Genomic DNA, 72089 nt, shown 5'->3' with positions numbered 1-72089 from the left:
AAAAAATATATTTTCTTAGTTTATTTTAAGAACCACAGGTTCAAGATTTACAAGTAATACTTTAAATGAAAGGTACTTCACTTAGGAACTTTAGGAACTTTGAATTAGCAAAATAGCATATACAGTTTTCACACAAATGGCATATAGCTATTTTAAAACTAGACACAGTGCAATTTTCAACAGTTCCTGGGGGAGATAAGTGTTTGTTAGATTTGCAGGTAAGTAAACCACCTATAGGGTTCAAAGTTGGGTCCAAGGTAGCCGACCGTTGGGGGTTCAGGGCAACCCCAAAGTTACCACACCAGCAGCTCAGGGCCGGTCAGGTGCAGAGGTCAAAGTGGTGCCCAAAACGCATAGGCTTCAATGGAGAAGGGGGTGCCCCGGTTCCAGTCTGCCAGCAGGTAAGTACCTGCGTCTTCGGAGGGCAGACCAGGGGTGTTTTGTAGGGCACCGGGGGGACACAAGTCAGCACAAAAAGTACACCCTCAGCGGCACGGGCGGCTGGGTGCAGTGTGCAAACAAGCGTCAGGTTCGCAATAGGTTTCCATGGGAGACCAAGGGGTCTCTTCAGCGATGCACGCAGGCAAGGAGGGGGGGGCTCCTCTGGGTAGCCACCACCTGGGCAAGGGAGAGGGCCACCTGGGGTTCGCTCCTGCACTGGAGATCGGATCCTTCAGGTCCTGGGGGCTGCGGATGCAGTGTCTTTACCAGGTGTCGGGTCTTTGAAGCAGGCAGTCGCGGTCAGGGGGAGCCTCGGGATTCCCTCTGCAGGCGTCGCTGTGAGGGCTCAGGGGGGTCAACTCTGGCTACTCACGGTCTTGTAGTCGCCGGGGAGTCCTCCCTGTGGTGTTTGTTCTCCACAAGTCGAGCCGGGGGCGTCGGGTGCAGAGTGCAAAGTCTCATGCTTCCGGCGGGAAACGTGTGTTGTTTTAAAGTTGCTTCTTTGTTGCAAAGTTGCAGTCTTTGTGGAGCAGAGCCGCTGTCCTCTGGAGTTCTTGGTCCTTCTAGTCTTCTGAGGCTTCAGAGGTCGCTGGACCCTGTGGAACACGTCGCTGGAGCAGTGTCTTTAGAAGTGGGGAGACAGGCCGGTAGAGCTGGGGCCAAAGCAGTTGGTGTGTCCGTCTTTTCTGCAGGTTTTTCAGCTCAGCAGTCCTTCTTCGTCTTAGGTTGCAGGAATCTATCTTGCTGTGTTCTGGGAGGCCCTAAATACTCAATTTAGGGGTGTGTTTAGGTCTGGGGGGTTAGTAGCCAATGGCTACTAGCCCTGAGGGTGGCTACACCCTCTTTGTGCCTCCTCCCTGAGGGGAGGGGGGCACATTCCTATCCCTATTGGGGGAATCCTAAAGGTCAGAGTCACCTCAGCTCAGGACACCTTTGGGGCTGTCCTGATTGGCCAGTGACTCCTTCTTGTTTTTCTCATCATCTCCTCTGGCCTTGCCGCCAAAAGTGGGGCCGTGGCCGGAGGGGGCGGGCAACTCCACTAGCTGGAGTGCCCTGGGGTGCTGTAACAAAGGGGGTGAGCATTTGAGACTCACCGCCAGGTGTTACAGTTCCTGCAGGGGAAGGTGAGAAGCATCTCCACCCAGTACAGGCTTTGTTACTAGCCACAGAGTGACAAAGGCACTCTCCCCATGTGGCCAGCAACATGTCTGGTGTGTGGCAGGCTGCTAAAACTAGTCAGCCTACACTGGTAGTCGGTTAATGTTTCAGGGGGGCACCTCTAAGGTGCCCTCTGGGGCGTATGTTACAATAAAATGTACACTGGCATCAGTGTGCATTTATTGTGCTGAGAAGTTTGTTACCAAACTTCACAGTTTTCAGTGTAGCCATTATGGTGCTGTGGAGTTCGTGCATGACAGACTCCCAGACCATATACTCTTATGGCTACCCTGCACTTACAATGTCTAAGGTTTTGCTTAGACACTGTAGGGGTATAGTGCACCCTGCCTTAGGGCTGTAAGGCCTGCTAGAGGGGTGACAGGTCCATGCACCCGTTTCACACAGACTGCACTGGTAGGCCTGCTGAACCCTTTGCATGGACTCCCTAAGAGGGGCAGAAAAATTGATGCAGCCCATGGGTATCCCCTGGAACCCCAATGCTCTAGGTACCTATGTACCATATACTAGGGACTTACATGGGGGGACCAGAATGCCAATTGTGGGAAGCAAAAGGTAAAGTTACCAAGTTAGACAGCATAATCACTGGGGTCCTGGTTAGCACGACCAGCCCCCGAACCATTGGGTGGAGGAGGAAGAGGGGACAGAGAGAGGAGGGATTATGAAGCACTGCTGCAACTCTTCAAGCCCACCAAGCACTCTTTCAAGCCCACTGGGAAAACATACGATGCCCGCTATGGCCAGTCCAGCCCTGGCACAATCCCGCCTAATTTCAGTAATTTCGTGTTACAAGAATTTCCTGAAATCATGCGTTTATCTCATGTCATGTAACTGCAAGTCTTTCGCTGTAAAAAATATAGTGCAAGGGAACAAAACCAATGACCAGAACATGAACGGCTGCTGTTTGTGGAACTCATATTTTTTGTGCTATTTTTGGCACAAAATTTGTTTTGTTATATCTAAAAACTAAGGCAAGGTTGCACTGTGTGATAAAATATAGTGCCAGATTTGCATGTTGCATGATTTCCCCCAAATTATGCATAAATAACTATGCAAACACCAACTATGCATACCCCTAATATTTTAATCAGTAGGGAATCCATTTTAGCACTTACAGTTCCAGAATACCACATATGGTGCTTCTCATTGCCAATTCAGCATTTCTGTAGGTGTGGATTTCAGCTGATTTTATGCAAATCATTACTATTGATGTTAGTTGATAAATTTTAGCATATGAAGTGCAAAATGTAAGCAAGGTTATAACCCCTGTGAAACTTTAATAGTGCATTCAATACACTGAGGCTGTGCAACTACTAATCTTTACATATGAAATTCAACAATTGGGGTGTGCAGTGAGCTCCATTACACTGGCAGAGCTAACTGAGTTTTTGGCACTCAGCTTGGAGCGCGGAGTTTGGCCAAAAACTCCACTCCAGGGTTGTTCAGTTTTTCCTTTTATGGCTATTTGTTACTATATTCATTAGATTTTCATCGAATTACACAAGAGGCACTAACTTGGTGACTACTGCATTACTTTAGCAATTAAACACCTAAACCAACACCACTACGTTTGCTATTATTTTTTATATTTTGTGGAATTAAACATTTACTTATTTATTTTACTTTTTTTTTTTTTTTTTAAACATAAGTAAATTAGAAATCTCTAAAACGCAAATTATGGAAATTAATGGTGAAGTACAACAATGGATGTGACCAGAAATGCAACAATAAATAGAAAGTGCCCTGGTGTTAAATTATTCGAGATGTAGGAAACAATATAAACCAAAACCCAATGCTCATTTCTTAAGAAACCCAGCAGCAGAAGGGACACATGTACAAAGCCAGTTTGCATTTCTTAATGGTACGAATCGCTATATTGATCCATGTAGAAATGCAAAATGGGCTTTTCTCATGTACAAAGCTCTTAAGGGAATCACTAATTGCGATTTATACACTGTAGAAATCAGAAATCACAATTTTCGATTCTCTGAAAAGGAATTCGCAAACAGGGATTACCTATTTGTAATTCCTATTCTGATGTACCATGCATTTCCTAAATGCGATTTGGGCATTTAGGAGATGCAATTACCATCGACTAAGTCGATGGTAACTAGGTGCAACTGAAAAAAGCACCCCAAAATGCATTTTTTTTTAAAATTGCAATACAGCACCCACATGCACTTTGGGCATACGTGTGCTCTACAGGTGCACCCCTATTTTTGAGGTACACCTACGGGGGCCTTTTGCCCACTGCATTCCTTGGTTTTGCATTTCCAAAATAGTGATTTCCTAATAGAAAATGGCTTTTTGGTAAATGCAAAAACGGCCCATTAACTCAAATGAAATGGGATTTCTTAATTGTGATTTCCTAATAGCAATTCCTACTTTATAGGAATCGTAATTAGGAAATTGGTGTCTTTGGGCATTGCATTTTGCATTACCTAAATAGCGATTTCTATGAAGTCTATTAAGAAATGCGAAACTGCATTTTAGTACATCTGGCCCATTGAAACGGCCTCAGCAGCACCACCTTCTGAGGACACCAGTGGCATCTACATCTGAAATCTTGGCAAGACGCGAAAAATGTAAAGGCCTAAAAAAAATCTATTAGGAAATATATGATGTTACAAAATTAAAAAGCAATCAAAATGTGTGTAGAAAATGATTTCTTAATACAAGTCATGTAAGTGCAAATACCTGGTGGGTTCTCTTCAAGCACAGTTCTAACTACGGGAATATAAACGAGTTTGAAAATCACTAGGATGAGGGGAAATCAAAAGACTCTTCAAAGACCGCTTCATAAAACACTCAGGAATCCTGCACATCGCTCATTATGCAACAATACATTCAAACAGAAATGCAAATTGTTGTTATATATAATAATTCCAAACAGAAACAACCTCCTGTCACATAAGGGATATTTACTGTACGGCGAGAGGTGTAGAAACAAAAGCACACTGGAAAAAACATGAACTACTATGTTTCAATCTACAGATGGGAAAATGTACACCAGACAATTGAACACAACCATGCACCACTGCAGCTTAATCAGAAATTAAAAGCGCAGCGCTTACCTACAAAACCGAAGCGCTTGTTCCGCAGAAATGGCGGGAGAAATATTCAACCGACATGCTGTAACTACCCCCCCAAAAAAAAAAAAAGCTCTGCAATTAAAGGGAATCCCAGAAAAATAAAGTTAAACAGAGAAACACACCTCAATAAAAGAATTTGTGCAATTGCCTACTACCTTTATAATATATACATATATACACACACACCCCCAGACATAACCAAAAAATACACATTCCTATTACATAACAAGAAACATCGTAAAAGAATCCTCAGTTTTTCCATTTCTTCACACAGAAAATAAACATCTGATTCTGATCTGTATGCATCACAACCTGACAAGACAACTTCAAAATGTATACAATAAATTCACAAAGAGCATGTACGATTCAGCCCACTAAAAATAGTTATGTACCAAACATCAGGGCCACTGGAATTATGCAGCAGAGGAGGCCAAAATTATAAGGGCTGACAAAATTATGCGAAAAGGCAAATTATGTGGCATATTTTGGGATAGTAATAATTGATTATTTTGTCATTTTTACCCCTGGTAACATTGTCCGGAAAAAAGACTACCTTATTAGTACCAATGCAACATCTAATTAGAGTAATAAGCTACTGAAAGATGATCAGTCAACAGTTATGCAAGGCCTTCGGGTGCGCAGCAACCGGAATCGCCATATTTTTTGTAACTGATCTGTTTAACCTAGAAACACATTTTTAGGGTAAAATCTGCAGATTATTTTGGAGATGATGGAGTATGTGGCAAATCCGTAATGATGCAAAAAACGCTGCGACCGCAGAATCGCATAATTCCAGTAGCCCTGCCTATAATAAAAAAAATGTTAAACTAAAATTTTCAAATGCTCCACATTTGACTTTCTGTCAGTAGAGGGTTTTTGTAATAGCCAAATTATTTGATGTGTGTTGCCCCAGAAATAAATTCTCATAATGAACTATCTTGTACGTAGTGAAATTGAAAAGCATTAAGAGTACAATATTGCAAAGTAGGTTCTTTTGAGACGGGGACAATATTTTTATTGCATCTATAAAACGGCTGTGGTAAATCTCACATATTATGAGCGCGAAGTGAAATAAGTGAACAGGTGAGTGTTTCGCAAGTGCCATTGTATGAAAGAAAGGGTGAGGCATCCAAACTACATGCACTTCCTAAACAATAAAACGTAAATCAGTAAATAAAATGCCATCATATGAGCACGACATAAATCAAAGAACACACACTAGGCCTCATTTATTAGCTATGCGTCGCACCAGCAGTCTGACAGAGGATAACTGGGTTTCCTCATCACCAAAACCTAATGTGAACACAAACAGCGAAATGTAACCATCCTCCAAACTATGACCTTGGCGGACAAACCATTCAGGCCATGATAAACCACGAAAAACACATGAAAGCTAATGAACAAACAAGGCTGGCATAAAGCCCACACCCTCTCTACTAGGTCATGCGGAATCTCCAAAAATATACGGCTGTCTGCCGCCAGACTTAAAAATGCCATTCATGTGAATCATAAGAGTGTATTTCGCTTTTTTAAAGGGCAATATTCATATTCATAAAAGCAGTCTTACAGCACAGTCATTTACAAACACAAAAAGAACAGCACTAGCCTTAACGGCGCCCCAACTTGCAATGCAACACTCTGAAAAGCTTTTGCAAAGTGACTGTTTTGTACAAAATGAGCATAAACTATTCTTTTTGATCTGTATTATTCACTTATTCCCAAAAAATGTAACAATCGATCTAGGCGTAGGTTACAAAATACATGGGTGGCATTACTATGCCAGTGGTTTAGGAGGGGCTGAGCAAAAGATAAATGTGGAATTTAAGTACAACACTAATATTTTGCTTTTAATGTACAAGAAGTCACCCACTTGATACAATTTCATGGACCCACCAAACAAGAACAGACTTTACAAGAAACGGCGCAGGCGCAAGCCAGTTCAGAGAACGTACACCAGAAAATCAAACCCGAAGACGATCAAATTCAAATGCATAAGACCAATATTGAAATTTCGAAACATTTCAACTGCAGATTACGTCGCAATGGTATCATTTCAATGCCATATTTCTACACACAAAATTTAAAACAATTCCCCAAATCGTAAACCTCAAAATACAAACAACTTAACATATATATGAGGCTTGGAATAAAATATAAATCAACTTACAGCAGCAGTGGCATCCAAGAGCTGTCCACATCAAAGTCTGAAAAATAATATTAGAAAAAAAAATCATGAAAAAGCAATAGTAGTGGGAAGTATCAATTTATTATTCCGTTAATTAAAAACATTACAAGGCAAACAAGCTCAGTGAATAATATTTGCGTTAACATTTGCTCACATTAAAATAACAACAAAAAACATTTTAAAAAAAAATGTACAATTAGTGTTTGTCTCCATTATCATCAAGAGATGCTTAGACTTCCTTTGGACCTACATGCACCGTGCTGGCCACCCCTACTGCCTGGGCTAGCATCCACCTTAGTATAGTTACATATTCTGCACATCTAGCCTAGGCCCAAGCCAATGAGTGTGAAAAGCAGATACTGAATGTCTACATGCAAGTCCATTCCCCCAAGGCCCAAGCTACTGGTTTTATTAACTGCCTTCTAGCGGAGGCTAACGTGGGACAGCAGCACTGAAGGTGTATCCAACTTTCGTGTTGGTAGGAGCAGAGTCTGCAAGCTGTTTTGTCCCTGTGTGCAGGCCAGGAATGATTAAAGTCCTTGATTGGCAAGACTAATGTTCTCATGTAAGAATCTGGTGACAAATTCCTGCGTTTATTGCTTCTAGGAGGTATGGCTGAGGGGCCCCGATCAGATGAAAGTCGTTTAACACTGGCACTGCTGATGGTGAATTGGCTGAAAGTAGATCACGCTCCCTTGCGATTTCTTTTACCCTTCTGTGGATTGATTTTTTCCAAGCACTGACTGTCACAGCGTCTGCCAGATAAATGGAGTCGCCCATTTGAAAGGTCTTCAGTGCTTTAGTTAACTAGGTGTGCCACGGGTTGCAAGGAGTTTCAAAGATAGCCCTCAAATCATGTTTTAGTGAGAGGGTGCTGGCCCTCTTGAGCCTGATGTAATATTTCAGGATGGTAGCTTGGCAGTGTAACTACTGCAACACGAGGCCCAGTTCCAATCTAAGCCCAGAGTGGCAGGTGTACTCCGGTTGGTGGAAGATTCTTAAGTACGCTCTCTAGTGGGCTTGTTCTAAGGTGACTTCTAAAGACCCAGGAAATGCCAGATTGCCATACTGCAGAGCGGGAAGTAAGGTTGCCTTTGTTACTCTCAGTATTGGGGCTGCTGAAGCTCTTCTTAGTTGATTACTCCGTTGGGAGATCTCATATGAGATGGCAGCAGCTTTTTGTCTGATAACACTTCTCTGTCTCTCTACCCCATTATTTTCGGTGAACCACACTCCAAGGTAATTATATTTCCTGGCTGTGTGGATGGTCTGGCTTTCAAGCTGCCAAGTTATGATCTTTTTGTTCTTGCACCTTCCAAATACAAGGACTTTTGTTTTTTCCGGGTTTACTTGGGGCTGGTTGGCTATGTTTAAAGTGTTCAAGGCATTTAGTGCTCACTGTAGGTCAGTTTTTGTGCTGTCCTTTACCACAATGTCATCGACCTATTGGATGACTTGGAATTTTGTGAGGCCGATCTTTGGTAGAACCAGGCTGCTAGCCTTTAAGTGTTTCCCTAAGTCTGCTGCGTATAAGTTGAACAGCAGTGGCACTAGGACGCAGCCCTGATTTAGTCCTCTTTTAGTTTCTATTTTCTGAGACATTGTACCTGGGCCTGTTAAAACTCAGACCCAAGTGTGAGTGTATAGTGAGTTAATAGCTCTTAGGAGTTGTATGGAGTGCCCCATGCTCACAGATTCCTCTATAGGATTTCACAGTCCACTCTGTCAAAGGACTGTATTGTAATCTACGAAGCAGCAGCTGGTAATTGGTATTAGCTGCTTGCTGCAAGTATGAAAGTGCCACGATGTTGTCCACTGTTGAGGACGCAGGTCTAAAGCCAGATTAAAAGAACTGAAGGATTTGTCGCTCCTGTACCATGCCTACAATTGGCCCAACAAGCGAGCATACATTTTTGCCTCCACGTCCGGGAAAGCTATTAGTTGATAGTTTGATGGTACTGAGCAGTCCCCTTTTTTGAAGACTGGGCAGAGTAGAGACCCTGTCCATGAGTCCAGGACAGTAGCCAGCTGGTACACACTTTTAAAAAGCTGAGACAGCTTCTCTGCCCAGTACAATGGAGAAAATTTGAACAGAGAAGCTGATAGGCCATTTGGCTCTGGGGTGCCGTCCTTCCTAATGCTCTTTACGGCATTCTCTATCATACTAACGAAGAAGTGGCTCATCTCCACGCCTTTCACCTCGTCTGGAGTAACTAGCTGATCAGCGTCGCTTTCTAGATGTTCTTCTACCGTTTAGGAGGGTGTTTCACTGTGAAGGGGAGGATGTGTGCTAGGTCTTCTCAAGCCTGTTGCTGGTAGTGCCCAGTTCCAGTTGGATGGCCGTGTACAAGTGTGTAAGGTGAGAGACCCAATCGGTCTCTGCAGCACCATTCTCCCTAGACACATGCCCGTTCCTTATCTTGTTAACATGCTCCCAGAAACAGGCCTGGTTTAGGTAATTTAGAAGCTGGAATATGGTTTCCCATTCTTTCCCGTCTTTTGACACCTTGTGTTCCCATATTTGTTTAAGAGAGCTTCCAATGTTTGTTATGTGAGCCACTGTGTTGTGTGTGGGCTTTTGTTTGAGGTTGCGTAGGGCTCTACGAAGCGCCCGTCTTGCCTTGAGCACGTTTTTGTCCAGTTGTAATGTCACGCTTCTCAAAGCAGAGCGAGAAGGGTAAACACATGATGGGTTGCCATGCAGCAAATAGATAAGATCCTCCACTGACTTTTCCCACCATTCAAGGTTCAGATTAGGCTCCCGAGGCTGAGATTTTGACCATTAGGCTTTTTTGGGTGAGTACTCTAGTGTAGGAAGTTGACTCTGTATATATTATCTCAAAGTGAGAGATAGTGTGCTCAGAGTCCAAGGGTTCCCCTTAGAGGTTGACAGTGGCAAAATTAGATAATTCTAATGCTCTATTTTGTGGTAGTGTGGTTGAGCTTTAGGCTTATCAGAGAGTAGTGTTAAGCATTTGTTGTACACACACAGGCAATAAATGAGGAACACGCACTCAAAGACTTAACTCCAGGCCAATAGTTTTTATATAGAAAAATATATTTTCTTAATGTATTTTAGAACCACAAGATTCAAGTTTTGAAGTAAATGACATAAAATGCAAGGTACTCCACATAGGTAAGTAAGGAACTTTGAATGAATTAGAGCAGTAACATACACAGTATAGGTTAAAATGGCAATAAGCTATTTTAATAGTGGACACAGTGCAAAAATCAACAGAGGTAAGTATTGGTTAGTTTCTCAGGTAAGTAAAGCACTTACACGTTTCCTGGGCATAGGCAGCCCACATTTGGGGGTTCAAGGAAACCCTAAAGTCACTGCACCAGCAACACAGGGCCGGTCAGGTGCAGAGGTCAAGGAGGCCCCAAAACACATAGGCGCCTAAGGAGAACAGGGGTGCTCCGGTTCCAGTCTGCCAACAGGTAAGTACCTGCATCTTCGGAGGGAAGACCAGGGGGATTTGTAGAGCACGGGGGGGACACAAACAGGCACACAAAACACACCCTCAGCGACACAGGGGCGGCCGGGTGTGGTGTGCTTAGCAGGTGTCAGGTTTTCAATAGAAGTCAATGGAGGGACCGAGGGGTCACTCTAGCGGTGCAGGCAGGGCACAGGGGGGCTTCTCAGGCCAGCCACCAACTGGGCTAGGCAGAGGGTGACCTGATGGTCACTCCTGCACTGGAGTTTGGTTCCTTTTGGTTCTGGAGGCTGCGGGTGCAGTGCTTGGTCCAGGCATCGGGTTCTTTGTTCCAGGCAGTCGCGGTCAGGGGGAGCCCCTGGATCCTCTCTGCATGCGTCGCTGAGGGGGTGCAGGGGGGTCGTCTCAGGTTCCTCACGTAGTTGCAGTCGCCTGGGAGTCCTCTCTGCGGTGTTAGTTCTCTGGAGCTCGAGCCAGGGGCGTCTGGTGCAGAGGGTGAACTCCCACGCTTCTGGCGGGAAGAGTGAGTTCTTTAGAAGTTGCTAAAAAGTTGCAAAGGTGTTCCTGTTTTTAAACAGTGGTGCTGTTCACAGGAGTTTCTTGGTCCTTCGGTTCAGGGCAGTCCTCTGAGGCTTCAGAGGTCGCTGGTCCCTGTCAGATATGTCGCAGTGCAGGTTCTTTGAGTCTGGAGACAGGCCAGTAGGGCTGGGGCCAAGTCAGTTGTCGTCTCTGCAAGACTTTCAGGTCAGCAGTCCTTCTTCCTTGTGTAGGTTGCAGGAATCTGATTTCATGGGTTCTGGGTCGCCCCAAAGTACTAGATTTAGGGGTGTGTTTAGGTCAGGAGGGCAGTAGCCAATGGCTACTGTCCTGGAGGGTGACTACGCCCTCTTTGTGCCTCCTCCCTGAGGGGAGGGGGGCACATCCCTATTCCTATTGGGGGAATCCTCCAAAACCAAGATGGAGGATTTCTTAAGGCAGAGGTCACCTCAGCTCAGAACACCTTAGGCTTTGTCCTGACTGCTGGGGTGACTCCTCCTTGTTTTTCTCATTATCTCCTCGGGACTTGCCTCCAAAAGTGGGGGCTGTGTCCGGAGGGGCGGGCATCTCCACTAGCTGGGATGCTCTGGGGCGCTGTAACAACAGGCATGAGCCTTTGAGGCTCACCGTCAGGTGTTACAGTTCCTGTAGGGAGAGGTGAGAAGCACTTCCACTCAGTGCAGGCTTTGTTCCTGGCCACAGAGTGACAAAGGCACTCACCCTATGTGGCCAGAAACCCATCTGGTTGTGGCAGGCTGGCAGGAACTGGTCAGCCTAACACAGGTGTTTGGACAGGTATATAGTGGGCATCTCTAAGATGCCCTCTGTGTACATTTTTCAATAAATCCCACACTGGCATCAGTGTGGATTTATTGTGCTGAGAAGTTTGATACCAAACTTCCCAGATTTCAGTGTAGCCATTATGGAACTGTGGAGTTCGTGTTTGACAAACTCCCAGACCATACACTCTTTATGGCTACCCTGCACTTACAATGTCTAAGGTTTGGCTTATGCAACTATGCCCTCACCTGTGATATAGTGCACCCTGCCTTAGGGCTGTAAGGCCTGCTAAAGGGGTGAATTACCTATGCCACAGGCAGTGGGTTGAGGGCATGGCACTCTGAGGGGAGTTCGATGTCGACTTAGTCATTTTCTCCCCATCAGCACACCCCAGCTGTGAGGCAGTCTGCATGTGCTGAGTGAAGGGTCCCCAGGGTGGCATAATACATGATGCAGCCCTTACGACCTTCCCTGGCCACAGGGCCCTTGGTACCAGGGGTACCAGTTACAAGGGACTTATCTGGGTGCCAGGGCTGTGCCAATTGTGGGAACAAAGGTACAGCTTAGGGACTTGCCTGCCTGGTTAGCAGGATCCCAGCACACTTTCAATCATAACTAGCATCAACAAAAGGCAAAAGGTTAGGGGGTAACCATGCCAAGGGAGGCATTTCTCTACACCATGTTTTAAGTATTTCTATAATTTTTGTTCTGGGCAAGAACATTACTAAAGTGTGTTCCAAAATCTATCATATTACAATACATTACTAGCATTTAGCAGTTTGCATTTACTAAAAACAAAACACATTAATATAGAAACAAAATATATTAATAAATAAATAAAAAATACCCTCTTGAAGTAGCCTTCATATGAATGTAGGTTCATGCAACGTAGTACTGGCCATGTTGTGAGGCTTGATTTCCATTCTTTCGATTCTTTCAATACTCCTCTTGCACCAGTTTATAATCTTCTGTCTCTAATGCTGCATCTTTTGTTTTTCATAATCCTCTATGGCATGTTTAAAATTTTCAACCTCTTCTTTGCACGACTCCTTCCCTTCTATGTCTTCTGTGCTAATTCTTGCATTTTGCCTCCTCTGGTGACACGGGCTTCCTTTTCCCACTCTTCTATTTGTTGCTCCTGCTTTACTCCTATGTGGATATTACCTATAATTGTAAACATAGCATCTTCATACCTTGCTAAGAGCAAAACCAGAATAGTGTAATCAGTGCTTTACAACAGTTTTGAGGTTTAGTTTGCAAACAAGAAAATCTTCCAGCGCAGGAGACAGTGATTGTTAGAAATGGGGTATCACGATGACAGTTTTTTGCACGATGTCCAAGTAGGCACCTTCACTCTAGTCAGGGCAAGGGAGTCGCACAGCTAAGATAACCCCTGCCCACCCCTTGGAAGCTTGGCAGCAGCAGTCAGGCTTATCTCAGAAGCAATGTGTAAAGTATTTGTACGTATATACACACATATAAAAACACACCACAAAAGTACTCCACACCAGATTAGGAAAAATAGCCAATATTTATCTGAGTAAAACAAGACCAAAACAACAAAAAGCCAACATGCACAAGTAAATATAACACTTTTCAAAGGTTACAATAAGTCTTAATCCATAGAAATCAATGGTTGTATCTTTTTAGCACAAAGTCATGGGGATTCTGGCATGGTTACCCCTTTTTTTCTGCCTGTCAGTGCATTTGAATGTGTTCACTGGGATCCAGCTAACCAGGACCCCAGTTATTATGCTCTACCTCCAAAACTCTCTATTTCATCTCACAATTGGCATACTGGTGCCCCCATGTAAGCCTCTTGTATATGGTACCCAGGTAACCGGAGCATTAGGGTTCCAGGGGACCCTTATGGGCTGCAGCAGTTACTCTGCCACCCATAAGGAGCCCCGTGCAAAGGGTTCTGCAGGCCTGCCATTGCAATCTGGGTGAACTGGCTGCATGCACCCGTTTTCACTATTGTCACTGTACCAGTTCACCCCTATGGTAGGCCCGCTCAGCCCAGAGGGCTGGGTGCAGGTACTTATGTGTGAGGGCACCCCTGCATTAGCAGAGGTGGCCCCAGAAACTCCAGCTCCATTTTCCTGGACTTTGTGAATGTAGGGACACTATTTGACATGTGTACTGGACATAGGTCACTACCTATGTTCAGTTACAGAATGGTAACTCCGAACCTAGGCATGTTTGGTATCAAACATGCTAGAATCATACCCCAATACTTTTGCAAGTACTGGTTGTATGATTCCATGCACTATGGGGGCTCCTTAGAGGACCCCCAGCATTGCTCCTACAGCCTTCTGAGGTTTTCCAGGCAGACCAAGCTGCTGCCACCTCACAGACAGGTTTCTGGCCTCCTGTTGCTTGAACAGCTCAACCTTAGGAAGGCAGAACAAAGGATTTCCTTTGTGAGATGGGTTTTACACCCTCTCCCTTTGGAAATAGGTGTTACTGGACTTGTGAGGGTAGCCTCCCCAAGCAGCCACCAGTATGCTTTTAAGGGCACATTTGGTGCCCTCCATGCATAAACCAGTCTACACTGGTTCAGGGGCCTTCAGTCCCTGTTCTGGTGCGAACCTGGAAAATGGACAGGGGAGTGACAATTCCCCCGCCCATCACCATCCCAGGGGTGGTGCCCAGATCTCCTCCAGAAAGTCCCAGGGTTTTGCCTTCTAGGATACAAGGTTGGCAGGGAACTCTGGGAGCATCTGAGTGGCCAGGTCAGTAGGTGACGTCAGAGCCCCCCTCCTTTTTAGGTGGTCACTCAGCCAGGTGACCAATCCTCTTTTCAGAGTTATTTAGGGTCTCTCTTTTGGGTGGTTCCTCAGATTCAGCTTACAAGATTCTAGCAGGATTACTCAGAATCCTTTAATTCGACTTCTGACCAAAGAAAATGCATCTGGACTCTCCAGGACCAGACAATCTGTAACAAAGAGGAAGACTTCACCTACAACATTGTTTTCACGGCTCCTTCCAGCTTCTGCAACATTTCCCCGGTCGTGCATCCTCGGAGGACAGCCAGTCTTCAGTCTGCACAGGAAAGAAGACGAAATCTCCCTTTGGGTGAAGGAGTCACTCCCCTGCATCTGCAGGCACCAACAGCAGCGACAACTGGCCACATGGATCCCCTCTCCTGCTGAGCTGCCTGGATCCTGCATTACTGGTGGTTGTCAGAAGTGATCGGTCCTCTCTACCAGCTGTCCAACTTGGGTGGTGGTAAGCCATTGAGTTCCCATGCAGGACAGTACCCCCGTACAATGTCTTTTGCAGCTGCCAAGGCTTGTTGGCACTTCTTCTAAGGGGTCTTCAAACATTGTGTAGCTCCAGGCACCAGCACTCCTTCCTGCGATGCACAGCTCCCTGAATGGCTCTCCTGCGGTGTGGGACTCCTTTTCGTAGTGCTGCATGGGCTCCTGTGGGACTCCTATGACTGCTGGCTGTGCTTCTGTGGGCTCAATGCAACACTGAGGCCCCCCTCTGACTCCCTCTTCTAGTTTGAGTCCTCCTGGGCTTTGCTGGTCCCCGGCAGCATCACAGCGACTTTTGTCTGTGCCAAGGCTTAGTGGTGGAATCCGAACACGCATCCCGACTACAATATTCTTTCTGGTGTGGGACATCACCTGCAACCTCCCAGGCTGCAGTGCTAACTTTCCTTCCTCACCGTCGACCTACTCCTTCATCCTCAGCGTGGTGGGTAGGGGCTCCTGCCCCCAATGGACTCTGCTGTGTCTTCTGTACTTGGTCTCCTCTTTCCACAGGTCTTCCTTTTCAGGTATCCACTGTTGTGTTTTTGCAGTCGCTTCTGTGTTTTGCAATTCTCTTTTCTTCTAAGTTGGTATTTTGGAGAAATTCTAGGGATTTAATCCTGCTTTCTTCCATTTACCTAGGTGGAGGTCCAACTCTCGCATTCCATTTTTTTTGTATATGGTTTGTGCTCCCCCTAGGGCCACTATTCTCTATTGTGTTTCACACTTTGTGCACTGTTTTCTAACTATTCTTATGCCCATTTCTGACAACTAATGTGTTTATCTTATGTATTACTTACATGCTAAGGTAGTATTGCCTCTATAATATTTTTGGGTGTTGTGTTACCATAATACAGTACCTTTATTTTTTAACACCGATTGTATTCTTTCATGTGTGTAAGTGCTGTGTGACTACAGTGGTTTTGCATGAGCTTTGCATGTCTCCTAGATAAGCCTTGGCTGCTCATCCACAGCTACCTCTAGAGAGCCTGGCTTCTAGACACTGCTTACACTTCACTAAGAAGGGATACGTGGACCTGGTATAAGGTGTAAGTACCTTAGGCACCCACCACACACAAGGCCAGCTTCCTACAGTTCCTTACTGCAGTGCGGGGTGTAGGAAGGTAGCCTCTTTCTAGCCTTGTTACCCCCACTTTTGGCCTGTTTGTGAGTATATGTCAGGGTGTTTTTACTGTCTCACTTGGATCCTGCTAGCCAGGACCCCAGTGCTCATAGTGGAAACCCTATTGGTCAGTGTGTTTTATATGTCTCACTGGGATCCTGCTAGCCAGGACCCCAGTGCTCACAGATTGTGGCCTGGATGTGTTCCCTGTGTGGTTTCTGTGTCACTGAGGCTCTGCTAAACAGAACCTCAGTGCTTATGCTCTCTCTGTCTTTAAAACTGTCACTGCAGGCTAGTGACCATTTTTACCAATTCTGATTGCCACACTGGAACACCCTTATAATTCCCTAGTATAATGGTACCTAGGTACCCAGAATATTGGGGTTCCAGGAGATCCCTATGGGCTGCAGCATTTCTTTTGCCACCCATAGGGAGCTCAGACAATTCTTACACAGGACTGACACTGCAGCCTGAGTGAAATAACGTCCACGTTATTTCACAGCCATTTTGCACTGCACTTAAGTAACTTATAAGTTACCTACATGTCTAACCCTCACTTAGTGAAGGTTAGGTGCAAAGTTATTAAGTGTGAGGGCACCCTGGCACTAGCTAAGGTGCCCCCACATAGTTCAGGGCAATTTCCCCGGACTTTGTGAGTGCGGGGACACCATTACACATGTGCACTGCATATAGGTCATACCTATATGTAGCTTCACAATGGTAACTCCGAATATGGCCATGTAACATGTCTGAGATCATGGAATTGTCTCCCCCCCCATGCCAAATCTGATATTGGGGTGCCAATCCCATGCATCCCCGGGGCTCCAGCATGGACCCCGGGTACTGCCAAACCAGCTCTCTGGGGTTTTTACTGCAGCTACCGCTGCTGCCAACCCACAGAAAGGCTTCTGCCCTCCTGGTGTCTGGGCAGCCCAGTCCCAGGAAGGCAGAACAAAGGATTTCCTCTGAGAGAGGATGTTACACCCTCACCCTTTGGAAATAGATGTTAAAGGCTGGGGAGGAGTAGCCTCCCCCAGCCTCTGGAAATGTTATGAAGGGCACAGATGGTGCCCTCCTTGCATAAGCCAGTCTACACCGGTTCAGGGATCCCCCAGCCCCTGCTCTGGAGCAAAACTGGACAAAAGAAAGGGAAGTGTCCACTCTCCTGTCCATCACCAGCCCAGGGGTGGTGCCCAGAGCTCCTGCAGTGTGTCACAGACCTCTGCCATCTTGAATGCAGAGGTGTGAGGGCACAATGGAGGCCTCTGAGTGGCCAGTGCCAGCAGGTGACGTCAGAGACACCTCCTGATAGGTGCTTACCTGACTAGGTGGCCAGTCCTCCTCTAAGGGCTATTTAGAGTCTCTCCTGTGGGCTTCCCTTCAGATAACGAATGCAAGAGCTCACAAGAGATCCTCTGCATCTCCCTCTTCGACTTCTGCCAAGGATTGACCGCTGACTGCTCCAGGATGCCTGCAAAACTGCTACAAAGTAGCAAGGAGAATACCAGCAACATTGTAGCGCCTAATCCTGCTGGCTTTCTCAACTGTTTCCTGCTGGTGCATGCTCTGGGGGTTGTCTGCCTTCACCCTGCACTGGAAGCCAAGAGGAAATCTCCCATGGGTTGACAGAATCTTCCCTCTGCTAATGCAGGCACCAAACTTCTGCTTCACCGGTCCTCTGGGTCTCCTCTCATTGTAACGAGCGTGGTCCCTGGAACACAGGAGCTGGATCCAAGTGACCTCAACAGTCCAGTGGTCCATCTCTCCAAATTTGGTGGATGCAAGTCCTTGCCTCCCCACACCAGATAGTAATCCTGTGTACTGCGTGAACTGCAGCTGCTACGGCATCTGTGCACTTTTGCAAGGAATCCTTTGTGCACAGCCCAGGTCCCCAGCACTCCATCCTGCATTGCTCAACTCACTGAGTTGACCACCGGCTTTGTGGGGCCCTCCTTTGTAGTGTTGAGATGACCGCTGTGCTCAGTTTTCTTGAACCCGCGTTCAAGTACTTCTGAGGGTGCTGCCTGCTTCTGCGTGGGCTCTATGTGTTGCTGTTCACCCCCTCTGTCTCCTCCTCCAAGAGGTGACCTCCTGGTCCTTCCTGGGCCCGAGCAGCACCTATTTTCTTCAACTGCGACCTTTGCAGCTAGGAAGACTGGTTTGTGGTCCTTCTGCATGGAAACAACTCTCCATTTCTGCTTTTCAGGTGCAGCTGGGAGCCCCCTCGACCACTCTAGTTCAGGAAGACCCATCAGGATATGCAGGGCGCACTTCAGCTCCCCTTGTGTGACTGTCTAAAGTGAATTCACAAACTGCTCAACTGTCATCCTGACCCAGGCGTATCGTCCACAGACAGGCAGAGGCACAAAACTCCATTTCTCTATCTGCTCCCAATGGGAAATTACAATTAAAAGATATTTCAAGGCAAACCCCATGTTTCCCTACAGAAGGGATAGGCCTTGCCATAGTGAAAAACAAATTTAGCAGTATTTCAATATCAGGACATGCAAAACACACCAGTACATGTCCTACTTTTTAAATACACTGCACACATTCCACGGAGCTACCTTGGGCCTACCTTAGAGGAGACTAGCATGTTGCAAGAGGAAAGATTTGGGCCTGGCCAGTGGGTACATGTGCCCGGTTGCCATGGCAGTGTAAAACTGGAACCACTGGCACTCCAGTACCATGCCTGGGAAACATTTGCAGGGCTCCTCTTGTGGTGACACAAACCGGTGCTGCAGGCCCACTAGTAGCATTTGATTTACAGGCCCTAGGCACACATAGTGCACTTGACTTGGGGCTTACTAGTAAATCACATTTTGCCAATCATGGATAAATCAATCACCAATATATTTTAGAGAGAGCATATGCACTTTAGCACTGGTTAGCAGTGGTAAAGTGCCCAGTGTAGGAAGCTCGCCTGGTGTGTGGTGAGCACCTATTGTGTTCACCATATACAAGGTCCAGGTATCCCCTATTAGTGTAGTGTAGGCAGTGTCTAGAGGCCAGTCTCTGTAAAGGTAGTGGAGATGAGCAGCCAAGGCTAATCTAGGAGATATGCAAAGTTCATGCAATGCCACTTTTGTCAAACAGCACATACACACATGAAAAAAAGCACTCAGTGTTACAAGAATAAAGTTGGCTCTGTATATACTATTTCAAAGTAAGAAATAGTGTGCACAGAGTCCAACGGTTCCCCTTAGAGGTAAGATAGTGGCAAAAAGAGATCATTCTAATGCTCTATTTTGTGGTAGTGTGGTCGAGCAGTAGGCTTATCAGAGGGTAGTGTTAAGCATTTGTTGTACACACACCGGCAATAAATGAGGAACACACACTTAAAGACAATTCCAGGCCAATAGGTTTTTATATAGAAAAATATATTTTCTTAGTTTATTTTAAGACCCACAGGTTCAAGATTTACAAACAATACTTTAAATGAAAGGTATTCCACTCAGGTATTCTAGGAACTTTGAATAATCACAATAGCATGTACAGTTTTGACAAAAGTGGCAATAAGCTATTTTAGAAGTGGACACAGTGCAAAAATCAACAGTTCCTGGGGGAGGTAAGTAAATGTTAAGTTCACAGGTAAGTAAAACACTTACAGGGTTCAAAGTTGGGTCCAAGGTAGCCCACTGTTGGGGGTTCAAGGCAACCGCAAAGTTACCACACCAGCAGCTCAGGGCCGGTCAGGTGCAGAGGTCAAAGTGGTGCCCAAAACACATAGGCTTCAATGGAAATGGGGTGCCCCGGTTCCAGTCTGCCAGCAGGTAAGTACCCGCGACTTCGGAGGGCAGACCAGGGGGGTTTGTAGGGCACCGGGGCGGACACAAGTAGGCACAAAGCACACCCTCAGCGGCACAGGGGCGACCGGGTGCAGAGTGCAAACAGGCGTCGGGTTTTCAATAGGAATCAACGATACAGGCAGGCACAGGGGTGGCTCCTCAGGGTAGCCACCACCTGGGCTAGGCAGAGGGTCGCCTGGGGTTCGCTCCTGCATTGGAGTTCGGTTCCTTCAGGTCCTGGGGGCTGCGGGTGCAGTGTGGTTTCCAGGCATCGGGTTCCTTGAAGCAGGCAGTTGCGGTCAGGGGGAGCCTCTGGATTCCCTCTGCAGGCGTCGCTGTGGGGGCTCAGGGGGGTCAACTCTGGCTGCTCACGGGCTCGCAGTCGCCGGTGAGTCCTCCCTGTAGTGTTAGTTTTCCGCAGCCCGAGCCAGGGGCGTCGGGTGCAGAGTGGAAAGTCTCACGCTTCCGGCGGGAAATGTTTGGTCTTTAAAAGTTGCTTCTTTGTTCCCAAAAGTTGCAGTTTCTTGAACAGGGCCGCTCTTCTCAGGAGCTTCTTGGTCCTTTAGATGCAGGGTAGTCCTCTGAGGCTTCAGAGGTTGCTGGACCCTGTGGGATGCGTCACTGTTGCAGTTTTCTTCGAAGTAGGGAGACAGGCCGGTGGGGCTGGGGCCAAATCAGTTGTCGTCTCCGTCTTCACTGCAGGGCTTCAGGTCAGCAGTCCTTCTTCTTCTTTAGGTTGCAGGAATCTATCTTCCTCGGTTCTGGGAGCCCCTAAATACTCAATTTAGGGGTGTGTCTAGGCCTGGGAGGGCAGTAGCTACACCCTCTTTGTGCCTCCTCCCTGTGGGGAGGACGGCACATCCCTAATCCTATTGGGGGAATCCTCCATCTGCAAGATGGAGGATTTCTAAAAGTCAGAGTCACTTCAGCTCAGGACACCTTAGGGGGTGTCCTGACTGGGGAGTGACTCCTCCTTGTTTTCCTCATTATCTCTTCCAGCCTTGCCGCCAAAAGTGGAGGCAGTGGCTGGAGGGGCGGGCATCTCCACTAAATGGGATGCCCTGTGGCGCTGTGACAAAGGGGGTGAAGCTTTTGAGGCTCACCGCCAGGTGCTACAGTTCATGCAGGGGGAGGTGAGAAGCACCTCCACCCAGTACAGGCTTTGTTCCTGGCCACAGGGTGACAAAGGCACTCTCCCCATGTGCCCATCAACATGTCTGGTGTGTGGCAGGCTGGCAAAAACTAGTCAGCCCACACCGGGAGGAGTCGGGTATGTTTTCAGGGGGCATCTCTAAGATGCCCTCTGGGTGTATTTTTACAATTGACAGACTCCCAGACCATTTACTCTTGTGGCTACCCTGCACTTACAATGTCTAAGGTTTTGCTTAGACACTTGCTTAGACACTGTAGGGGTATAGTGTTCATGCACCTATGCCCTCACCTATGGTATAGTGCACCCTGCCTTAGGGCTGTAAGGCCTGCTAGAGAGGTGACTTATCTATGCCATAGGCAGTGTGAGCTTGGCATGGCACTCTGAGGGGAGTGCCATGTCGACTTAGTCATTTTCTACCCACCAGCACACAAAAGACTTTGAAAGAAGGGGAGCAAGTCCAGAAGTCATAGAAGAGCCCAGTGGGAGCAGGAGCCACTACCTGCCCAACTATGGTTGCAGGAGTTGGTCTACGGTGGGACGAAGATGGTCAGGAATGCAGCTCTGGAGCAGGTGAAGAGTTTCTGTAGGATGCAGTTGACGTCCCACGCCAAATGGAGGGCTGCAGTCTGTCATTGGCGTGGAAAAGAGACCAACAAGCCTTGGCAAAGGCAGACATCACAGAGGAGCAAAAGTGGAGCGGCCGCAGACCAGCAAGGTCCAGGAGGACTCAACACACAGGGGAAGTCTTAGGGGGACCCTTAGCAAGACAGGGAGTCCACAGAAGAAAGGCAGCTCCCACAGGAGACTCACTGGAAGAGGAACCAGGAGTTGCTGAGGAGCCCACACAGCACAACTGGAGAAGGGTTCCACGCTGCAGGAGAAGCACGCAGAAGAGGGCTGTGCATCGCAGTAAGGAGTGCTGGGGGCTAGTGTTAAACAGACCCTGAAGATCCCTTGGAGGAGATGCCAACAAGCCTTGGCAGCTGCAAGGGTTGCAGTGCATGGTGGTTCTGTACTTAGTGGGAAGGCCAAGGCTTACCTCCACCAAAGTTGGATAGCTGGCAGAGAGGACCAAGAGGATTACTCCGGACTACCACCAGTGATGCAGGATCCATGCAGCTCATCATGAGAGGAGATCCACACAGTCAGTTGGTACCTGCAGAGGAAGGGGAGTGACTCCTTCAAATTAAGGGAGATTCCGTCTTCCTTCTCTTGCAGCCCAAAGACATGCTGTCCTCAGAGGATGCACAGCCAGGGAAATGTTGAAGAAGTTGGAGGGAGCTGTGGAAACAATGTTTCAAGCAGAGTCTTTGTCGTGGATGCAGATTGTCAGTTCCTGGAGGGTCCAGCCACAGATCCAGTGGCTAGAAGTCAAAGTAGAGGGAGCAGAGGAGTCCTGTTGGAATCTTGCATGCCGAATCGGAGGACCCACCAAAGAGAGAGGCTAGGTGACCACCTATCAGGAGGGGACTCTGACGTCACCTACTGACCCAGCCACCAAGATGCTCCCAGAGGACCCTGCTCACCTTGGTTTCAAGATGGCAGAACCCTGGGTCCTTCTGGAGGAGGTCTGGGCACCACCCCTGGGTTGGTGATGGACAGGGGAGTGGTCACTCCCCTTTCCATTGTCCAGTTTCATGCCAGAGAAGGGACTGGGGGACCCTGAACTGGTGTATACTGGTTTATGAATGGAGGGAACCAAATTTGCTGTTCAAAGCATACCAGTCGCTTGAGGAGGCTACCCCTCCCAAGCCATGAAACACCTATTTCCAAAGGGAGAGGGTGTTACCCCCCTCTCCAAAAGGAAATCCTTTGTTCTGCCTTGCTGGGCATGAGCTGTTCAAGCAGCAGGAGGGCAGAAACCTGTCTGCGGGGTGGCAGCAGCTTGGGCTGCCCGGAAAACCCCAGAAGGCTGGTAGGAGCAATGCTGGTGGTCCTCTAAAGATCCCCCAGAGTGCATGGAACCATACTTACAATACCGGAAACAGTATTGGGGTATGATTCTGACATGTTTGATACCAAACATACCTAGGTTTGGATTCACCATTATGTAGCTGCACATAGGTAGTGCCCTATGTTCAGTACACACATAAAATTGTGTCCCCACACTCACGAAGTCCAGGAAAATGGAACTGAAGATGGGGGGCACCTCTGCTAGCCCTCTGGGCTAGGAGGGTCTGCCATAGGGTTAACTTACAGTGACGTGTACTGAAAAGGATGCATGCACCCTTTCCCGCACACTGCAATGGCAGGCCTGCAGATACACCTTACCAGGGCTCACCATGGGTGGCTTCATACATGCTGCAGCCCACGGGGATCCCCTGGTACCAAAATGCCCTGGGTACCATATACTAGGGACTTACGATGGGGCACCATTATGCCAAATGTGGGGTGTAAGTGGTTCAAGTAACCAAGTTTGAAGGGAGAGAGCATAATCACTGGGGTCCTGGTTAGCAGCATCCCAGTAAACACAGTCAAACACACTGACAGCAGACAGAAAATGGGGATAGCCATGCCAAGAAACAGGGTACTTTCCTACAACCTTGGATTATGTTGCTCCTACTACTCAATCCAAGGTCAAAGCCTTCATAGGCCTGACTGGGTACTACAGAAGGTTAATTAAAAGGTATGGCGCCATTGTAGCATCATTAAATGGCCTCACCTCCAAAAGGATGGCAAAGAAAGTCTTCTGGAAAGCTATTTGTCAGAAGGCCTTTGATGCTCTGAAACAGGCCATGTGCTCTGCTCCCATTCTAAGAAGCCCTCATTACTCCAAACAATTAATTGTTCAAACAGATGCTTCTGAAGTAGAGCTAGGTGCAGTACTTTCACAACTAAATAAAAAGGGTCAGGATCAACCTGTTGCTTTTGTAAGTAGAAGGTTGACCCCCAGAAAGAAGTGCTGGTCAGCCATTGAGAGGGAGGTCTTTGCTGTTGTCTGGGCCTTGAAGAGAAGCTGAGGCCATACCTATTTGGCACTCACTTCCTTGTTCAGAGACCACAAGCCCCTCCTATGGCTTGAACAGATGAAAGATGAAAATCCCAAATTGTTGAGTTGGTCCATTTTCCTACAGGAAAATGGACTATACAGTCGAACATAGACCTGGGAGTAACCAGATGGGCTCTCCAGATATTTCCACTTAGACAATAAAGACTCAACTGGGCAAGGTTAGTGTTGTAAATTGTTATAAAATTATGTTCATTCAACACTTGTCTCTATATTTTTCACATAGTAAACAAATATTTAGCAGTCTTATTCCAACACTTAGTTTACAGTTCAATATGTATTTACCTCTATTGTAGTTTGTTAAGTGGAACATTCCACTCTTGCCTAACCGTCCTTTCCCTATTTGTCCTGAAATGTTCTGAAGTTAAGGCTAGAACGTTGAGACAGTGATTGAGTGGATTGAAGCGCCCTGACTAGGTGGTTAGAGTTGTCGTCTTTGAATAAACGAATCTCGGTCGATCTGGATTCCATGTTATTATTACTTTACAACACTTATTTGGTGATGATGGACGGGATGCACACTGCAGTGATGGACTCAACACCCCTGTGAGACTACCTTTCTACCTCCAGTGTTGGTGGGAAGCAGTGAAGCATACCATATCTTCACAGGTACTGTGATATCAGGGTAGCCCGGCCCTACGTGGATAGTACACCTTGTGCCTGGGAAATGAAATAAAGAAGAATTGTCTGCCTCTTCTAAGCTTCATCTGAACGAAGCAAAATTACGGCCGCCCTCTTTGCGGTGGAGTGGATCAGTTGAAAGCAGGATAGCTGGGTTTCCATGCTCATTAGGAACGATGCAGCATATATTCAATAAACTTTAAGGATCCGGTCCAGTTGTGTACATTCTTCTGGAATCTTGCATTGATGAAATGTGAACAGACTAATATTTTTCTTTAAAAAAAAAAAAGAGAAAATTATATAGGTTATATAGTGATTAGTGTGATAGAGATTGATCTTTTCTATTGTGCATACATCTAAACTACCTTTTCAACTGATTGCTTTTCAAGGGTTTAAAGTGCATTGCATTTCACCATGGCTGCAGCAAGTATGTCACAACCCCCTTCCTTTCTCAATGATGTTGGGGAACCCACCCTACTGTGAAAATAATGGGTGAAAATATTTTAGTCATATTTAATTCCCATTGGGGGGGTATTTTCACCAATAGGGAACATATCTTGTTGCACAACTTGGGTATACAAGTGAGAAAGATATATGTGAGTCTAACAGCAACAGAGGATGATGAGGAAGAAGGGGTGGAGGAGGTACTAGACAAATATCAAAAAACATATTGCAAATTAGAGGGGCACAAAGTTAATGTTGTTCTAGAAAGACACAAATTATTTTGCAGGATAAAGGGAAAAATTAGAAGGTGATTAGTTACAAAGCCAACTTAACAGGGTTAACGAATACGGGTGAGTTTGGACTTTTGGATGAGTCGTTAATCAGAGATCAACTGGGGCGCTGCACCAATAATCCATGTACTCAGGAAAAACTACTAGCCCGAAACCCTGATCTAAAAGATGCCATAGATTTAACTAAAAGTACTGAGCATATAGCAGAATGCATTAAAGAAATGTGACAAACATCGGATTCAGACACCATAAAGATGATTAGTGAACAGGTCTGTCAAGAAGCCTCTAAACCTAATAAAGAAGAGGAACAGAAAGTATCTGAAGTGTGCAATAAAGATAATTTAGATTTGGATAAATTGCAAGTAAGTACATAAAAATGTAAGGTACTTTGCATAGGTATAGTTAGAACTTTGAACCAAAACAGCAATGTACACAGTTTTTCATAAAATGGCAATAAGCTATTTTAAAAGTGGACACAGTGCAAATTTCAACAGTTCCTGGGGGAGGTAATTACAGTTTGGTTAATACGGTAAGTAAAGCACTTAAAAGTTCTGTCTCCGGGGCATAGGTAGCCCACTGTTGGGCGTTCAATTCAACCCCAAGCACCCAGCACCCAGCACCAGCAACACATGGCCGGTCAGGTGTAGAGGTCAAAGAGGAGCCAAAATAACAGAGGTGCCAATGGAGACAGGGGGTACTCCGGTCTGCTGGCAGGGAAGTACCCGCACTCATGCTGCAGAGGGTGTGTTTTTTGTGCCTACTTGGGGCCCCTCCAGTACTCCTCCAAACTCCCCTGGTCTGCCCTCCGAGAACACGGGTACTTACCTGCCCGCAGACTGGAACCGGAGTACCCCCTATCTCCATAGGCAACCACGTTATTTTGGCTCCTGTTTGACCTCTGCACTTGACTGGCCCTGTGTTCCTGGTGCTGGGTGTCTGGGGCTGCCTTGAACTCCCCAACGGTAGACTACCTATACCACAGAGATTGAGCCGTAAGTGTAGTACTTACCTCTGAAACTGTATTGTACTCACCTCCCCCCAGGAACTGTTGAAATGTGTGCTGTTGACTTTTGAAATAGCTTTTTGCCATTTTAATGAAAACTGTGTACAATGTTGAATCTATTCAAAGTCTCAACTATTACTATGCCAAGTACCTTTCATTTAATGTACTTACCTGCTAAATGAATCTTGTGGTTCTAAAAATAAATTAAGAAAATAATATTTTTCTATATAAAAACATATTGGCCCGGAATTAAGTCATTGAGTGTGTTTTTTCACGTATTGCTTGTGAGTGTACAAGAAATGCTTAACACTACCCTCTGATAAGCCTAACTGCTTGACCACACTACCACAAATAGAGCATTAGCATTATCTATTGTTGCCTCTGTCAAGCCTCTTGGGGAACCCCTGGACTCTGTGCACACTATATCTCATTTTGATATAGTACATACAGAGCCAGCTTCCTAAAATATGCAGTGAACAGGTAATGAGAGGAGAAAGAATAATAGCGCCTAAAGAGTTGTAGGATAAACTTATCGACATAGAACATGGAGGACATCTTGAGAAGAACATTACAAAGTCTAAACTTAGAGCCACATATCGGTTTCCTACAATGGACCCCATGGTGGAAACTAATGTAAAGGAATGCATAAGTGTGCAATGAGTGATAAATCTAAACACACCCAAAAATCTCCAATTTCACCTGTGGAAGTACCATTGAAACTCTGGGATAAGTTGGGGCTTGACATAATTGTTCCCTTGAATTATTCTTCCTGGGTGGAAAAATACATTTTGGTTATGATCGATTATTACTCTCGCTGTATTGTCACTTAGGTAGTAAATCACATGACCACACAGGATCTTATAGCCCTTCTGTCTTTTGGTTTTAAGACAGACGGGATACAAAGCATCCTGATAACTGATAATGGGGTGCAGATCACCTCAGACACTGAATTAATTCTTGGCAGAAATGTCAATATAACACCTCAGAACAGCTCTATACTGCCCTAGAGCAAATGGCTTAGTAGAAAGGGTAAACTGTATAACCAAAGAGTGCTTGTAGCTTGCCACTAATTCTGGAGAACCACTGGATTTGGCCTTTAGGAAGATGTTACAGTCTTACCATACTACACCCAATGCCATCGCCGGGATATCTCCCTTCCTATCACTGAAAGGAAGAGTACCAAGCACAAGGTTAAATCCCAGTTGGTTGAATGGGGGTCAACCTAAATGGGTACTAGGAGGGGAAGTGAGGGAGAAAGTCCTTCGGCATCAAAGGAAATATATAGACAGATACAACTGCAACCATGAGGTCAAAGATAGAAGTTGGGCCCAAGAGCTCAACCTGGTAAGGCTCCAGCTCCATGAACTCAGTTCCTTCGGGGGATATAACATCTTCCTGGGAAGAGAGGTTCTGTTTCTGTTGCTGTGTTGAAGCTGGTGCCCCAGTTTTCGTTCCTTTTCTCTTGGAAGGTTGGGCCATTATTCCAGGCTCCAACACTTCTTTTTCATTCTGAGCCCTGCTCTGTGCCCTTGTCTTGACACACACCAGTTTAGGGATACCCAGCATGGCTGCATGGGTCTTTAGCTCTACCTCAGCCCATGCTGAGGACTCCAGATCATTCCCTAGCAGACATTCTACTGGAATTGCAGAGGAGACTACCACTTGTTTCAGGCCAGTGACCCCTCCCCATTCTAAAGTTACCATTGCCATGGGATGGACTTTAGTTTGATTGTCAGCATTAGTGACTGAATATGTCTGTCTAGCCAGGTACTGTCCTGGGGAGACCAGTTTGTCCGTCACCATGGTGACACTGGCACCTGTATCCCTCATGGCTTCTACTTTAGACCCATTGATTAAGAACTGCTGCCTGAATTTTTGGATGTTAGGCAGCAAGTGTGGCTTAATCCACCCCACCCTCAGAGACTAATGTAGCTTCAGTGTGAACCCTGATTTGCTCTGGGCATACTGTTGATCCCACCTGGAGACTGGCTAATCCAGTGCTAACTGGAGTAGTATTTGTTGTAGGACTTTTCTTTGGACAGGCCTTGTCTCCAGTTTGGTATCCATGCTGACTACAGATTCGACACCAGGCCTTCTTGGGATCAAAGTTGTTACCCTTATAGCCATTTGTGGACTGTGAGGAGGCTCTGCGCCCACCCTCCTGAGCAGGTTTTTAGGACCCTGTAGAAAACTCTTTACTTTTGCCCTTGGATATCTCACCTCTCTTCCCTTGGGGAGGCTTTGTGACCCCTTTCTTTTGGTCACCCCCCATGGAAGTCTTGGTCACCCTTATCTTGACCCAATGGTCTGCCTTCTTTCCCAGTTCTTGGGGAGACATTGGACCTAGGTCTACCAGATGTTGATGCATTTTATCATTGAAACAATTACTTAACAGATGTTCTTTCATAAACAAGTTATACAGCCCATCATAGTCATTTACACCACAGCCATTTATCCAACCATCCAGTGTTTTGACTGAGAAGTCAACAAAATCAACCCAGGTGTGGTTCAAGGATTTTTGAGCCCCCCTGAACCTAATCCTGTACTCCTCAGTTGAGAATCCAAAGTCCCCAATCAGGGTAGCCTTCATGAGGTCATAAGATTCTGCATCTTTACTAGAGAGTGTGAGAAGTCTAACCCTACACTTTCCAGTGAACGTTTCCCAAAGGAGAGAACCCCAGTGAGATCTGTTTACTTTTTCTAGTTGCACAAGCACTCTCAAAAGCTGTGAACCATTTGGTGATGTCATCACCATCTTCATATTTACTTACAATCCCTTTGGGGATTTTTAGGATGTCAGTATTCTATCTGACCCTATTTATGTTGCTGCCACCATTGATGGGAGTTAAACCCATCTCTTGTCTTTCTCTTTGTATGGCTAGGAGCGGCTACTCGAAAGCCAATATTTTGGCCACCCTGGCTAACAGGAGGTCCTCTTCATTGAGGCTGCCCTCAATGCTTCCAGAGGTACTTGGTCTCCACTGTGGAAGAACCAGGGGCTAGATGTACCAAAGGATTTTACCCATTCTGCATCTATGGGAAAATGCTTTAGTACATATGGCCCCAGGCTCTCTATGATTTGTAGAGTCAGGGTTTGAGAAACCCTGTTGTCCCTGGTTAGGACAGGAGGGGGGAATTCATCCTCCTGTTCACTAACTTCCCCATCTGAAGGACTATCCTTAGAGGGGTGGTCCCTTGTGAACTCTGCCAAAAGCTCCTGGAGCTTTACTTTGGTAGGGTGGGACCCAGTTTGCATCTTTTTTAGTTTACAGAGAGACCTTAAGTCTGACATCCCTAGATGCAGGTAAGGGGTGAGTTTGAGTTCCACCACCATCTCATCTGTATTCAACATTATCACGCTAAAAGTTGGGATTAGTTTTTAAGATTCTAAAAACTACTTCTAGAACTTAAATCCAAACTTTTATTAACTTTTAAACTTTAAAAGAAATGCTAAAAGGGACTTACACAAGGCCCTAGCAGGACTTACATTTTTTTAGAAAAATAGTTCAAATTGCAAAAATCAATTTCTAATGACAATTTTTAAAATTTTGTTGTGTGATCAGGTATTGGCTGAGTACTCCAGCAAATGCAAAGCCTTAGACCCCACCGCTGATCTACCAATGTAGGAAGTTGGCTCTGTATATACTATCTCAAAGTGAGAGATAGTGTGCAGAGAATCCAAGGGTTCCCCTTAGAGGTTCATAGTGGCAAAATTAGATAATACTAATGCTCTATTTTGTGGTAGTGTGGTCGAGCAGTAAGCTTATCAGAGGGTAGTGGTAAGCATTTGTTGTTCACACACAGGCAATAAATGAGGAACATTCACTCAAAGACTTAACTCCAGGCCAATAGCTTTTATATAGAAACATTTATTTTCTTAATTTATTTTAGAACCACAAGATTCAAGATTTGAGTTAAGTACATAAAATGCAAGGTACTTCACACAGGTAAGTATAGAACTTTGATTTAAAACAGTAGTACAAACAGTTAAGGTTAAAATGGCAGTAAGCTATTTTAAAAGTGGACACAGTGCAAAAATCAACAGTTCCTGGGGGAGGTAAGTTTGGTTAAGTTTCTCAGGTAAGTAAAGCACTTTCACAGTCTGTCTCCTGGGCATAGGCAGCCCACCGTTGGGGGTTCAAGGCAAACCCAAAGCCACAGCACCAGCAACACAGGGCAAGTCAGGTGTAGAGGTCAAAGGAGGGCCAAAAACACATAGGCGCCTATGGAGAACAGTGGGGCTCCGGTCCTAGTCTGCTTACAGATAAGTTCCTGCGTCCTCGGGGAGCAGACCAGGGGGGTTTTGTAGACCATTGGGGTGGACCCACACAAACCCACAAAACACACCCTCAGATTACCCACGTCATCTTAGTCGCTCGAGAGTCCTCTCTGCAGTGTTGGTTCTCTGGAGCTCGAGCTGGGGGCATCGGGTGCAGAGTGTGAAGTCTCACGCTTCTGGCGGGAAGAGAGAGTTCTTTGAAAGTTGCTTTAAAGTTGCAAAGTTGTTGCAGTTTTTGAACAGTGCCACTGTTCTCGGGAGTTTCTTGGTCCTACAGGTTCAAGGCAGTCCTCAGAGGTCGCTAGTCCCTGTCGGATGTGTCGCTGTGCAGGTTATTTGAGCCTGGATACAGGCCTGTAGGGCTAGGGCCAAGTCAGTTGTCGTCTACGTCGTCTCTGCGGGGCTTTCAGGTCAGCAGTCCTATTTGTTGTAGGCTACAGGAATCTGTTTTCCTGCGTTCAGGGTCGCCACTAAATACTAAATTTAGGAGTGTGTTTAGGTCTGGGGGCAGTAGCCACTTGCTACGGTCCTGGAGGGTGGTTACACCCTCTTTGTGCCTACTCCCTCAGGGAAGGGGTGCTCATCTCTATCCCTTTTGGGGGAATCCTCCAAACTCAAGATGGAGGATTTCTAAAGGCAGGGGGTCAGCTCAGGGCACCTTAGGGGCTGTCCTGACTGGTGGGTGACTTCTCCTTGTTTTCCTCATTATCTCCTCCAGCCTTGCCAGCAAAAGTGGGAGCAGTGGCCGGAGAGGCGGGCATCTCCACTAGCTGGGATGCCCTGGATTGCTGTAACAAAAGGCATGAGCCTTTGAGGCTCACCAACAGGTGTTGCAGTTCCTTCAGAGGGAGGTGAGAAGCACCTCCACCCAATACAGGCTTTGTTCCTGGCCACAGAGTGACAAAGGCACTCACCCCATTTGGCCAGAAACTCGTCTAGTTGTGGCAGGCTGGCAGATACTTGTCAGCCTAGCACTAGGAGTCGGACTGGTGTTCAGGGGACATCTCTAAGATGCCCTCTGGGTGTATTTTACAATAAATCCCACACTGGCATCAGTGTGCATATACTGCGCAGAGACGTTTGATAGCAAACTTCCCTGATTTCAGTGTAGCCATTATGGAACTGTGGCGTTCGTAATTGACCTACTCCCAGACCATATACTCTTTATGGCTACCCTGCACTTACAATGTCAAAGGTTTTGCTTAGACACTGTAGGGACACAGTGCTCATGTACTTATGCCCTCACCTGTGGTATGGTGCACCCTGCCTTAGGGCTGTAAGGCCTGCTAGAGGGGTGACTTACCTATGCCACAGGCAGTGAGGTGGGCATGGCACCATGAGGGAAGTGCCACGTTGACTTAGTCATTTTCTCCCCACCAGCACACAAAAGCTGTGATGCAGTGTGCATGTGCTGAGCGAGGGGTCCCCAGGGTGGCATAATACATGCTGCAGCCCCTAGAGACCTTCCCTGGCCACAGGGCCCTTGGTACCAGGGGTACCATTTAGTATGGCACAGGAAGTGGTTTGTCAGCATGGCACCCTGAGAGGGGTGCCATGTTGACTTTGTCTTTTTCTCCCCACCAGCACACACAAGCTGCAATGGGAGTGTGCATGTGCTTGGTGAGGGGTCCCCTAGAGTGGCATAATACATGCTACAGTCCTTGGGGACCGTCCCTGGCCACAGAGCTGTTGGTACCACAGGTTTATTCTACAAGGGACTTATCTGTTGGCCAGAAACAAAGCCTGCACTGGGTGAAGGTGCTTCACACCCCCTCCCTGCAGAAACTAACACCTGGTGGTGAGCCTCAAAGGCTCAAGCCTCGGGTTAAAGTGCCCCACGGCATTCCAGCTAGTGGAGATGCCCGCCCCCCCGGCTAAGCCCCACTTTTTGGCGGCAAGTCCAGCTAGAAAATTAGGGAAAACAAGGAGGAGTGAACACTTCAGCTGAGACCACCCCTAAAGTGTTGAGAGCTGAAGTGACCCCCTCCTTGCAAAATCCTCCATCTTGGTTTGGAGGGCAGGGACCAATAGGGTTAGTTCTGTGTCCCCCTCCCCAAAGGGAGTGGACACCGGAAAGGTGTAGTCAACCTCAGGAGTAGTAGCCATTGCCTACTGCTCTCTGACCCCTGTAACACCCTTAAATCCAAGATTTAAGGGCTCCCTTGAACCTAGCTCGTCAGATTTCTGGCGACCTCAGGAAGAAGACAAGATGAAAGAAGGACTGCTAAGCTAACCCCCAGCAGAAAAGACTGAAGACACCAACTGACTTGGCCCCAGCCCTACATGCCTGTCTCCAGCTTCTGAAGACCTGCAACCAAAAGGCGACGCATCAGCAGGACCAGGAACTTCTTAAAAGCCTCAAGAGGACTTCCTGCACTCCAGAGGACCAAGATCTCCTGTGGACTGCGGCCCTCTCCAGAAAAAAACACCAGTAAAGGACTCCAAAACTACCCCAGATCTGTGAGTCCGGCCCACTTTGCACCTGACACCATGGCTCGTGTCAAAGTCGCCCAAATGACTAGAGCTTGTCCCCAGGCGATTCTGACCTAGTATCCAGCCTGGGTTGACCCCTCCTGTCCAACACGACTACAAAGCCTGCAGCCCAAATCTGGAGTACCCCCTGACCACAACAGAACCGGACCAAGAATCCAGATACCAAAATGTACCCCTGCACCCGCACCCCCCTGGCCTTGGGGAATCTGATCTTCTTCGGTGCAGCAACATCCAGCAGGCCGGCCTCCTCCTTGGCCACCCTTTGATTTTCAATAACGACCCCCTGGACTTCACCTGGAGCATCTTTGTGACCCTTTCGGTCTCCTTATTGGAAAGCATTGGGAGCCCGATGCTGCGTTTGCACCCAGTCGAACCTTTGCCACTCCCCCCCGGTGCTCCTCTAAACCCCCATGTCTGCCCTCCGAAGACGTGTGTTTGGGGTTAACTTAAACCCCAACCTGTGGACATCCTAACCCCCAGAGACTAGAACTGTAAGTCTTGTAATTCCCTTGAAACTCTGCTAACGTTTCTCCCCCCAAGAACCATTACTGAAAATTGCACTGTCAACTTTTAAAACAGATATTTGCTATTTTCTTGAAAACCGTTTAACTTTCCAAATTGTAACAAAGTGGTATTGATACATATCTTTGATGTTTACTTTCAAATGTACTTACCTGCAACTTGAATCTTGTGGTTCTAGAAATAAAGTAACAAAATATATTTTTCCTATATAAAAACCCATAGCCTTGAGTTAGTCATTGAGTGTGTGATTCCTTTATTGCATGTGTGTGTTCAACAAATGCTTTGCACTACTGACTGATAGGCCTAACTTTCTGAACACACTATCACAAAAGAGAGCATTAGTATTATCTACTTTAGCCTCTGTTAAGCCTCTGGGGAACCCTTGGACTCTGTGCACACTACATCTCATTTTGATATATTATATACAGAGCCAGCTTCCTACAAACCCCCATTTCTCTAGGGATACTAAGGCTATAGATCTAGCTGTGCTCTCTCTTGGGGTAATCTTACTCTTCATAGTTCTCTTGGCAAATACTGGAATCGGGACACTAACCTGTCAACCACTATGCTATGACTGGCACCTAAGTCTCTCACAGCAGTACCACCCTCGGGGATCACCAGTTTACCATCTGGACCCTTTTTCCAGTTAAAAGCTATGTGGTCTTCCTCATCTGACGTGTTTCCATCTAAGGCTACCCTGGCCAGACCCATGATAACATTTCTCTTAAGGCAGGCTGGATGCCCTCTGAAGCACCCTGCCTGCTAACAGTTGTATTAAAAAAACCTCTTTCTTGGTATGGTTATCCCTTTTTCTGCCTGATGTCAATGTGTTTGACTGTGCTCACTGGGATCCTGCTAACCAGGACCCCAGTGATTAGGCCCTCTCCCAAAAACTCTATTTCATCCCACAATTAGCACATTGGTGCCTGTAGGAAGCTGTCTCTGTAAATACTATCTCAAAGTGAGATATACACACACACAAGCAATAAGTAAGAACACACACTCAATGACTTAAACCCAGGCCAATAGGTTTTTATAAAGAAAAATATTATTTTCTCAATTCATTTCAGAACCACAAGATTCAGATTGCAGGTAAGTACATAAATTGTAAGGTACTTGGCATAGGTAAATATAGAACTTTGAATGAAAACAGTAATGTACACAGTTTGGCATAAAATGACAATAAGCTATTTTAAAGTGGACACTGCAAAATTCAACAGTTCCTGGGGGAGGTAAATACAGGTTAGTTTTTGAGGTAAATAAAGCACTTATAAGTTCAGTCTCCGGGGCATAAGTCAACCCCAAACACCGAGCACCAGCAACATAGGGCCAGTCAGGGGCAGAGCTCAAAAAGGGGCCCAAAATAACATAGGTGTCTATGGAGACTAGGGGTGCTCTGGTTCTAGTCTGCTAGCAGGTAAGTACCTCCCTCCTTGGAGAGCAGACCAGGAGGGTTTGTAAAGCACTGGGGAGGTCCCAAGCAGGCACACAAAATACACCCTCAGCGGCACCGGTGGGATGGGTGCAGTGTGCAAACAAGGCGTCAGGTTTTGTATAGAAATCAATGGAGGGACCCGGGGTTCACTCTGACAATGCAGGCAGGGCACAGGGTGTCCTCTCTGGCCAGCCATCGACTGGGCAAGGGTTGGGGCCACCTGCTGGTCAATGCTGCACCAGTGGCTGTTTCTTCAGGGGCCTGGGGGCTGCGGGTGAAGTGCTTCTTCCAGGCATCGGGTTTCTTTGTTACTTGCCAGTCACGGTCAGGGGAGTCCTCTGGATTCCCTCTGCAGGCATTGTCGTGGGGGTGCAGAGAGGTCAGCTCAGGGTGGACACATTGTTGGAGTCACCTGAGGGTCCTCTCTGCGGTGTTGGTTTCTCTGGACACGGGCCGGGGCGTCGGGTGCAGAGTGGTGGGGACTCACGCTTCAGGAGTGAGGTGAGAGTCCCTTTAAAGATGGTTTCTTCTTATTGCTTTGGACAGAGCCGCTGTCCACGGGAGTTTCTTCGTCCTTTGGAGTTTCAGGGCAGTCCTCGGAGTCAGCAGAGGTCGCTGGGCCCGCAGGATGCATCCCTGTTGCAGGTTCTTTAAATCAGGAGACAGGACGGTAGGGCTGGGGCCAAAGCAGTTGTCGTCTTCCTTCTTCTCTGCGGGGTTTTCAGGTCAGCAGTCCTGTTAGGTCATCAGGAATCTGATTTCCTGGGTTCAGGGTCACCCCTAAATACTGAATTTAGGGGTGTGTTTAGGGCTGGAGGGCAGTAGCCAATGGCTACTGTCCATGAGGGTGGCTACACCCTCCTTGTGCCTCCTCCCTTTGGGGAGGGCGGCACATCCCTAATGCTAGTGGGCTAATCCTCCATGCCAAGATGGAGGATTTTCTAAGGAAGGGGTCACGTCAGCTCTGGACACCTTAAGGGCTCTCCTGACTGGAGAGTGACTCCTCCTTGTTTTTCTCATTATGTCCTCCGGACTTGCCACCAAAAGTGGGGGCTGTCTCTGAGGGGCGCGCATCTCCACTAGCTGGAGTGCCCTGGGATGCTGTAACACCCAGCTTGAGCCTTTGAGGCTCACCAACAGGTGTTACAGTTCCTGCAGGGGGAGGTGAGAAGCATCTCCACCCAGTACAGGCTTTGTTCCTGGCCACAGATTGACAAAGGCACTAACCCCCTGTGGCCAGAAACTCATCTGGTTGTGGCAGGCTGGCAGAAATTGGTCAGCCTAACACAAGCATTTGGACTGCTATAGAAGGGGCATCTCTAAGATGCCCTCTGTGTGCATTTTGTAATAAATCCCACACTGGCATCAGTGTGCATTTATTGTGCTGAGAGGTTTGATACCAAACTTCCCACATTTCAGTGTAGCCATTATGGAACTGTGGAATTCGTAACTACAGACTCCCAGACCATATACTCTTTATGGCTACCCTGAACTTACAATGTCTAAGATTTGTCTTAGACACTGTAGGGGCATAGTGCTCCTGCAAACATGCCCTCACCTGTGGTATAGGTCACCCTGCCTTAGGGCTGTAAGGCCTACTAGAGGGGTGAATTACCTATGCCGCAGGCAGTGGGTTGTGGGCATGGCACTCTGAGGGGAGTGCCATGTCGATTTAGTCATTTTCTACCCACCAGCACACACAAGCAGTGAGGCAGTGTGCATGTGCTGAGTAAGGGGTCCCTAGGGCGGCATAATACATGCTGCAGCCCTTAGAGACCTTCCTTGGCATCAGGGCCCTTGGTACCAGGGGTACCACTTACAAGGGACTTATCTGTGTGCCAGGACTGTGCCAATTGTGGAGACAAAGGTACAGTTTAGGGAAAGAACACTGGTGCTGGGGCCTGGTTAGCAAGGTCCCAGCACACTTTCAATCAAAACTAGCATCCACAAAAGGCAAAAAGTTAGGGGCATTTTCTACATCTGGCTATACCAAACTAAGGGGGTCATTCTGACCCCGGCGGCCCAGGGTTGGCGGGAGCACCGCTAACAGGCTGGCGGTGCCCCGCAGGGCATTCTGACAGCGGCGGTTTGGCCGCGGTCAGAAGTGGAAAACCGGCGGTCTACCGCCGGTTTTCCGCTGCCCAAAAGAATACTCTATGGCGGCGCAGCTCGCTGCGCCGCCATGGGGATTCTGACACCCCATACCGCCATCCTGTTCCTGGCGGCTCTGCCGCCAGGAACAGGATGGCGGTATGGGGTGTTGTGGGGCCCCTGGGGGCCCCTGCAGTGCCCATGCCAATGGCATGGGCACTGCAGGGGCCCCCGTAAGAGGGCCCCACTTTGAATTTCACTGTCTGCATTGCAGACAGTGAAATTCGCGACGGGTGCAACTGCACCCGTCGCACCTTCCCACTCCGCCGGCTCCATTCAGAGCCGGCGTCCTCGTGGGAAGGTTGTTTTCCACTGGGCTGGCGGGCGGCCTTTTGGCGGTCGCCCGCCAGCCCAGTGGAAAACCCAGAATCACCGCAGCTGTCTGACGACCGCGGTGCGGTGTTCTGGCGGGGGTCCGCCCGCCAAGGTAAGAATCACCCCCTAAGTCACCTGGGGTATTTCTGATTGAAATGCTACACTTTTGATATTTGGCACCTATTGTAATCTGTCTCTGAGTTGTCGATACGCGATGTGTCCTTTATTGTCACATGCTACATTGTACAGTGGCTGTTTCGGTGTTTAATAAAAAGATTTAAAAAAAAAAAAAAAAGTATTCTGCCAAGACTCAACCAAATAATATTAGTTCTGACTACTGCACTTAATAACAGAAATTCTGGTTTTCAACACTCAGTTTGAGATCAAAGGTGAGGTTGACTGGAACATGACAACACACTAAGGATGGGAAAGTAATGCTACTCCGCCAGCAGAGTTTTTGCCCACTCCGCATTCAACTTGGGAGCACGGAGTATTGTGTCAAAACTCCATTAATCATAGTGTGACGGTGTTTTACTCTCACGTACAGCTTACCAACGTTAAGTTGGTGAGCGAGATGTTGCATTCCATAGTGTCATTTTCAGGCGCTAGATCTCCTTCCCTGCATGATTTCTCAACGCGGGCGGACGCAGCAGGTCACCACTGCTTGCACTGAGAAAGCTGCCGCTTGAGTAGAAGATCTACTTGAGCAGCACAGAGAAGCGGCGCCCTCTAGCATGCTGTGTAGTGCCATTTGCACTCATTGTACAGTGCGGAACAAACTCCAGGTGTTAAAAAAAAAAAAACTCAGCGCGGAGTACCGAAATTCTGAAAAGGGTTCAAACGTTAGTAAAATCAGAGGAACGTGTTGTTGTGCAGTAAAAAGGTCTTTTGCAAAGCTTGACGTCTCGTTGCTTATTGCTTTGTCTGGGTGCTAAAGTGAGGTGCAACCTATGCGTAGACAGTATTAACAAAAGTAAAAATGACAAAATAATCAAGTGATACTATCAGAAAATATTCTGCATCACGCCACATAATGTGCATTCCCTTGGTGCATAAATTGTCCCTCTCCTGTGACATAATTCCAGTGACTCTGGACTGCCTCTTGTGCAAGTACTGACCAGTGCTACTGCCCCAGATCCGACACACATCACCACCCTAAACTATACGACCCAGGAACATCATGAAATGTAGGCTTCCTGGGGACAAACTGTTTGCAATTGGAAGTAACTGCTTACCTGTAAAATAATGAGGGATAATCACCCCAGGCCCATTAGGAGGGGGGCCCGCCACGTGATGCCATGAGAGATAGCATGCAAAGGACAAACACGCACATACTTAAAATATGTCATAGAAGCGGTGCTTTAAATGGGCCGGTACTGTCCGGTACTGAGTACCGGCACTTTTTTATTCTGAGAGGGAGAGTACCGGCACATCTCAAGAAAAATGTAATACTTTTAATAGGAGAGTACCGGCACGTCTCAGAAACAAGCAGGTACTCTGGCACAGAGTACCTGCACTTTAATTTTTCCATTTCAAGTGGGCATAGAAGCCACCAAACGTATAACGAAAAAAACGAAAAACTTAAAGAAGTGTGGAAATGCAAGCTAATTAAAATGAGTTTATTGTTTTCCTTTGTCATTTGAAGCCGACAACCTCTGGAGGGTCGCGTAAATGAAGAGGAGAACGCAACAGATATTAGAGTAGCGTCAGGCAGAGGGGAAGCCAGGCACCCGCAGACCTGTCCCAAACAGAAAGATCCAGAGGGTCCTTTCGGTGAGCAATTTGACAATAATGCTGAAATCACCGAAGCACTTAAGTCTGACCACAAGATGGCCGCTTCCCTCTCCCCCACACCTGGGTAAAGCGCCTATGATGCTCCGGTTAAACCAGTGTCTTTTATGAACTGGAAGTGGGGGTGTCTCCGACTCATGATGTCACATTTAAGGAAAAAGCGTCACACGAGCGTAAACAGTATGCCAGACACGGTGTCCTATATAGTTTTAATCAAGAGATTCCGAACCTGGGCTTCATATACATGTTATACATTTGTAATTCATATATTACAAGAGAACCAATCACGAGTATCATGGAAGCCTTGTTGCATAAGAAATATATCAGGGGGTGGGGTGACCCGTCTCTTTTCATAAAAAATTTATCCTTTGGGGGATTATCGAAAACAAACTAGAAAATAGAGTGAGGCCACACATACCCCACCCAAGGGTTGGTATCTTCCTTGGACTGCTCTCTCACCTTATCCGGTCCACCTCCAGCCATGCTCTCCTGCAGCGGGCTCTGAGCATGTCTGCCTCCTGGCACACTCCAGGTGCCCTCTTCCTGCAGCAGAACATGGCCTTCGGTCTTCCTACCCTCTCCAAGCACTCCCGCCCCTCTACAAGCCCCACTCCCTCGTTCATCCAGGACTGATGTCCTGCGCACCCCCCGCACCCCACCCACTGCGTCCAGGCCAGTGGAGCCCAGGCAACAAGGCCTGTGGCTGCAGGATGCTGGGTCCAAGGCTGGCTGTGGGGGGAAAGGGTGGGTGGGGGAAGGGTTATACTTCTGCTTGTGAGGCACGTCTGCCCCCATAAAACACCCCCCACTTCTGAGCCGGCAGCCGGCGCCCTGGGGTGTCTTCACACCAGTAACGGGCACTGGTTCAGTAGGGGCTCCAGACAAGAGCTGCACCCCGCTGTTCATGGGGTCGTCATACATCCTTTGATGCACCCTGGGGCATCAGCTCCTGGGGTGATGTGTGGAGGGGGAGCGTGACACGTGGTGCAACCTGTGCGCCGACAGGTCATACTCTGTCGCCCTTGCACTGGTAGATGGGTTCACGCCCTGTTCTCTCGGACACAGGCGCGCCCCGGTGCTTGTGCTAAAGGGTGGCGTCTTCCGCACCCGGTGCTGGCAGCACAGACCGGGACAGCCCAACGCTACACGGATATACTGGAGAAATGTAATCAAAACAGGCGCCTTACCACTTCACCACACAGTCTATTTCTCTCTTTTTCCCCAACAGTTTTTTCTCCTCACTTCATTTCCTTTCATCAGGTCCTCCCTCTCCCCACAGCCCTGATCCCTCCCCTCAGTCCTCACACCTTTATTTCATGCCTCTGGTTTCTCCCCTCACCTCTCCTCTCTTGCTGTCCCAGGAGTGTGATCTGCCCCCACTGGGACAACCTGTTGTAGTGTGGTGTTTACTTTTTATTCATTATATTGCTTGAAGTTGTTAGCTTTGCTTTGTAATATACATGTGTTCTTTCAAATGATATCCGTGGTTCTGTTGCCATGGTTGTGCTGTGGTGTAGTCTGGCATTTTTCACCTGAACGCTGGACTGGACTGCAGCACTGACCAGTGGTTCCGGCCTACACTTTGCGGGCTCTTATGTATGAATGTCTTCTTCAATGAAACGCCTCTGTCTGCTACCCTGTACGTCTCTAGCATTTCCTGGATTATCCATGTAGGAAGCTGGCCTGGTGTGCTGGACACCTATGGAGTTTGCACCTTAAACCAGGTCCAGCCAAACCCCATTAGTTGATGACCAGTGTCTAGGAAGCCAGGGCTCTCTAGTGGGAGCCAAGACTTATCTAGGAGGAGTGTGAAGCACCTCCAGTACCAGGATGAAGGTACAAAGAAGCTGCCTAAGGATGGAAGAAGCTTGGAGTTCTGCAAGGAATTAGAGGACTAGGAACTTCTCCTTTGGATGAAAGATGTCCCACGTCGCGATGAAGCTTGCAGAAGTGTTTCTACGCAGAAATACTGCAAACAAGCCTTGCTAGCTGCAAAGGTCGCGGTAGAGGTTTTTGGGTGCTGCTGAGGACCAGGAAGGACCAGGATGTCTCCTTTTGGAGGAGGAGACAGAGGGGGCACTCAGCAACTCAAAGAGCCCTCACAGAAGCAGGCAGCACCCGCAGAAGTAACCCAACAGGCACTTAGAAGAATAGTGAACCGGAGTCCACGTGAAGTTACAAAGGAGGGTACCAAGACATCGGAGGCCAACTCAGAGGGTTGAGCACTGCAGGAAGGAGTGATGGGGACCCAGGCTAGGCTGTGCACAAAGGAAATCCTGGAACAGTGCACAGGAGCCGGAGCAGCTGCAAATCACGCAGTACACAGGTTTGCAGCCCAGCGTGGGGAGGCAAGGACTTACCTCCACCAAACTTTAACTGAAGAGTCACTGGACTGTGGGAGTCACTTGGACAGAGTTACTGTGTTCCAGGGACCAGGCTCGTCAGGATGAGAGGGGACCCAGAGGACCGGTGATGCAGTCTTTTGGTGCCTGCGTTATCAGGGGGAAGATTTCATCGACCCACGGGAGATTTCTTCAGAGCTTCTGGTGCAGGGTGAAGGCAGGCTACCCCCAGAGCATGCACCACCTTGAAACAGTTGAGAAAGCCGGCAGAATTAGGTGCTACAATGTTGCTGGTAGTCGTCTTGCTACTTTGTTGCTGTTTTGCAGGCGTCCTGGAGCAGTCAGCGGTCGATCCTTGGAAGAAGTCAAAGAGGGAGATGCAGAGGAACTCTGGTGAGCTCTTGCATTCGTTATCTGAAGAATTCCCAAAAACAGAGACCCTAAATAGCCAGAAAAGGAGGTTTGCTACCAAGAAAGGAGGATTGGCTACCAAGAAAGGTAAGAGCCTATCAGAGGGGGTCTCTGATGTCACCTGCTGGCACTGGCCACTCAGAGCAGTCCAGTGTGCCCCCAACACCTCTGTTTCCAAGATGGCAGAGTTCTGGGACACACTGGAGGAGCTCTGGGCACCTCCCCTGGGAGGTACTGGTCAGGGGAGTGGTCACTCCCCTTTCCTTTGTCCAGTTTCGTGCCAGAGCAGGGCTGGGGGATCCCTGAACCGGTGTAAACTGGCTTATGCAGAGATCTGTGCCCATCAAAGCATTTCCAGAGGCTGGGGGAGGCTACTCCTCCCCAGCCCTTCACACCTATTTCCAAAGGGAGAGGGTGTAACACCCTCTCTCAGAGGAAATCCTTTGTTCTGCCTTCCTGCGCCAGGGCTGTCTGGACCCCAGGAGGGCAGAAACCTGTCTGAGGGGTTGGCAGAAGCAGCAACTGCAGTGGAAACCCCGGAAAGGCAGTTTGGCAGTACCCAGGTTCTGTGCTAGAGACCCGGGGGATCATGAAATTGTCCCCCCAATACCAGAATGGTATTGGTGTGACAATTCCATGATCTTAGACATGTTACATGGCCATGTTCGGAGTTACCATTGTGACGCTATACATAGGTAGTGACCTATGTGTAGTGCACGTGTGTAATGGTGTCCCCGCACTCACAAATTCCGGGGAATTTGCCCTGAACAATGTGGGGGCACCTTGGCTAGTGCCAGGGTGCCCACACACTAAGTAACTTGGCACCCAACCTTCACTAAGTGAAGGTAAGACATATAGGTGACTTATAAATTACTTATGTGCAGTGGTAAACGGCTGTGAAATAACGTGGACGTTATTTCACTCAGGCTGCAGTGGCAGGCGTGTGTAAGAATTGTCAGAGCTCCCTATGGGTGGCAAAAGAAATGCTGCAGCCCATAGGGATCTCCTGGAACCCAAATACCCTAGGTACCTCAGTACCATATACAAGGGGATTATATGGGTGTACCAGTGTGCCAATGTGAATTGGTAAATGTAGTCACTAGCCTGCAGTGACAAATTTGGAAAGCAGAGAGAGCATAAACACTGAGGTTCTGGTTAGCAGAGCCTCAGTGATACAGTTAGGCACCACACAGGGAACACATATAGGCCACAAACGTATGAGCACTGGGGTCCTGGCTAGCAGGATCCCAGTGACACATAAACACACTGACAACATAGGGTTTTCACTATGAGCACTGGGCCCTGGCTAGCAGGATCCCAGTGAGAAAGTGAAAACACCCTGACATATACTAACAAACAGGCCAAAAGTGGGTGTAACAAGGCTAGAAAGAGGCTACTTTCCTACAGTGAGTACCTAGGTGTAGGAAGCTGGCTCTGTATATACTATCTCAAAGTGAAAGATAGTGTGCACAGTCTCCAAGGGTTCCCCTTAGATGCTGATAGTGGCAAAATCAGATAATACTAATGCTCTATTTTGTGGTAGTGTGGTCGAGCAGTAGGCTTATCAGAGGGTAGTGTTAAGCACTTGTTGTACACACGCACAGGCAATAAATGAGGAACACGCACTCAAAGACTTAACTCCAGGCCAATAGGTTTTTATATAGAAAAATATCTTTCCATACTTTATCTTTAGAACCACAAGATTCAAATTTGAGGTAAGTACATAAAATGCAAGGTACTTCACACAGGTAAGTATAGAACTTTGATTTAAAACAGCAGTACACAGGGGTTTGGTTAAAATGGCAAAGAGCTATTTTAAAAGTGGACACAGTGCAAAAATCAACAGTTCCTGGGGGAGTAAGTATAAAAATAAACAGTTCCTGGGGTAGTAAGTATTTGTGTAGGTGCTTTACTTACCTGAAAAACTAACCGTCAGTCTCCTGGGCATAGGTAGCCCACCATTGGTGGTTCAAGGCAAAGCCACAGCAACAGAGGGCCGGTCAGGTGCAGAGGTCAAAGGAGGGCCCAAAACACATAGGTGTCTATGTGATCCGGTTCCAGTCTGCTAGCAGGTAAGTACCTGCGTCCTCGGGGAGCAGACCAGGGTTTTTTTGTAGAGAACTGTCAGGGGACACACACACACAAGTACACAAAACACACCCTCAGTAGCACAGGGGCGGCCGGGTGCAGTGTGCAAAGTTGGTATCGGGTTTGCTGTAATAATCAATGGAGGCATCCGTGGGTCACTGGTGATGCAGGCAGGGCACAGAGGGGCTTCTCTGGCCAGCCACCGACTGGGCTAGGATGAGGGCCACCTGCTGGTCACTCCTGCACTGGTAGGTGGTTCCTCTCTGTCCTGGGGGCTGCGGGTGCAGTACTTGGTCCAGGTGTCGGGTTCTTTGTTACCAGGCAGTTGCAGTCAAGGGGAGCCTCTGGATCTTCTCTGCAGGCGTCGCTGTGGGGTTGCAGTGGGGTTGACCCAGGGTGTCCACGTCGTTGGAGTCGCCTGGAAGTCATCTCTGCAGTGTTTGCTGTCCTGAACCCGAGCCGGGTGCAGAGTGTGAAGACTCACGCTTCTGACATGTTGACTTAGTCATTTTCTCCCCACCAGCATACACAAGCTGTGAGGCAGTATGCATGTGCTGAGTGAGGGGTCCCCAGGGTGGCATAATACATGCTGCAGCCCTTAAAGACTTTCCCTGGCCACAGGGCCCTTGGTACCACTTACAAGGTACTTATCTGTGTGCCAGGGATGCGCCAATTGAGAGAACAAAGGTACAGTTTAGGGAAAGAACACTGGTGCGCAGGGTCCCAGCACACTTTAAATCATAACTGGCATCAAACAAAAATCAAAAAGTTAGGGGGTGACCAAGCCAAGGGAGGCATTTCCCTACACAAGGTGACCCCAAGTGACCAGGAGGGCAGAGGTAACTATCTGGTCCTTCCAAAGACTAACAAGGGTACTTGGAAAGAAGAAGATTGCAAGACCAGGACGAATCCGGTGGAACCCAACTGTGGATTCTAGAAAAACTTAACCTGAAAAAGAAAGAGACAGAGTCCTGTCCACACAGGAGTGTCCAGATGGGGCAGGAGCCACTACCCACCTGGGGATGAAGATCCGGGTCAACAGTTGAAGAAGATCGGCTTTGTAGCCCAGGAGCTGCAGAGAGGTCCTTGGAGTCATGCAGATGATGTCCCACGCCGGTCGCCGGGTCGCAGATGGTCAGTGGTCAGGAGGACCACCAATTAGCCTTGGCAAATCCAAATCTGGGCAGAAGAGGATTTGCAGATCAGCAGTCACAGCCCTCAAAGGCAACCCACTGGCAGCAGACACAGTATGTGCATTGAGGCCCAATCAGTACACCTACAGAGGAGTCCCATGTCACTGGAGCAGCAGAGAAGAGACTGTCCGGGGCTACATGGAGCCTGAAGATTTTGTGGAGCAGGAGTCAACAAGCCTTGGTTGCTTCAAGAGTCGCAGTGCACAGGGATACTGTCGTGCAAGGACAGACAAGGGTTCTCTGTCTCCCAAGTTGGAAAGCAGGTAGAGAGGACCAAGGGAACCACTGAGACCCACCCCCTGTGTGGGAAATTCTTCCTGGAGTCAGATAGCAGAATATCCCAGCAGCCGGTTGTACATGCCTTAGGTGCTTGCAGGTGCAAGGGAGTGACTCCTTCACTCCAAGGGAGATCCCTTCTTGCTTCTTTGGTGCAGCTGAAGTCTTGACGACTCCAGAGTATGCACAATTGTGGAAATGTTGCACTTGCTGGAAGGAGCCGGTGAAACAATGTTGCAAGGCGAGGTTTTCTCAGGAGTTGCAGGCTTGCTCGGATCCTGAAGAGTCCAGCAGCGGTTCCGGTGGCCAGGAGCAGAAGAGGTTGTTGCAGAGGAGTCCTTGTGGAGTCTTCTACGCCGAATATGGAGACCTACTCCCAAGGGACTCCCTACATAGCCCTAACAGAGGGCTTGGTCACTATGCAGTGTGTCCACCTATCACAGGGGGTAACTGACATCAGTCACCTGTCGTGACCAACCAGATGCTCCCAGAAACCTGTACACATCTGGTTTTTAAGATGGCAGAATCAAGTGGCCACCTGGAGGAGCTCTGGGCACCGCCCCTGGGGGTGGTGATGGACAGGGGAAAGAGGTCACTCCCCTTTCCTTTGTGTGCTTGTAGGAAAGTACCACCTTGCCTGGCATGTTACCCCCATTTTTACTGTATGTATGCTTGTTTTTGCCTGTGTCACTGGGATCCTGCTAGCCAAGACCCCAGTGCTCATAAAATATGCCCTGTATGTTTTTCCTATGTGGTGCCTAACTGTATCACTGAGGCTCTGCGAACCAGAACCTCAGAGTTTATGCTCTCTCTGCTTTTAAAACTGTCACTGCAGGCTAGTGACTAATTTTACCAATTCTGATTGGCAGACTGGAACACCCTTATAATTCCCTAGTATATGGCACCTAGGTGATCCCTATGGGCTGCAGCATTTCTTTTGCCATCCATAGGGAGCTCAGACAATTCTTACACAGGACTGCCACTGTAGCCTGAGTGAAATAACGTCCACATTATTTCACAGCCATTTTACACTGCACTTAAGTAACTTCTAAGTCACCTATATGTCTAACCCTCACTTTGTGAAGGTTAGGTGCAAAGTTACTTGGTGTGAGGGTACCCTGGCACTAGCCAAGGTGCCCCCACATTTTTCAGGGCAATTTCCCCGGACTTTGTGAGTGCGGGGACACCATTACACGCGTGCACTACATACAGGTCAACACCTATATGTAGCGTCACCATGGTAACTCCGAACATGGCCATGTAACATGTCTAGGATCATGGAATTGTCACCCCAATACCATTCTGGTATTGGGAGGACAATTCCATGCATCCCGGGTCTTCAGCATAGAGCCCGGATACTGCCAAACAAACGTTCTGGGATTTCCTCTGCAGCTACCGCTGCTGCCAACCCTCAGACAGGTTTCTGACCCCCTGGGACCTGGGCAGCCCAGTCCCAGGAAGGCAGAACAAAGGATTTCCTAAGAGAGAGGGTGTTACACCCTCTCCCTTTGGAAATAGGGGTGAAGGGCCTGAGAGGAGTAGCCTCTCCTGGCCTCTGGAAATGCTTTGAAGGGCACAGATGGTGCCCTCCTTGCATAAGCCAGTCTACGCCGGTTCAGGGATCCCCCCAGCCCTGCTCTGGTGCGAAACTGGACAAGGGAAAGGGGAGTAACCACTCCCCTGACCAGCACCTCCCAGGGGAGGTGCCCAGATCTCCTCCAGTGTGTCTCAGACCTCTGCCATCTTGGATGCACAGGTGTGAGGGTACAATGGACAGCTCTGAGGGGCCAGTGCCAGCAGGTGATGTCAGAGACCCCTCCTGATAGGTGCTTACCTTTCTCTGTAGCCAATCCTCCTCTGAGGTCTCTAGGACACCTGCAAAACCGCAACAAAGTAGCAAGACGACTACCAGCAACATTGTAGCGCCTCATCCTGCCGGCTTTCGACTGTTTCCTGGTGGTGCATGCTCTGAGGGCTGTCTGCCTTCACTCTGCACTGGAAGCCAAGAAGAAATCTCCCGTGGGTCGACGGAATCTTCCCCCTGCCAACACAGGCACCAAACTTCTGCATCACCGGTCCTCTGGGTCCCCTCTCATCTTGAGGAGCATGGTCCCTGGAACACAGGAGCTGGATCCAAGTGTCCCCGACTGTCCAGTGGCCCTCTGTCCAAATTTGGTGGAGGTAAATCCTTGCCTCCCCACGCCAGACAGTAATCCTGTGTACTGTGTTAACTGCAGCTGCTCGGGTTTCTGTGTACTTTTGCAAGACTTCCTTTGTGCACAGCCTAGCCTAGGTCCCCAGCACTCTGTCCTGCATTGCCCAACTCACTTAGTTGGATTCCGACTTTGTGGGACCCCCTTTTGTTGTGCTGAGTCGACAGTCATGCTCAGATCTTCTGAACACCTGTTCAGGTGCTTCTGCGGGTGCTGCCTGCTTCTGCGTGGCTCTCCTTGTTGCTGAGTGCCCCCTCTGTCTCCTCCTCCAAGGGGCGACCTCCTGGTCCTTCCTTGGCCCTGGCAGCATCCAAAACCTTCAATTGCGACTCTTGCAGGTAGCAAGGCTTGTTTGCAGTCTTTCTGCGTGGAGACAACTCTGCATCCTCCAGCACGCTATGCGACATCTTCTGACCAAAGGAGAAGTTCCTGGCACCTTCCGTTTGCAGAATCTTCGGCTTCTTCCACCCGGAGGCAGCCCTTTTGCACCTTCATCCAGGGTTTAGTGGGCTCCTGCCCCCCCTGGACACTTGCGTGACTCTTGGACTTGGTCCCTTCCTTTGCAGTCCTCAAGTCCAGGAATCTGTCTGCAGTACCTTGCAGTCAGTTGTTGTCTTTGCAGAATCCCCTATCTCGACTTTACTGTCTTTCTGGGGTAGTAAGGTAAATTTACTCCTACTTTTCAGGGTCTTGGGGTGGGGTATCTTGGACACCCATAGAGTTTTCTTACACTCCCAGCGACCTTCTACACACTACACTAAGCCTGGGGTCCATTCGTGGTTCTCATTCCACTTTTGGGGTATATGGTTGGTGTTGCCCCTAGGCCTATTTTCTCCTATTGCATTCTATTGTGTTCTACAGTGTTTACACTACTTTTTTAACTGTTTACTTACCTGATTTTGGTTGTGTGTGTATATTTTGTGTATATTACTTACCTCCTAAGGGAGTATATCCTCTGAGATACTTTTGGCATATTGTCACTAAAATAAAGTACCTTTATTTTTAGTAACTCTGAGTATTGTGTTTTCTTATAATATAGTGCTGTATGATATAAGTGGTATAGTAGGAGCTTTGCATGTCTCCTAGTTCAGCCTAAGCTGCTCTGCTATAGCTACCTCTATCAGCCTAAGCTGCTAGAACAGTTCTAATCTACTAATAAGGGAGAACTGGACCTGGCACAAGGTGTAAGTACCACAAGGTACCCACTATAAGCCAGGCCAGCCTCCTACAGTGCTTTCACGCGAGAACAAGGACAAGGGGTCCCTGGACTGGTGCAAACCGTGTATTATGCAAGGAGGGCACCAAATGTGCCTTTCAAAGCAAACAGGTGGCGTGGGAAGACTACCCCTCCCCAGCCATGTAACACCTATTTCCAAGGGAGAGGGTGTTGCCTCCCTCTCCCACAGAAAATCCTTTGTTCTGTTTTCCCCTACTTGAGGTGATCAAGGAGCAGGAGGGAAGAAACCTGTGTGAGGGGGTGAAGCATCATGGGCTGCCCGCAAACCCTGAAAGACTGGCAGAAGCAAAACTGCGGGGTCCTCCAAGGAGTCCCCAGAGTGCAAGGAATCATGCCACCAATACTGGCATTAATATTGGGGTATGATTCCAATATGTTTGTTTGACACCAAACATGCCTAGGTTCAGAGTTACCATTATGTAGCTGGACCATAGGTAGTGAATGGCTTGAGGCCAGTACATGGGTAAAATGGCTTCCCTGCACTTACAAAGTCCAGTGCATTGGAATTGAAGTTTTTAGGGGCACCTCTGCACATGCAGGGGTGCCCAACACAGAGGAACCTCCACCCTGCCCTCTGGGCTAGGAGGGCCAACTATAGAGGTGAATTACAGTGACCTGGTGCAGTGACCAGCAGTGAAAATGTGCATGCACCTTTTCATGCAGTGGTACAATACATGCTGCAGCCCATGGTGGATCCCTGGTGCCCCAATGCCCTGGGTACCCAAGTAGAATATACTACGGACATATAGGGCTACACCAGTATGACAATTGTTGGGTGTAAAGGATACCGAAGCAACCACATTTAGAGGAGAAGGCATAATCACTAGGGTCCTGGTTAGCAAGATCCCAGTGAAAGCAGTATAAAAACACAGATAAACAGGCAAAAAGTGGAGGTAACCTTGCCAAAGAGAGTGACTTTCCTACAATCCATACAACATTAATTGGCGACAAGGAGGTGAACAAATAATCATTGCTTTAGCTCACAGAAGACGCAGCACACCATGGATAAGAATGCTGGTATTTAATTAGACTAGATGGTTGTCCAACTAATTGCCTGGGGGCAATGGAAGTTATTCCTGCTCGGCGCTATACATTTCCATAGCGCTCTTACCTGTCATCCAAGAAACATGCATGGTCACTGCCTGCAACGGATCATTCATGCTAGAGTGAGCGTCCAGCACCATGTGGAATTGGCGGGCATTGTGATTCCTTCTCTGACAATTTGCCGCATTGAATTCTGGGACTGCCATTAAGTTATGTTGTACCACAAAGAATTCTGGGGTGTGACACGGATCGTGCATAAAAAACTAGTAGGCGCACCTCAATTTGACAGTTGTGCTGCAAATTTGCATTTCACAATATTTTTCTTTGTATATTTAATGTGTGCAGCCATTATAAGCAGACTTCTCTGGATGTGACTTTTTACTTACTTGCTACAATGCATTTTTATCTTTAAAACAAGGTGCAATATATTACAATTACAAAAGGATATTTAGTTCTCTTTCAAGAGATGGCAAACCAATTACATCCATTACAAATTAACCTTTTCCTGCAGAATCCTGGAAAACCAATCCTCAAATGGCCACAATGGTCTAGGTAATTTGAAAACTATATAGGCACCATTGATGGTAAGAATTATTCAAATGAAAGAAAAAAGGCTCTGTTGTTCGGTTTATTAGGAGATGCTGGCCAGAAGATTTTTGATAATCTTCCTGAAGGTGAGACACCTCCTGGACAATTTATATCGTGAGATGTATATAGTGATGCTGTCAAGAGACTTGAGAAAAGATTTCGTGAACATCCCAATAATGTGATTGAGAGGCATAATTTCCTTCATAGAAAACAGCTTGCTGACAGATTATATTTCAAGTTTGCATATTATAGCTGCCAAATGTGAATTTGTAGAGCATCTAGATACTTATCTACGTGATCAGTTTGTATTTCACTGTTACAGCAAAAAAAAAAAAATACAAGGACGTCTTTTACCCTGCAGAAACCTTACTTTAAATGAGGTACTTGATATAGATAAGAGTATGGAACTTTCTTCTATTTCTACAAAAGTTATTATTGGAACTGAAGTAAATAATTATTCTGTTTGCGTCATTAGTAACAGAAGTAGACATAATTATAATTTCAAATAAAGATTAAATACAGGCTTCAAAAAAAAAAAAAATCGACATGTTACAGAAGCGAATATAAACAACATTTGGGAAATAACCCAAATTGCCAACACCCCCAAACGAAAGAGGATGATACTAACCTTTCCCAAGACAGTCTTCATTTTCTAAGTGGAAGAACCTGGAAAGGCCATCTGCATTGGTATGGGCAGTCCCAGGTGTGTGTGCCACTACAAAGTCCACTCCCTGTAGGAATATGGACCACCTCAAAAGTTTAGGGTTTTCTCCTTTCATTTGCATCAGCCATCTGAGAGGTCTGTGGTCAGTTTGAACAATAAAGGGTGTGCCAAACAAGTACGGACTCAACTTTTTCAGAGACCAGACCACAGCAAAGGCCTCCCTCTCAATGGGACTCCAACGCTGCTCCCTGGGGAGTAACCTCCTGCTAATAAAAAGCAACAGGATGGTCAAGGCTATCATCATTGGTTTGGGACAGGACTGCTCCTATCCCATGTTCAGAGGCATCTGTCTGCACAATGAATTGCTTACAGTAATCTGGAGCTTTTATAACTGGTGCTGAGCACATAGCTTCTTTTAGGGTGTCAAAGGCCTTTTGACAGTCAAAAGTCCAGTTCACTTTCCTAGGCATTTTCTTAGAGCTCAATTCTGTGAGGGGAGTCGGACCAGGGGGGTTTAAAGGAGCACTGGAGGGGCCCTAAGTAAGCACAAAAACCACACCCTCAGCGGCACAGGGGCGGGCGGATGCAGTGTGCAAACAGGGCGTCAGATTCTCAATAGAACTCAATGGGGTCACTTAGGCGCTGCAGGCAAGGCACAGGGGGGCTTCTCGGGCAAGCCACCAACTGGGGAAGGGTGAGGGCCGCCTGCTGGTCGTTGCTGCATCTGAGGTCAGTTTCTCACAGGCCTGGGAGCTGTGAGTGCAGTGCTTCTCCAGGCGATGGATATCTTCGTCCCGGGAAGTCGCGGTCAGGGGGTTCCTCGGGATTCCCTCTGCAGGCAGCGGCATGGGGATCTAGAGAGGTTAGCCCAGGGTGGACACGGAGTCAGAATTGCCTGGGGATCCTCTCTGGCTAGTTGGTTTCTCTGGACACGGGCCAGGGGCGGCGGGTGCAGAGTAGTTTTGGACTCACGCTTCTGGAGTGAGGTGAGGGTCCCTTTAAAGATGTCTTTGTCTTCTTGTTGGACAGGTCCGCTTTCCACGGGAGTAACTTGGTCCTCTGTGATGCAGGCAGTCCCCTGGAGGCTCTTCATGGGTCGCTGGTCCTGCAGAATGCATTGCTTTTCTTCTTGCAGCTTTTTGAAGCAAGAGATGGGCTGGTAGGGCTGGGGCCGAGTCAGTTGGTGTCTCATTCTCTTCTCTGCAGGAATATCATCAGTCATGCAGTCCTTTTTTTTTTTAGGTTGTCAGGAATCTCAAGACCTGGGTTTAGGATCGGCCCTAAATACTAAATTTAGGAGTGTGTTATGTTTAGAGGGCAGTAGCCAATAGCTACTGTTCCTGAGGGTGGCTACACCCTCCTTGTGTCCACTCCTTCTGGGGAGGGGGGCCCATCCCTATCCCTATTGGTCCTAATCCTCCAAAGTAAGATGGAGGATTTTTCAAGAAGGGGGTCACTTCAGTTCTGGTCACCTTAAGGGTGGATCTGACTGACAGTGTGACTCCTCCTTGTTTTTCTCATTATCCGTCCGGACTTGCTGCGAAAAAGTGGGGGCTTGTTGGGGGGTGAGGGGGCTATCATCTCCACTCACTGGAGTGCCCTGGAGCACTGCAATACCAGGCCTGACCCTTTGAAGCTCACCGTCAGATGTGACAGTTCCTTCAGGGGGAGGTATGAAGCACCTCCACCCAGGACAGGCTTTGTTTCTGACCCCACAAGGGTACTCACCCCATGTTGTCCGAACCTCATCTGGAAGTTCCAGGCTGGCACAGACTGGTCAGTCTTACACTATAATGGCTTCACTAAATACTGGAAAGTTTGGTATCAAACTTCTCAGCACAATAAACTCACACTGATGCCAGTGTGGAATGTACTGAAAAATGCACACAGAGGGCATTTTAGAGATGCCCCCTCTATGTTAGCCCAACTGCTAGTGTAGGACTGACCGGTTGGTGCCAGACTGTCACTTTCAGACAAGTTTCTGACAACATGGGGTGAGTGCCTTTGTGCACTCTGTGGTCAGAAACCAAGCCTGTCCTGGGTGGAGGTGCTTCACACCTCCTCCTGCAGGAGCTGTAACACCTAGCGGTGAGCCTCAAAGGCTCAACCTCGGGTTACAGTGCTCCAGGGCACTCCAGCTGGTGGAGATGCCCACCATCCGGACAAAGCCCCACTCTTGGCAGCAAGTCCGGCTGGAAAATTAGGGAAAACAGGGAGGAGTGACCACCCCAGCCAGGACCACCGCTAAGGTGTCCAGAACTGAGGTAGCTCCCTTCCTACAGAATCCTTCATCTTGGTTTGGATGACAGGGACCAATAGGATTAGGTTTGTGCCCACTTCCCCAAAGGGAGTGGGCACAAGGAGGATGTAGCCACCCTCAGGGACAGTAGACATTGGCTACTGCCCTCTGACCCCTATAATGCCCCTAAAACTAAGATTTAGGGGCCTCCCTGAACCCAGCTCACCAGATTCCTGGCAACTTAACAAGAAGAAGGACTGCTAAGCTGAAACCCCCAAAAGAGAAGAAGAAAGACGACAACGGCTTTGGCCGCAGCCCTACCGGCCTGTTTCCTGCTTCAGAGAACCTGCAAAAAGACCAGTGACACGTTCAATGGGCCCAGCGACCTCTGCTAACACCAGAGGACTGCCCTGCACCCAAAATGACGAAGAACTCCTGAAGACAGCAGCTTTGTCTAAAGAAACCTACAACTAAGGACTCCCACCTTATTCCAGATGCTGGAGTCCTGACCCCTGTGCACACGACGACCATGGCCCGTGTCCAGGTGGTCCACCCAGACAGAGAGGGTCCCCAGGGGATTGTTAGCAAGTGCCCACCCTAGATTGACCCCTCCATGATGACACCTGCAGACGGAATCGAGAGAACCCCCACACCTGACCGCGAGCTCCGGGCGAAGATATCCGCCTACTAGAGAACACACTGCACCCGCAGCTCCCAGGCCTTGGAGAAACAGACCCCTGCTGCCTCACTGTTCAGCAGGGGGCCCTCCTCCCTATCTGACCAGTGGTGTGCCTGAGATTCTCTCCCCATACCCCCCCAGACCTCACCTGCAGCCTCTGAGTGACCCCAGGGGTCTCCTCATAGACCTACATTGGAAACCCAACATCTTGTTTGCACCCTGCACCCAGCCGCCCCTGTGCCACTGAGGGTGTGTGTGGTGCCTACTTGTGGCCCCTTCAGTGCTCCTCTAAACCCCCTCGTCTGCCCTCCGAGTCGCAGGTACTCACCTGGTGGCTGACCGGATTCTGAGTACCTCCTGTCTCCATAGGAGCCCACGTTAATTTTGCTCAAATTTGACCTCTGCACCCGACCGGCCCCATGTAGCTGGTGGTAAGTGTTTGGGGTTAATTTGAATCCCAACCGGTGGACTTCCTAAGACCTGGCGACTGAGACTGTAAGTGTTGTACTTACCTGTAAACAGATCTAACTTTTCTTCCCACTAGGAACTGTTTGAAAATTGCACTGTGTCCATTTTTAAAATAGCTTTTTGCCAATAATTCAAAAACTGTATTACTTACCTATTGCAAACCAAGTACTGTTGATACCTGTGTGAAAAAGGAAACTTTTAAGGTACTTACCTGCACCTTGAATCTTCTGGTTCTAGAAATATGTTAAGAAAATATATTTTTACAATATAAAAACCACTGGTCTGGAGTTAAGTCATTGAGTGTGTGTTTTTTCTATTGCTTGTTATGTGTACAACAAATGCTTAACACTACCCTCTGATTAGCCTAACTGCTTGATCACACTACCACCAATACAGCATTAGTATTAGCTATTTTTGCCTCTGTCAAGCCTCTGGGGAACCCCTGGGCTTTGTGCACACTATATCTCACTTTGATATAGTATATACAGACCCAGCTTCTTACAATAAGTTACACAGTTTTTTAAATATTGGCAATAATCTGTTTTAAATGTTGACACTGCAATGGAAACAGGTCCTGGGAGAAGAAAAGTTGGATCGATTTGCAGGTTAAGTACAAAACTTACAGTTCCATTCTCCAGGTTATAGGAAGTCCACAGGTTAGGGGTTCAAGTTAACCCCAAAAACCCAACACCAGCAACACAGGGCCGGCATGGTGCAGAGGTCAATGTTGAGACAAAATGGACATGGGCTCCTATGGAGACTGGGGGCACTCAGAATCAGGCCTTCCTGCAGGTAAGTACCTGCGACTTCGGAGGACAGACGTGGATGGTTTAGAGCAGCACTGGGAGGGCCACACTTAGGCACCAAAGATACACCCTCAGCGGCACTGGGGCGGCCAAGTGTAGGATGCAAACAAGGCGTCGGGTCTCTAATGATTCTCTATGATGGGACCCTGGGGGTCACTAAGATGCTGCAGGCGAGGTCCAGGTGGTCGACTCGGGTAAACCACAGGCTGGACAGAGAGGAGGGCCACCTGCTGAGCATAGTTACACTAGAGGTCGGGTTCTCCATGGCCTGGGGGCTGCTGATGCAGTGTGCCTTTAGGCGTCAGATATTTTCATCCAGAGCTTTCGCAGCATGGAGGGGTCAACCCAGGGTGGGCACCTGCTCAGAATCGCCTAGGGATCCTCTCTAGTTGGTTGGACCACCCGGACTCAAGCTTTGGGCATCGGGTGCAAAGTGGTCTGGACTCACACATTCGGAGTGGTGCTGGAGTCCTTGTGTGTTGTTTCTTTTTAGAGAGGGCCGCTGTCCACAGGAGTTCTTGGTCCTTTTGGGTGCTGGGCAGTCCTCTGGAGCTTGGCAGAGGTCCTTGATCCCACTGGATGCGTCGTCTTTCTTGTGTAGGTTCTTTGAAGAAGGAGACATGCCTGTAGGGCTGGGGCCAAGTCAGTTGTCATCTCCCTTCTATGCTGGGGGTTCAGCTTAGCAGTCCATCTCCTTTCTTGTCAGTTCACAAGGAATCTGGTGAGCTGGGTTCAAGGAAGCCCTTAAATACAATATTGACAGGCGTTACAGGGGTCAGAGGGCAGTAGCCAATGGCTACTGTCCCTGAGGGTGGCAACACCCTTCCTGTGCCCACTTTCTTTGGGGAGGTGGGGCAGAAACCTAACCCAATTGGTCCCTGTCCTCCAAACTAAGATTGAGGATTCTGCAAGGGGGAGGGGGTCACCCCAGCTTTAAACACCTTAGGGGTGGTCCTAGCTGGAGGGGTCACTCCTACCTGTTTTTCTGAAGTTTCCTGCTGAACTTGCTGCCAAAGTGGGGCTTGGCCCGGGGGGCGGGCATCTTCACTAGCTGGAGTGCCCTGGAGAACTGTGACATGAAGCCTGAGCCTTTGACGCTCACCACCAGCTGTTACATTTCCCGCAGGGACGAGATGTGAAGCGACTCCACCCAGAGCAGGATTTGTGTTTGAACTCAAAGAGCACAATGGCCCTCACCCCCTGGGGTCAGAAACGTGTCTGCTAGTGGCAGACTGGCACAGATCAGTAAGTCCTACACTAGATGATTGGGTAAAATACAGGGGGAATCTCTAAGATGTCCTCTGTGTGCTTTTTAGAATAAATCCAACACTGGCATCAGTGTGGGTTTATTGTGCTGAGAAGTTTTGATACCAAACTTGCCAGTATTCAGCTGAGCCATTATGGGGCTGTGGAGTTCATAATGACAAACTCCCAGACAATATACTTAATATGGCCACACTGCACTGACAATGTCTAAGAATAGACTTAGACACTGTAGGGGCATATTTCTCATGCAGCTACACCCTCACCTGTGGTATAGTGCACCATGCCTGAGGGCTGTAAGGCCTGCTAGAGGGGTGAATTACCTATGCCACAGGCAGTGATTTGTGGGCATGGCACCCTGAGAGGGATGCCATGTCGACTTTGCCTTTTTTCTCCCCACCAATACACACAATTTGCAGTGGCAGTGTGCATGTGTTTGGTAGGGGTCCCTTAGGTTGGCACCACATGCTGCAGCCGTTAGGGACTCTCCCTGGCCACAGGGCCCTTCGTACCACTGGCACCCTTTACAAGGAACTAATCTGTATGCCAGAGGTGTGCCAATTGTGGAACAATGGTACCTTTTTTTTTTTTTTTTTTTTTTTAACGGAAAGAACACTGGTGCTTGGGCCTGGTTAGCAAGATCCCAGCACTCTCTCAGTCAAGTCAGCATCAAAATTAGGCAAAAAGAGTGGGGGGCAACAAGGGTCAGTTTCCTACACCCGCACACTGCAGATCATGCAAATATTTGGAGAGACCTCTGGTCTGTACATTAACCTCTCCAAATCAACAGTGTTCGCACTGGGCGCGGACCCTCCAGGAGACTTGAGTGGTCATAAGGACAGAGGATAGCCATTGATGGATTAAAGTACCTTGACGTCTATGTATCCCCAGATGAGAAAGCAGCATGGGCGCTCAATGTAGAGGCACTTTTGACCCACATAGGAGAGGAAATATAAACTTGGTTGGTGCTTCCCCTGTCCTTGTCTGGGCGATCTACACAGATTCCTCTATTAACTCTAAAATTTCCCATATCCTGTCCCACAATGATGGTTTAGCAAACTGCATTCCATTCTTAATTTGTTCCTATGGGGTACTGGCATGCCTGAGGCAAGTCTTATCCTGGCAGACCCCAAGGGACCCAGAGGTAGCCCTTCTACATCTCAGGGGTGACCTAGGTGGGAACAGGTATAAAATGTATCTTCTCTGCTTGGGACTGACTCTTGCTAAATGTGATATATCCTAAGAGTGGAAAGCTGAGGCATCCAGTCACTAGCAGTACGGATCACTGTATGGTTTTGGAAATTGCAGTTTACAAGGCTAGATGTTGCCTCAACAAACACCCCAAAATATGGAAGAGCTGGACAGATTACAGGGGTGTATTCCTATAACCTGTTTGTCCCACCCACCACATACAACAGATTGAAATCCAAACATTCCGGGATGGGGAGTGACCGGTTCGGGGAGAACTGGCAAAAGTGGCCTTTGAGACTTTTGTATGTATGACAATAAATTTGTGGAGGGAAGGGGATGGCAAGTTCTTTGGATTTTGCTTCATTGTTTGTTATAATATTGTTTTGATGTGGTCTTGTCAGCCGAGTTGATTGGTTACATCTTAAACTCAATAAAATATGTTTATTTAAAAGAAGATACTCCGGTGCAAAAACGATAAATCAAATGTTCTTTCAAATCTTGCCTAACACATGTCTCGCGAGATCCATTTTATTTCTTCAGGGCCACAAACCATAACTTTCTTCAAACATGTTTATCTTCATCACAAGAAATAAAGAAATAAAAATGTATGTCATGAGTGATCTCCTATTTAGTGTCTGATGCTCGGCTGTTGAAGGGCGAGAAAAGTGATCTTATCTGCTTAATAAAGTTATGGTCTGTTTTGAAAAATGGGTTCTGGTTGCAGAAGCCCCCCCTTTTTGCCTGGTTTTTGATACTTTGACTAAGTGCACTGGGTTTCAGTTAACCAGGTCCCAGTGCCAATGTTCCTTCCCCAAAACAAGACACCTGGTCAAGTGATCCCAAAGTGGCCAGGGCTTTTAGCACCTTTGTAAATCCCTTGTAAAATGGTGCCTCTAGTACTGAAGAGGATTCCTAAAGAGCTACTGCACAACTTGTGGAACTCCGAGGGATTCAGCACCAAACACACAGACTGCCACTGTAAACTGCTTCAGAAAGTGAAAACACGACATGGCACACACTTTGTGTGTCATGTTCCCTAACAATGCCTTTAACACTTGTAAGTCACCCCTACAGCAGGCCTTACACTACTAAGGCAGGGTGCAATATATTACAGGTGGGGTCATATCTGCATGAGCAAATATGCCCCTACCATGCCTCGCTTGCTTCGTAGACATGCTAAGTGAACAGGGAAACCAGTTTAAATACATGTGCTGGACACTGGTCAATACGAGTACCCCAGCTATGTGATGGCTTCACTGACAATGGGGATGTTTGTATCAAGCCTCTTGTATTAAACAACCCTCACTGATTCCAGTACCTAGAAGTGACCCCTGAAAACCTACCAACTGCTGGTGGGCTGACTGACTAGTGTCCACCAGTCAGCCAACAACAGACACATTTCTCCCCTCCCCCAAAAGGCAAGAGCCCTTGCTCTGTGGCAGCCAGGAACAAATCCTGCTCTGGCGGGCGTATTAACACACCCTCCCAAACAGGATGCCCGGCAAACCTTCATTCCAAGGCACTGGAACTTGAAAGAAGAATTTGCTTAATTTTCCTTGCAAAAATTACATGAAATGCCCTATTACCTAAAATTAGATAATTACGCGAAAGCTTGGCTTTGCCATTTTTTACTATTTTTGTGTAAAATGTGTCTTTTTGTTCTTATTGGATGCGGGAATGCCATTTCATTGCAAATAGTGCAAAACTGAGCATGATACCAATAGCTGAACATGTTTGCTTTGTTCATGTTGTCCCTGTACTCCTGTGATAGACTTCTTACCCGAACAAAGTCCCAATTAAACAACATTGCTGGACTGCGTAATCTCAGTAATTTTGTGTTACAATCATAATGCCGAAAAAGCGAGAAATTATTAAAGATTACATCAGTATCTGACACTTTGCCCTGGTCTACAGGAATCCTGGGGTAATGGAGGGCATGAACTAAGACTGACAGCTGTCTTACTGCAGGGCCATCAGTTCTGGCCCAATAGGGTTTAGGGTTATGGATAAGGAGTAACATGTTTGAATCAGAGAGGTGTGACATAAAGTACATGGTTTATTTTGCCTCTACGACGCAGGGATCCGCCACAAAGCTCTTGACTGGATCACGTCCCTCCTCTCCGGCAGAACGCAGAGAGTCCGCCTCCCTCCCTTCCTGTCGAGGGCCACCAAAACCATCTGCGACGTTCCCCAAGGATCTTCTCTCAGCCCAACCCTTTTTAACATCTACATGGCACTGCTCGCCAACATCGTCTGATCCCACAACCTCAACATCGTCTCCTACGCCGATACCCAGCTGATCCTCTCACCCACCAAGGACCCTGCCACCGCCAAAACCAACTTATACGACGGACTGCATGCCATCGCCACCTGGATGGAGAAGAGCCGCCTCAAACTTAACTCGGACAAAACAGAGATCCTCATCCTCAACTCCAACCACTCCGCAAGGGACGACTCCTGGTAGCCAGCTTCCCTAGGAACCGCACCTACACCTACCACCCACGCACCCAATGTAGGCTTCATCCTTGACTCATCGCTCACCATAACCCAGCAACTCAACGCCGTCTCATCCTCCTGCTTTAACACCCTCCGCATGCTTCGCAAGATCTTCAGATGGATCCCCACCGAAACAAGAAGGATGGTCACCCACGCGCTTGTCAGCAGCAGACTGGACTAAGGCAACGCGCTCTATGCAGGAACCATACCAGAGCTCCCGAAGAAACTATAACGCATACAGAACGCCTCCGCAAGCCTCATCCTCACCATCCCACGCCGCAACCACATCTCAGCCCACCTCAGAGACCTGCACCGGCTCCCTGTCACCAAGAGGATCACCTTCAAACTCCTCATCCACGCTCACAAAGCTCTTCACAACACAGGCCCTACCTCAACGAGCGACTCACCTTCTACACTCCCACCTGCTAACTCCCCGCCCCCAACCTTGCCCTCGCCACCGTCCCTCGCATCCATTGAACTACAGCTGGTGGCAAATCTTTCTCCCACCTCGCCGCCAAGACCTGGAACATCCCCGCCCACCTTCGACAGACCCAAGACTTCCTGACCTTCAGGAAACACCTCAAGACCTGGTTATTCGAGCAGTAGCAAACCTCTCCCCCCCCCCTTCCACAGCACCTTGAGACGCTAGCAGGTGAGTAGCGTGCTTTACAAATGTTTTGTTTTTTGAGCGACCTCTGACCTGCCTTAGGTCTAGAGCTCGCCCCCCACGTCCGCAGCACCAACCTGCTGTCTCCTGCCTCTGACCCCCGCCCCCGCTGCTGCTAGCGTGTTCGAGGCCCTCCTCCACCCGCAGGCATCCTCCTGCGCCTCATCCCTGGTGTCTAGTGGGCTCTAGTAAGCTTCACTTGACCCGTGTGCCGCTTTCCGCCGTCCTGTAAGTGTTTTTTGTATATTTTCAGCGCCTTGCCTCCTTGCGCTTCTGCCCCAGTCGTACCCCTTCTGATTGTGCCGCTTTCCGCCGTCCTGTAAGTGTTTTTTGTATATTTTCAGCGCCTTGCCTCCTTGTGCTTCTGCCCCCGTTGTGCCACTCTGACTGCTGTACCCCGATTGTATTTTGTGCCATTAGTGTATTTTTGTGACTGTTTTTCAAATTGTGCCCGACTTTTTTGTGCCTTGTTTTTCTTGTTTTCGTCCCTTGGGCGCTCCCCCTTGCCGATCTCACCTTGCCGCTGCCTCCCTGCGGCCCCGCACGCCTTGCGACCCCATTCGCCGATCCCTCCCGCCTCCCGCCTCCCAGCTGCTCCTCCCTCCCCCCTCCCTTCTTAATGGCTGGCGCTGCGTGTTGCGAGTGAGCGACCTCTGACCTGCCTTAGGTCTAGAGCTCGCCCCCCACGTCCGCAGCACCAACCTGCTGTCTCCTGCCTCTGACCCCCGCCCACGATGCTGCTAGCTTGTTCGAGGCCCTCCTCCACCCGCAGGCATCCTCCTGCGCCTCATCCCTGGTGTCTAGTGGGCTCTAGTAAGCTTCACTTGACCCGTGTGCCGCTTTCCGCCGTCCTGTAAGTGTTTTTTGTATATTTTCAGCGCCTTGCCTCCTTGCGCTTCTGCCCCCGTCGTGCCCCTTCTGATTGTGCCGCTTTGCGCCGTCCTGTAAGTGTTTTTTGTATATTTTCAGCGCCTCGCCTCCTTGCGCTTCTGCCCCCATTGTGCCCCTCTGACTGCTGTACCCCGATTGTATTTTGTGCCATTAGTGTATTTTTGTGACTGTTTTTCAAATTGTGCCCGACTTTTATGTGCCTTGTTTTTCTTGTTTTCGCCCCTTGGGCGCTCCCCCTTGCCGATCTCACCTTGCCACTGCCTCCCTGCGGCCCCACCCCCCTTGCGACCCCATTCGCCGCTCCCTCCCGCCTCCCCCCTCCCAGCTGCTCCTCCCTCCCCCCTCCCTTCTTAATGGCTGGCGCTGCGCGTCCGCGCTGCTGGCGCGCCAGAGGCAAGCCCGTCTGCGCCCGTCCACGCCTGGACCGCGCCCAGCGCCACCCCCCTGGTCCTCACGCCCCCCGCCCCCCCTGCCTCCGATACTCGGCCAGCGAACTCCTCGCCCTCAACCCTGGCCCCTCCACAGAGTGCTTCCAGGCCACCCCGAAGCACACCAAAGGACCTTTTTCCTGCCGCACCTGCAACTTCTCCTGCAACAGAACAACGAAGCCTGCAACAACCAACACAAACCACCTACACTGCATCCTCCTCAACACACGCTCCGCACGAAAACACGCCATCGAGCTCTGGGACCTGCTCGACACCACCGCCCCAGACGTGGCCTTCCTGACCGAAACCTGGTGGAACGACTCCTCGGCCCCTGACATCGCCATCGCCATCCCTGACGGATACAAGATCACCAGAAGAGATCGCACCAACGGAATCGGCGGAGGAATAGCCATCGCCCACAAATTTACCCTCAAGATCCACACCCACACGGACGACACCCTCAAGACAGCCGAACACTTCCACTTCCAGATTCACACGGACCCAAACACTACCCTCAGAGGAACCCTTATATACCGCCCTCCAGGACCAAGAGCCCCCTTCAGCGACACTGTCTCCGACCTCGCAAGCACCCATGCCCTCGCCTCTCCAGACTACATCCTCCTGGGAGATCTAAACTTCCACCTGGAGAACAACAATGACGCCAACTCTGCATCACTGACCACCAACCTCTCCAACCTCGGACTCCGTCAACTGGTCAACACTCCCACCCACATCGCCGGACACACCCTTGACCCACTCTTCACTTCAAGCAACCACATCTCATTCAGCAACACCTCCGAACTCCACTGGACCGACCATCACTGCTTACATTTCACCTTCAAGAAAAACACTGAACACCACCGCACCCCTCTACCGCCTCACCGCCGCTGGGGAAAAGTCACCGAAGATCAACTAGCCAGCACCCTCGCCAAAAACCCACCACCCGACCCCACCGACCCGGACTCCGCCGCCATCAACCTCCATCAATGGATACTCAACTGCGCCAACATCCTAGCTCCACTCAAGAGACCCACCGCCAACCAAGAAAAGAAAAAACCAGCCTGGTTCACAGACGAACTGACCACCTCCAAACGCACCTGCCAGAAACTCAAGAAAAAATGGATCCTTGAGCGCACACCCGACAATCTTGCTACCCTCAAGGAAGCCAACCGCGAACACCATCAACTGATCCAACTCGCCAAGCGATCCCACTTCACAGAACGCCTCAACAACAACGCTCACGACTGCAAAGAACTCTTCTGCATAGTGAAGGAACTTTCCAACCCCAACGCCAACGTCAACGACGTCCCTCCTTCCCAGGAACTCTGCGACGATCTCTCCACCTTCTTCTACCAGAAAATCGCAGCCATCCACGACAGCTTCAACACCTCACCTCCGCCAGACCCCACCCCCAACAACTCTTCTACGCCTACCGCATCACCTCCTGGACTCAAGTAGACGACGCCGAAACCCGAAAGACCACGAACTCCATTCACTCAGGATCTCCCGCTGACCCCTGCCCACATCACGTTTTCAACAAAGCCGACGCCACCATCACCCCCAAACTCCGCAAGATCATCAACCTCTTCTTCAACACCGCCACCTTCCCGGACAGCTGGAAGCACGCAGAACTCCAACCACTCCTCAAGAAACCTAAGGCTGACCTCAACGATCTCAAAAACTTCTGACCGATCTCCCTCCTCCCTTTCCCAGCGAAAGTCATCGAGAAGATCGTCAACGCACAGCTCGCCCACTTCCTAGAAGACAACTCCATCCTAGACCCCTCTCAATCTGGTTTCAGACGAAACCACAGCACTGAGACCGCACTCCTCGCCGCCACAGATGACATCAGACAACAAATGGACAACAGCGAAACCTCAGCCCTGATCCTCTTAGACCTATCAGCCGCTTTCGATACAGTCTGCCACCGCACCCTACTAACCCGTCTCCACGAAGCCGCCATCCAAGACAAAGCCCTCAACTGGATCTAATCCTTTCTCTCCGGCAGAACCCAGAGAGTCCGACTCTCACCCTTCCGCTCCGAAGCCACCAACCTCATCTGCGGCGTCCCCCAAGGCTCCTCACTTAGCCCAACGTTGTTCAACGTCTACATGGCCCCCCTCGCACAACTGGCCCGCCAACACAACCTCAGCATCATCTCCTACGCCGACGACACCCAGCTCGTCCTCTCCCTGACCAAAGATCCTCTCACCGCCAAAACCAACCTCCACGAGGGACTGAAATCCATCGCCGAGTGGATGAGCAACAGCCGCCTGAAACTTAACTCCGACAAGACGGAAGTCCTCATACTCGGGCGCACCCCCTCGGCCTGGAACGACTCTTGGTGGCCCACCACCCTCGGACCCCCACCCGCCCCAGCCACGCACGAAACCTCGGCTTCATCCTCGACTCCGCTCTCACCATGTTCAAACAGGTCAACGCTGTCTCCTCTTCCTGTTTTAACACCCTCCACATGCTCCGCAGGATCTTCAAGTGGATTCCAACAGGAACCAGAAAGACGGTGACCCAAGCCCTCGTCAGTAGCAGACTCGACTACGGCAACGCACTCTACACAGGAATCCCAACAAAAGACATCAAACGACTCCAACGCATCCAGAACGCATCCGCCCGCCTGATCCTCGACATACCCCGCCGGTGTCACATCTCCCCCCACCTGAAGGACCTCCACTGGCTCCCCGTGGACAAGAGGATCACCTTTAAACTCCTCACCCACGCACACAAGGCACTACACAACACCGGACCCACCTACCTGAACTCCAGACTCAACTTCTACGTTCCCTCACGCCAACTACGCTCTGCCAACCTTGCCCTCGCCATCGTCCCCCGAATCCAGCGCAAGACCTCTGGTGGCAGATCCTTCTCCTACCTCACCGCCAAGACCTGGAACTCTCTCCCCACCTCACTACGCCAGACCCAGGACCTCCTCACCTTCAGGAGACTCCTCAAGACATGGCTCTTCGAACGATAGCAGCAGCACCCCCCCCACCTCCCCCCCCAGCGCCTCGGAACCCTAACAGGTACATAGCGCGCTTTATAAATCTATTGATTGATTGATTGATTGATTTCCTGACTAGAAGCATTAGCACAGTGCAGTATCAATCTACTGTTAAAAGCCTATTGGCTTTAACATAGGGGTTTCCCAACAAACAAAGCAGGCCTACTGCAGTTGTCGTAAATTTGCAAGTCCAACATATGTGGCCCTTAGTCTAGATCAGTGGCTTGTTATCGTATCTACCCGAGTCCTGCTGTCCTTTTTTTTTTATTTATTTTTTTAAAGTAGGACACACATTCTGTCCAAACAAAAACTGTACTCAAGGTACTCAACATATGGGTGGAGCCAAAACTCCTCTCAATAGTGTTTCTTAAAGCTATTTTTCTGTTTATCTCATGAAGTGGAGCGACAGTTGCAGTCATGCCAGACATAAAACCCCTCAGAATAAACAATATTGTTTGAGGAGCACAAATTAGTGGACTAAGACCACAAGAAATACTGTAATGTGACTTGTACAGCTTCTGACCAAAAACCATAAACCTCTCTCTCACATGTCTTCACCCATCAAACTTCTAAGCGCTGCGTTCCATACGGACCTCAGTGGCATGGAAAGACTTTCCACATAGGAATAAAACCAAGGCAACACACTTGCAACCGTACAACCTACACTGGGAAGTGTGGTACCATTGTAGACAAGCGCTCCAGACCCTACATTGGGCAATGGGTAGTAAGCGCTATAAATGTTAATATACAATGGGTTGAGGAAAGAATTGTGAATGGTAACAGAGTGTGGGGTGACTGAAGTGAAAGGAGCTTCGAAGTGGCTTTCAGGGGTACTTTTAGTACCCAAGGTTTGAGTAAAAGTATCACACTTTGTGTAGACCTGCAAGAACTGGTCGGAGATGTTTCTAATGACAAACAACCAAATACCCAGCATTTCAGAAGAACCTGTAACTTTGGGAGGTGCACACACATTAACCATCACGGATAAGTGGTCAGTAAACTATCGAGTGCAGTGGCAGAAGAGTTGGGATCGCTGACGTCATTTATGTCGCGGTCAGGAGTGTATTGTTTTGCTTGGATGCCATCTGTGTTGGCATCGGCTGTGGCATGTTTTCTGTGTGTGATGGAAACGGTGTCTGAAAACATCAGTCGGGGTGAACCGACTGATGTACTGAAGAATGTCAGTCCTTCTCACTGAACGGCGACTGAGCACAAGCGCTCGTTTAAGAACCGGTCTCCCTGTTCTAACCCTCGCTAATAAATACATACACCCTGGGCCTGTCCACTCTCAAGGGTCTGATCATCACCCTTCACGCGCCCTCGGCACACTGCAGGGCAGACCCGCTCCCACCTCTTGGCATCGCTGGGGCTTTTTATGACACCGGAAGTGGGGTGCGCGCGGCCTCCTCCGTGTCGCATCGATAGTTTGCAAACAGCGCCCCGGGCACCGAGATTTAAATATTGACATAACGTATATGTGTAAATTCTAAATTCAAAGAGAAATCCGGGCTCCGAATCTGGGCTCCAGAGATGTGATCTTAACGAAACTTAACAGTAATTCACAGTATGTAAGTAAATACAAGCCCCACTTACACAAAATAACTTTATGAAACACTGTAGTCTCCACTCGAGCACAACGGTGTTGGCAGCACAGCCCGTATTTACACGCTCTCAGAGGTCCGGGCCCAACCCTCAGACTCTGGGACCGTGGACTCAGATCTCTTAAACCCTCTGGTAAAATCCCCCCTCTGCGAGGTTCAGGTACTTGTTTTCCACATACTTATAAATATATTTCGAATTGATATATTTTTTTTTCAATAACTAATTACAGGTAACAAAGGCAACACTTGGGTTTAAACTTTTCTATCGGGAAGGTTTCTTTTGCAAGGATATGACGGTCTGTTTTTCATACCGGGGGCTTTATCGAAAAACAGCTAGAAAATATTTTCGATTTTTAAATTCTGTGCCTAGAGCGTCGGATTTCTCTTCTGACACCCACAGACTCTAATCACTCGATTACTGGGTGCAGATTAAATAAACACGCGGCCAATGCGATCCCGCCAGGCATTACCAATATCATTTCTTTCTGCCAAATATTGTTTGTGCGTCATTTTTCTGAAAGCGTTTATACTCACGTTTTGGTTGAATAACGTATAATGAAGGTCACAGGTCCGGAGCGGAGTCTCGGAGTCTCTGATACCGACTTAAGTAGCCAACGAGTTCCACTTCGAAGTTTCCAAACTGGCCACGGGTTTTCCTGAATATACCAGTGAAGAGGCGACTCTCCGCTTCCATCGCTCACCTGTGAGGCCGGAGGAGCGGCTGGGGGGCCCCCGACACACAGAGCGTCAGAGGGGGCGCGGGGGGCACAGCTCTCGCAGGGACCCGTCCTCCGATCTAGAACATGCTGGAACTCGGGAGTTCATGCAGGGGGTGTTTATTTATTTAAATTTAATTCGATGCACCGGCTGTTTTTAAAAAGAAGATAACAGTGGCACGAATTCAAACACAAGAGTGGGAGATTATCATGAGGAATTTGTAATTTATTTCCATTTAAGAGACCCAACGCTATCACCCCCCGCCCAAGAGCTTGTTGTTTTGGGAAGCCGCCCCCTCCTCTCCATCACTACATTCACGGGGGGCACTGCCCACGTGAGGGGCGGACCTCTGCTTGTGAGGCACCTCTGCCCCCATCATAAATAAATAAAAACACCCCTTCACTTCTAAGGATGTCTTCACACCAGCAATGGGCACCGGCTCAGTCGGGGCTCCAGACACCACCTGCACCTCGCTCTACAGGGGGGCTCAAGCCAGCCCTTGATGCTCCCGGGCAGGGGGCGTCGGCTCCTGGGGTGACGTGTGCAGGGGACAGGTCCGTCTCTGTTGTCCTTGCACGGATAGATGTGTGCACGTGTTCACTCACGCACCGACACGCGCCGGGTGTTTCACCAGAGCACGTGCCTGCGCTACACGGTGGCCTCGCTGCACCCGGTGCTAGTGCAGGGACCGGGACGGGCTGATGCCGTAGGCTGCAAACAGCCAGGTATGAAACACAAAAATACTAACAGGAATGTCATCAAAATGGGCGCCTTAGAGCTGCCGAGTTTCCCAGCTCCGTGTGGGACGTACTGCTCCAGTATACGGTTCTGAAAGTGAATTCTGGGGCCTCCAGTCATGTTTTATAATGGATTAAAAATACAGAAAGTCCCAGAATACAAAGAAAACACTTGTACTGAAACAGCGCACACCGTGCGGAGTTGGACCCCCCCACCCCACACCTATAAATCAGGCTTACATCAGGCTGCCCTCCCTCATTCCTCTTCACTGGACACGTGTCCCCTTAGCCCTCTCTCCCCTTCACTTCCCCTCAGTCTCAGAACACCTTCTAATAGTATTTACACATTTCTCCTCATTCCGGCCTCAGAAGGGGATGTCGCTCAAAAACTGCTGAAATATGTCTTGTCCGTGAGGATGATATACCTACCCTTGGTACAGCTATGCCTCTGCCAGGGCCCCAGTACCCGACGAGAAGAGACAGGAGTGAGTAGTGGGAGGGGCTAAGAGAAGAGGCGTTTGTAAACAGAAACCGAGTCGAGGCGGAGGGGCCTTGGAAAGAGGGACCCTCTCAGCGCTTTAATTCCCGGTTTCTCTTCTCTCCAGTCACCCATCTCCTCCACTGCGTATATTCTTCCCTTGGGTAGCATAGCACCCGCCCCGCCCTCTAGTTTCAATGCTTTCAGAGGCTCCAGACCAGACAGAAGCTGCAGGAAAAGTTACATTTGTTGCAAATGCAGCCCGGAGACAAAATCACACACGCAGCTGTCTGCAATAATATTAAAAAAAATAAAAATAGAAAACGACCATTTGCAATTTAATAGGTCTCGTATTTTCTTGAGTTAGAGCTATTAGCATTGTAAATTCATAACTGAACTTTCCTTGCCACATAAATTGGTCAAACCTGTCTCATAATTTCGCCTTTTCCTGCCATATAATTCCAGTGGTCCAGCATTTAACAAAAGCACTTCCTTCATCCTTCTTACTCTATCTTAAAACATATACAATTATTATCATATAAACTTTTGTTATTAGAGTGCAATGCTCTAAACGCCATAACAAAAATTTAATTAGGGACGGATTGCAGGTTGAAAGGAAAGAGGGAGTCAGGAGTAAACATGGCGAGGACAAGTGGCGTAGTAACTGTCATGGGCCCTGGAGTAGGAAATGGTTGTGTAGGCAGCCGGCCTGGTGTGTGGTGTTACCACCCTAAAGCAGGCCCAGGTATCCCCTTATTAGTGAGGTGTAGACAGTGTCTAGGATGGCAGGGCTCTCTAGAAGTAGCTGTGGATGAGCAGCCAAGACCTATCTAGGAGACATGCAAAGCTTATGGAATACCACAGTAGTCACACAGCACTTACTCACAAGAAAGCACCACACAGCATTACAAAATAAAAGGGACTTTATTTTAGTGACACAAATACTAAACTACTATATAAGCAATACCCCAACTGGGGCGTGGCTTGAGAGCCACCAATGGCGGGCGTGTGAGCAGAGAGCTCCACTCCGGCGTGCCTAAAAATCCTGCAGAAACGTAATGGTAACTGGTCCGGGAGACTCCCCCACACAGCCCTCTCTCCTGAAGGCTGTGGTGACTGTGGGCTGCGGGGCCCCGTCGGTATGCGGGGAGAGGTGCCGGCAGCGGCCGGATATTGAGGCGCTTGGCCTGCACAAGGCCAATGGCAGCCCGGTTGGAGGGAAGACGGTGAGGACGGGAGCACAGAAGGTGACCGGAGGTGAGGCACCTGACCTGAGTGACTGCGGGGGCAAAACAGCGGGGGAGTGTAGGAGGCTGGCCTGGCTTATAGTGGGTACCTTGTGGTACTTACACCTTGTGCCAGGTCCAGGTATCCCTTATTAGTAGATTAGTAGTGTTCTAGCAGCTTAGGCTGATAGAGGTAGCTATAGCAGAGCAGCTTAGGCTGAACTAGGAGACATGCAAAGCTCCTACTATACCACTTATATCATATAGCACTATATCACAAGAAAACACAATACTCAGAGTTACTAAAAATATAGGTACTTTATTTTAGTGACAATATGCCAAAAGTATCTCAGAGGATACACTCCCTTAGGAGGTAAGTAATATACACAAATTATATGGACACAACCAAAAGCAGGTAAGTAACAGTAAGAAAAGTAATGCAAACAATGTAGAATCACAATAGAATGCAATAGGTAGAAATAGGAATAGGGGCAACATGAACCATATACTCCAAAAGTGGAATGCGAACCATGAATGGACCCCAGGCCTAGTGTAGGTTGTAGAGGGTCGCTGGGAGTGTAAGAAAACACTAAGGGTGTCCAAGATAACCCACCCCAAGACCCTGAAAAGTAGGAGTAAAGTTACCCTACTACCCCAGAAAGACAGTAAAGTCAAGATAGGGGATTCTGCAAGGACAACAACTGCCAGCAAAACACTGAAGACGGATTCCTGGACCTGAGGACCTGTAAAGGAAGAGGACCAAGTCCAAGAGTCACGCAAGTGTCGGGGGGGCAGGAGCCCACTAAACCCCGGATGAAGGTGCAAAAGGGCTGCCTCCGGGTGGAAGAAGCCAAAGATTCTGCACCAACGGAAGGTGCCAGGAACTTCTCCTTTGGTCAGAAGATGTCCCACGGCGAGCTGGACGATGCAGAGTTGTTTCCACACAGAAAGACCGCAAACAAGCCTTGCTAGCTGCAAGAGTTGCGGTTGAGGATTTTGAGTGCTGCTGAGGACCAGGAAAGACCAGGATGTCGCCCCTTGGAGGAGAAGAGAGAGGGGGCGCTCAGCAACTCAGAGTACCTTCAGAAGCAGGCAGCACCTGCAGAAGTACCGGAAAAGGCACTTAGAAGATCTGAAGACAGCAGTCGACTGAGTCACAAAGGAGGGTCCCACGACATCGGAGTCCAACTCATCGAGTTGGGCAATGCAGGACGGACTGCTGGGGACCTGGGCTAGGCTGTGCACGAAGGAAGTCTTGGAAAAGTGCACAGAAGCCCGAGCAGCTGCATATCACACAGTACACAGGATTACTGTCTGGCGTGGGGAGGCAAGGACTTACCACCACCAAATTTGGACAGATGGACCACTGGACTGTGGGAGACACCTGGACCCAGCTCCTGTGTTCCAGGGACCATGCTCGTCAGGATGAGAGGGGGCCCAGAGGACCGGTGATGCAGAAGTTTGGTGCCTGCGTTAGCAGGGGGAAGATTCAGTTGACCCACTGGAGATTTCTTCTTGGCTTCCAGTGCAAGGTGAAGGAAGACAGCCCTCAGAGAATGCACCACCGGGAAACAGTCCAGAAAGCCAGCAGGATGAGGCTCTACAATGTTGCTGGTAGTCTTCTTGCTACTTTGTTGTGGTTATGCAGGCGTTCTGGAGCAGTCAGCAGTCGATCCTTGGCAGAAGTCGAAGAGGGAAGTGCAGAGGAACTCTGGTGAGCTCTTGCATTCATTATCTGAGGAATAGCCCAGAGGAGAAACCCTAATTAGCCCACAGAGGAGGATTGGCTACTGATAAAGGTAAGCAC

This window comes from Pleurodeles waltl, chromosome 3_2, assembly GCF_031143425.1.
Source record: "Pleurodeles waltl isolate 20211129_DDA chromosome 3_2, aPleWal1.hap1.20221129, whole genome shotgun sequence".
Lineage (NCBI taxonomy): Eukaryota > Metazoa > Chordata > Amphibia > Caudata > Salamandridae > Pleurodeles > Pleurodeles waltl.
The sequence above is the reverse complement of the archived record's forward strand: the minus strand, read 5'-3'. Positions refer to the sequence as shown.